Source organism: Haemorhous mexicanus, chromosome 14 (genome assembly GCF_027477595.1).
Source record: "Haemorhous mexicanus isolate bHaeMex1 chromosome 14, bHaeMex1.pri, whole genome shotgun sequence".
Taxonomy (NCBI): domain Eukaryota; kingdom Metazoa; phylum Chordata; class Aves; order Passeriformes; family Fringillidae; genus Haemorhous; species Haemorhous mexicanus.
The window spans coordinates 2,418,314-2,479,261 of NC_082354.1; the positions used below are offsets into that span (position 1 = coordinate 2,418,314).

General features: G+C 50.2%; 3 protein-coding genes and 1 long non-coding RNA gene across 9 annotated transcripts; 3 read left to right on the top strand and 1 right to left on the bottom strand.

The window, feature by feature from the left end:
* Window positions 1–12,063: 12,063 nt before the first annotated feature.
* Window positions 12,064–36,932, top strand: LOC132333974 (myotubularin-related protein 8-like). 5 transcript variants are annotated; one of them, XM_059859604.1, is made up of 14 exons: window positions 12,064–12,149; window positions 13,653–13,775; window positions 14,660–14,822; window positions 16,981–17,138; window positions 18,650–18,778; window positions 20,503–20,637; window positions 22,373–22,505; window positions 23,916–24,025; window positions 24,906–25,031; window positions 26,633–26,682; window positions 27,239–27,439; window positions 27,784–27,939; window positions 29,172–29,298; window positions 31,647–36,932. In XM_059859604.1, the coding sequence occupies exons 1-14, from the start codon at window positions 12,126–12,128 to the stop codon at window positions 31,872–31,874; spliced, it is 1,863 nt and encodes a 620-aa protein (XP_059715587.1). In that variant the 5' UTR covers window positions 12,064–12,125; the 3' UTR covers window positions 31,875–36,932. The 5 variants fall into 5 exon arrangements, with proteins under 5 accessions (XP_059715587.1, XP_059715588.1, XP_059715585.1 ...); XM_059859605.1 differs by having other exon boundaries at window positions 27,811–27,939; XM_059859602.1 differs by lacking the exon at window positions 12,064–12,149 and adding an exon at window positions 13,408–13,553.
* LOC132333977 (uncharacterized) lies at window positions 34,445–42,489 on the bottom strand. The gene is made up of 2 exons (XR_009488310.1): window positions 42,263–42,489; window positions 34,445–37,997 (listed from the first exon to the last, which is right to left on the bottom strand). It is a non-coding gene; the product is annotated as an uncharacterized LOC132333977 (long non-coding RNA).
* A 30-nt stretch (window positions 42,490–42,519) lies between these two features.
* On the top strand, window positions 42,520–44,862 carry ASB12 (ankyrin repeat and SOCS box containing 12). The gene is made up of 2 exons (XM_059859608.1): window positions 42,520–43,330; window positions 43,943–44,862. The coding sequence occupies exons 1-2, from the start codon at window positions 42,520–42,522 to the stop codon at window positions 44,074–44,076; spliced, it is 945 nt and encodes a 314-aa protein (XP_059715591.1). The 3' UTR covers window positions 44,077–44,862.
* A 1,549-nt stretch (window positions 44,863–46,411) lies between these two features.
* On the top strand, window positions 46,412–55,708 carry AMER1 (APC membrane recruitment protein 1). 2 transcript variants are annotated; one of them, XM_059859641.1, is made up of 2 exons: window positions 46,412–46,505; window positions 48,195–55,708. In XM_059859641.1, exon 2 carries the CDS (start codon window positions 48,282–48,284, stop codon window positions 51,486–51,488), a length of 3,207 nt encoding a protein of 1,068 aa, XP_059715624.1. In that variant the 5' UTR covers window positions 46,412–46,505; window positions 48,195–48,281; the 3' UTR covers window positions 51,489–55,708. The 2 variants fall into 2 exon arrangements, with proteins under 2 accessions (XP_059715624.1, XP_059715625.1); XM_059859642.1 differs by lacking the exon at window positions 46,412–46,505 and adding an exon at window positions 46,858–46,992.
* The last annotated feature ends 5,240 nt before the right edge of the window (window positions 55,709–60,948 follow it).

Consider the following 60,948-nt stretch of genomic DNA (forward strand, 5'->3'; position numbering starts at 1 on the left):
GAGAGAATCAAACCTGGCTGAGCAGGGAAACATGAGCGGGAGGTGGGAGCTCATCCTCAGCAAAGAGAGGGGGGACAGAAGTGGCTCAGACCCATGGATTTAACCCCTCCGGGTGTTCCTGTGCTCAGACCCATGGATTTAACCCCTCCGGGTGTTCCTGTGCTCACACCCATGGATTTAACCCCTCCGGGTGTTCCTGTGCTCAGATCCATGGATTTAACCCCTCCAGGTGTTCCTGTGCTCCCTGCTGGCTCTTCCCAAAGGCTGCCCAGCCCAGGGGCCTCTCCTGAGGAGCCCCATACCCAGGTGACAGAGCTGATGGAGATTCCCCAGAGGATTTGGGAATGTTCACTCTCAAATCTCTGCATTGTTCAGACACAATAAACCTGATTTTCCAGAGCTGAGTCCTGGTGGCTTCTTTGGGAGGCAGCAGGAGCTGCTGGATCTCTGTGCAAGGACCAGGTGAGTTCTGGCTGTGCTGGAAATCAACTAATTTTTAATGAGTTGTTTTAATTAATGGTAAGCCATGCCCACTTTTAGCCAGCACCAGTTCAGTTTTTTCACAGACTCTTGTTGTTAGATTGATTATTAAATCACCAAAACTATAAATCTGCTAAAACGAACACTGATGAGCTTCAATAAGCAGAGCCAAAGGGAGGTGAAGGTTGGACATCTGGGATTTTTAATTTATGACCCTCCAAGGATGTTAGAATAATCAGAAGATACAAGAGAATAAGGCCTGGAAAGTTGGAAATTCCTTGACTGAGCTAAAAATGACAGGACTAAAGAATGTGGCCCATCTTAGCTTGAAGAGAGAAAAAAAAAAAATCAATAACCAACAGAGGATTAATTATTAATTAATACTGATCAATGAAGAGAATTATGTGACTTAGAACCAATGAACATTAATTTCTTTGCTAGAGATACAGAAATAAATAAAAAAGTTTTGTATCAGGGTCTGTGAGGAGGCTGGAACTTTGTCAGCCACACACAAACCTGGGCCAAGAATAAAGTAATGCCTGACTTGTGGTCAATAAAAAATTTGACACTGGAAAGTTAGAGAAACTCTTCCTCAATGTTTTCAGAGGATTTTGGTAACATCCATGGAAAGCTCTGGCCCAGGTGGTGCTGAACATTGCAGGTGGAACCAAAAATCAAACCCAGGAAGAGCTGAAGCAAACCTTTGCTGCCTCAACGTCTTTGGACCTCAAACAGGGCTGGAGATTTTCTCTGGCTAGGCAGCTGTAAGTTTTTCTTCCCTTTTCTGAGATGCAGCTTTTCCAGAATTGAAAGGATTAGAAGTCTGAAATGCTGCAAATCTCCCAGGAAAACCTGCTCTTAAAATCTTCAGCTCTGAACTGGCTGAGTCTCTGACCCCTGGGCTCTGATTATTTTCTGCTGAATTTTCCTGCAGCAGGATTGCTGAGCTGAGTGTCAAACACTGCTGCCACAGCTTGGCTTTGCAGCTGAACTCGAGGCTCTGAGGGGACCCTGACAGCCCAAATGTGCTGAACTCCAGCTCTCTGCAGCACTGGGGCTCTCCAGAGCATGGCTGTTAGGCTGGGGAAGAGCAAATTAATTTGTATTTCTGGGTGTGCATTCCCTGCCAGACAGTAGAGCTGGGCAAGATGCTGGAAAAAAACCCAGGAATGAATTCCTGAGGAGCTGTTTGGTGGAGCAGAGGGGCTGGGGATCAGCTCAGTGTGAGCTGCAGCTGCCAGCACAGCAGAGATGCCCTGGAGGAGGAGCTGGGAGTAGCTACAGGCACCTTGTCTTAATCAGGGCAGTGGAAGGTGCACAAAAACCCAATTTCACTGGAGCTCTAATAAGCTGGAGGCTTTCTGTGGGCTGTCAGGAAACTGCAATGAGCAACCTCAGAGCAAAAGGTGAAGAGCAATCACGAAGGTTTTGGAAACTGGTTGAGGAAAAGGCTGTGGAGATGCTGGAAATAAAGAAAAGAAACTTATTGAGAGGAAAATGTCAGCAGGAGAGACTCAGAGAGAGGCTGGAGCAGACAGAACTGGGTTATATTTATCAAGGTGCTAACCATAACAATATGTTGGAAGTCTGGCAGGGCTGCTCCTAAGAACACTTGAAACACTGAAAATCAAGACAAGAAAATTACCAGCTAATTTCATGCAGGAACACATCCTTCACAGTTATGTTAAGAAGATGGGATAATGGAGAAGCTTTGCTTAATGGCTTTTTTTTTTAAACAAGGAATGAGGTGGTGCCAAAAATGGAGATTTGGGAGCCCAGAGCTGCAGGACAGACACAGAATACACAAAGCAGCAAAGAGTAGTTCTGAATAAAACTCTCAGTGTGCAATGGCCTGTGGGGATGAAACCACAAACCTGGGCTTGAGGAGGCTGCAGAGCCCTCCCTCCAGGCTGCTTATCCTGAATTCTCCCAAAATAAAGCCTGGGCAAACCCTGGGAATGTGGGTGTTGTTTCACACTCCAGCCCCACCAGCCAGGCTGGAATAAAAGCCGGACTCAACAGGCTCCAAAACCCGGGGCAGCACAAGGATCAGATCTTTTCCTGGTGCCCCTCTCTCCTTTCCCTCAGAGTTACAGCAGGGATGAATTTGGATCTGGAGATCTCAAATGTCCTGACAAGATCTATGTGGACACAAAGCAGTGAGCTCAGGAAGGAAAAGCAGCTGGGAAGTCCCTGAACCACAAGCTCTAGCATGTCCAGTAAAACTGAGCACGTGGAATTTAGGCAAAGGCAAATATTTAAGGCCAACAGCTCACCAGACTGTGCCCACAAATATTTTAAGAATTTTAGAAAAGTTCCATTCACTTGGTGTTTTTACTGTATTTTAATTTCTGCTCCATGGCCATTAAAATAAAATCTGATTGATTTTGAGTAGAAAAGGAAGGAAAATGACCACATTTCATTCTATCCCTGTGCCCAGGGAACAACAGAAAATGTTGGAAAATCAAAGTGTCCTTCCTGTCCTGTTCAACCAAGAGGCTCAGAGCGCTGGTATTTAAGGATACTTGATCAGAGCTAAACATCAGCCTCTGAGCCTCTTTAGCTTGACCATTATTACTAGAAGTGATCTTTTAATTTTCATCTAAAGCCAGGAAAAGTGTTTTATTCTCCCCAGCTGGCTCAGAGATAAGGACTGAATCCCCAAAGATGAAGTCATTGAGCAGTTCTCACATGTTTCTTTATTCCCCTGCTCTAAGCCCTTCTCCTCTTCCCACTGGTCTCTGACAGAATGCAGAATAATCAGAAAAGGAGGGGAGGGTTTAAAATGTGTCTTTGAAATCTATGCCACGTTCAGGGCTGTGGCCCTTCCCTCTCCAGCCACCTGAGGGGTTAGTTCAGATCCCTGAATTCCATCAGGGAACACTCCAGGAATTGGAATCTGCACTTTCACTGGGATTTGCCTCTAATGTCACCTGTCCAGGGAGCCTCTGCCAAGCTCAGAGGGCAGAGGCAGAGATCAGCCCTTGGCTGGTTCCAGGATCTTGCCAAGACCCACCACAAGCCCGAGGGGTCCAGGACAGGTTCGAGCAGTGACTTCAGTGCCAAAAGAAACTCCTCTCAAAGAACCCAGTTCTGCCCTTGTGCCTGAGCAATGAAATCCTCCCTGAGAGCCCTCTGACACCAGAGGGTGCCAGGCACTGGGAAACAGGGATTTCAGAGCTCCCAGTGCTCCCAGGCACGGGGAAATACACAGAGATGGGAAAATCAGCATTAATTTTCAGCTCCCTCCTTGGAAGGGGAGCTGTTGTGCCTTGGCAGAGTTCAGGAGAGCTGGACACCAAGCCCCAGCACTGGCACCGAGGTTTTCCAGGGGAACAGCCACGTTCAGCCCCATTCTCCATCTGGATCCAGCTCCAAGGTGTTGGGAAGTGATCCACCCCAGGTGTTCTCAGAGTGCACAGCTTGTAGAGGACTTTTCTGTATTCGGAAGCACCACCAAGAGCCTTGGAAGGCTTTCCCAGAACCATGGAATTATTGAGGCTGGAAAAGCCCTCCCAGACCATGGAGTCTCTTCCCCCAGCACTGCCAAGCCCAGAACAAACCCCTGTCCCCAAGCAAAGGGAAAACTGAAAGGGCAGTTCCTCACCTGAAATAAAACATTTCAACTTGATTAATCCTCAGCTGAAGGCTTGACCTAAAATCTTTAATTTCTTTGACAGAGAAGAAAAAATAATTTGTTCTTCTCTGTTCATGTATTTTTACCTGTCCCAGCAATGGCAAATTCACTCCCTTTTCTCCTACCAGCCCTCTAGAAAGACCAAGGTGAGAAACCACCAGGCTGGAGCTTGTTTTGCCTTGCCTGAAGTCAACATGTGAGTGACAGGAATTTCAGCTGCAAACCCAGAAGTGAAATTCCCTCATTTTCAGATCCTGTTCCCACTGAAACATCCCCTGACAGTGGCAAGATTGAACATTTGAAATGAAGGGTGGTGTTTGGTCTGCAGATCTTTAATTATCAAAGGGCTGAGCATGGAGAAATATCCATGGGGTGAGTCTGTCTGTGCTGGGATGGGGATTTATTGGCACATGATGGAGCTGGAGCTCTGGGATGAGATTTTATTCCTCCATTTATTTTACAGAGCTCCCCTTTGGTGCTGTAACCAATCCCTGAGCTCTGCTGGAATGTCAGGCAGGGATCACCTGCAGCAGTGAGAGGCTGGGGGACAGGGACAGGAAGCCATGGCAGAGACAGGTGGACTGCAGGACTAATGAGGCAGCCTTCATTGCTCAGGGGAGGCAGATGTGACACAGGAACTAGCCTGAGTCTCATCTGGCTGACATTTCCCAGCTGCACAAGTGTCACTGTTGTGGGTGGCACTGTCCCCATAGGAGGATGTTGCCAGGAAGGGCTGGTGGTGCTGGCTCAGGCACTGGGGAGCCCTGGCACTGGTTAAGGCAGGGATGAGTCTGCAGAGCTGTGTGGGCAGTCCCTGCCCTGCCCTGGCACAGAGAGCCCTGAGCACGCTCTGGGAGCACTGGTGGCATTCCTGGCACCCCCAGAAGCTGTGGCAAAACTGGGCTCTGCCAGCTGCTGCTTAACTCAGGAGCTGAAACTGAAACTTACAGAGGCACAGAATTATTCAGGTTGGAAAAGCTCTCTGAGAACATCGAGTCCAACATCCCCCGGCACTGCCAGGTCCCCAAGTGCCACATCCACACAGCTTTTAAATCCTCCAGGGATGGGCACTCCACCACTGCCCTGGACAGCCCTTTCCAGGAAGGAATTTTCCCCGGTACCCCATCTAACCCTCCCCTGGTGCAACCTGAGGGCGTTTCCCCTTGTGCTGTCAGTTGTTACAGGGACAAAGGACTGACCTCACCTCAGGAGCTCCCAAACAGCTCCAGCAGCCTCTGGAGACGTGACTGCCCCAGGATCAGTGAGCTGATGCTCTGTGCACAGCTTCCCTTGGCCATGGCACAGGAGAGTTGGTTCCAGAAAGAAAAATCCTCATAAAATCCTCATAAATCCAAAAAAAAAAAAATAGCTTCAAACTAAGGGGATGTGGCAGAACATCCTCCCTGCCCCCCCGGGTGCTTTGCTCCTGCTCTGGGGGTGATGGATGGGGTTTGTGCCACACAGGGACTGACAGAAATCACTGCTTGGCACGAGCTCCCCAGCCAGGTTTTTTTGTTTGTTGACTCCCAAATTGCAATCACATCTTGGTTCTTGGTGAAGCCACTGCTGTCCCAGCTGATGGCTTCAGAGAGGGGGTGGCAGCTCCCAGCGGGGCACATTAAACTGGCCCTGGGACATTGATGGATGGCTGGGATGGCTGTTTAAGGCTTGATGTTCTCCCTCTCTGTCTTTAAATTGCTCTGGTTTGAGTCTCACAGCCAAAAGCAATCAATACAACCCACAAATGTGCATGTTAGAAAAGAAAGGTGTAATAGGAGAGCACCAGGAGGATAAGGAATTGTCCACATTCAAGGCAATAATGGATCCCTGAAGGGGACGTCAGCTTTAGGGCTGTGAGGCACAGAAGCACAGCTCATCTTGTGGCAACTTTCCTTCTTCATGCATTTCCCTGACTTTAATGTAAGTAATTATTACACTTCCATTAATTGACCCTGTCAGCAGTGAGCAAAGGTTGCATGGAAGTTCTATGGAATTCAGGATTGGAAATTCCTGGGAAATGGAACCTAACAAAGCACTCTGCCCCACTGGAACAGGCAGGCATGGTTCAGGGCAGCTGACTCTGGAAAGATCAGGGAAACCCTTGGGATCAAGGATGAGTGGGCTGATCAGGAAAAACACCCATGTTCAGTCTGCCTTCCCTTGAATCTGCCATTGTCCTCATGGATAAGCCAGCAAAGGTTTCAGCAGAGTGTGTTGGTTTTACTGGGTAAGGACAAAGTCACCTCGCTGTCCTTTCTCACTCAGAGCCTGAGTCCTCCCCACGCTGCTGGTGACACACCCTGCACTTGTCCCTCTGTCCCCCGGGTGCTCCCCTGACCCTGGGCTGACTCAGCCCAGCCATGTGTACTGGGTGAGCACAATTTCACAATAAAATAATCAGTCACTTCTCAAAAAGGGGCAAATTTAGTCAGCCACTTGGAAGAAAAAAGGGAAATGCAGCCTATAATTCCTTTTATTTACAGTGAGAAATGAAGCATGAGTAAGATGATTAGAACTGTAATTAAACAAGAGAGTCAGACCCACAGATTGGCACAAGATGGAGAAGGAGGCTCTTGGAGAGAACAGCATCCTGAATCCTGAAGTATTTTTCCCACTGCAAGCCCCAGGGACACCTCTCCTTAATTTGCTGTCTAACAAGAAGCTCTGCCCAAAAGCCCCTCTGTTTACCTAGGAATGAAAGCTGGGCCTGAGGAAAAGGTCGAGCCAATTTTCTCACTGAAATATCCTGCACACAGAGACATGCAGAGATCCTGAAATCTGAGCTTCATTACAAAGGGGAAAAACAATTTCCTAAGGACAACAGGGGAAAAGCCCAGAGGAGATTCTGTCTGCAGCCAAGTAAAGCTGGAGTCTGGCTCCAGTCCTGAATTCCACCCCTCTCTGGCACTTGCCAAACACCAGCTCAGCTCTGCAGATGCCATGAACATCCTAACACCATGTTGCATTCCAGTCCCATGGCTGCTCTCCTTCCTGGGTGATGCAGTTCTTGGCACGTTTTCCACAGCTCTCCCGAGCCCACATCCGAATTCCCTGCGATGGGTTTCGGTGTCTTGCTGGGAGGCAGATAATCCACCCTTTGTCACTAGGGATTGATGCCTCAGAACAACTCCACTGCATCAAAGAAAAGCAGTTAGGAATAAATTTGCCACTGCTAACAAGCTTGACTGGGTCAGAGCTTTGTGTGCTGGAACAAAGAGTTTAAGACCCTGGAACATGTTTGGATTGCAGAGGAAATTCCATTCAGTCTCGGGAATGCACTGGATCACTTGAGTTTGTAGATCAAGTCTTGAACTGGAGGAAGATCAGACCCTCACAGGGCACCTGCTCTGCTCTAGAGCTGGTTCAACAACATCTGAAGCTTTTTGGAGGTGTCAGTGGCAGACAGAAGACACCAAATTCAGCACAGTGCCAAGGGGAAGACAATAACTCCCAGCTCTGTCATTGGCTCGTTCATCCATGCAGGGCTTAAATCCAACTGGGAGCCCAGTGTGCAATGGGAGCTGGTAAAGAAGAGTTCCAGGAGACAACTTTGGCATTTGGCAGCGGGGTGAGGAGAGCTGCTCTGTCCTGGGGGATCCAGGAGGGCTGGAGACTGACAGGCTGTGCTCTGCAGCAGTGACAGACACGCTGCACTGCCTGAGCTGCAGAGATTTGTCTGGAGCTGTAAATACATCTGCTCTGGCCTTGCTCAGCCCTCCCTCCCGCTCCCAGTCTGTGAATGCTCATGCCAGGGAGCTCTCAGGAAGCTGTCTCCTTGGGAATGGCAGACTGATGGCTGTTTGCTCAGGTTCAGAGCAAGGAGAATTTCTGTGAGTGTGCCTTGGGATGCTCAGGAGGCTGTTCCTATTCAGGGGTGCAAACCATGCCCCTGAAATTTTAGACTGTTAAAAACAAGAAGTGCAGCTCAAATTGCAAGACAATAAATGAGAAGAATCTTGTAGAATAATTTTGAAACTGAGAATCATCACAACCTGCTCCTGGCTGTTCACTGGAACAGGGAAGGAAGTTCCTTTTGTGAGCTGTTTGTTCATACATCCAGTTCAGCCCCAAGAGTGACAGTGAAACTCTGTGTTCTTCACTTCCCTTCTGGACTCTGCTGGAAGAGGATACAAGTGTCAGGTGATTCCATCACACCCACTAGGATGACATTTTATCTTCTTTCCATTAAAGCATCCAGCCACAGCAACTGTGAAGGGAAAAAAACAACTCTACCAAACCTTTGCTTCCCTCACAGCCCCTCAGTGATTTTCCATCTCTGCAAGTGATGCTTTAATTAATGCCATCTCCTGCCTGGGAGCAGGGTGGGGGCCTGTCCCAGAGCCCCAGCACAGTGTGGGGAGCAGGTCATTAATCCAAGGCAGAGCAACACAACCAGGGAGGCTAAAAATACCTAGGACACCTGATTGCTCCACCTGATTGTAGGGAATTGCGAGGAGGAGAGGGATGGGCCCTGCATGCTGAGTGCTCAGGGCTGCTGCAATCACAGCCCATGCCGGCTGTAAAACCTCTGGAGGGGAGAGCAGGGGCTGCAACTTGGTGTTACTGCAGCAGGACCAGCTCAGAGGCAGCACCTGTGGGATTCCTTCAGCAGCACAAGGTGATTGTGTTTGGTCCAGCAGATCCCTGGATATCCCATGGCATGGAAATCCAACCCCAGCAACCAGTCCACTGCTCCAGTCTCATGGCACTTACATCATCACTGTCCAGGGATGTCAGCAGGAAAAGGTGGAAGAAACAGCACAGATTATTTTCCAACCTTCAGTTGCATAATTTCAGGTCTGTCAGCATAGGCTGTAATTATAATCCCAGAATCCCAGACTGGTTTGGGCTGGGAGAGACCTTAAAGCTCATCCAGCCCGTCACTGGCAGGGACACCTTCCCTAGCCCAGCTTACACAGGGATGTGCAACTCCTCACAAGGACCCTGACACCAGCTCAGGAGAGCAAAACTCACTTCAAAATCCCTTGGGGATAAGGAGAGTCTCAAGGGTTAAAGTCCACAGGAGCCCCTGCCCAGCTCTGCTTTCATTCCTCTCAGCAGCCTCATATTCCCTGGATGAAGCTCCTTGTGTATTTCTCCTCTCTGGGAAAATACTTCACAATCTATTTGTGACAGTCAAAATTCTAAACTATAGGCAGGATCTGCTCTCCCTGAGGCTCTTTTTGAGAGAGCTCTTTCTTGACTATCCCTCAAGTGAGGAAAACAAACTCCAAGGCTGAATTCCTGCTGGTGTTTCAGCTGGCCTTGGCACCCTCTGCACATTCCTTGGGCTCTCTGCTTCCCAAATTATAGGAGCCAGTGTTTGGGCAGGTGCTGGGGGTGGAATTGTATCTAAACTCATCATCTCAGGGTATTTTTGGCAGCATTCTCTTGATGACACTTGTAGACAAGGCTCTGCAACAGCCCCTCTGCCACTCAGTGTGGGTGTCTTGTAATGCCCCCTCCCACGTTCTCGAAGTAAAAATAGCACAGAAATTGTTCTTTTCTCAAACATCTCCCCCCAAAATGTCATTTTCATCTGCATCACACAAGATTTCGCTGTTTTGTTGATAGGGATTTATTGTGCTAGATTTTATCTGCCTGTTAGACACTTCCTAAGTGGGGAATGAGTAATAAAAATGAGATTACAGGAATTGCTTGGTGGGGAACAGACCAGACCTACAATTTAGCTCGCTTGTTCCTGTAAGCTGAGGAACTTCAAACTGATCTGCAAATTGCAAAATAAATTTAGAAAATCACTTTTCTAAATTTTCACAGCACAAAGCCTGTCCAGCATGAGGGTGAATGGCAGAATCAATGCCAATGTAAGGCACTCAGAGCAAGACCAAAAGAGTTACAGATTCCTGTAGTACACGGGAAATTCTGGAATAAATGTGACTTCAAATGACACCAAAAAATGGGTATCCTGAAGATACTGTGGGCTGTACTCAGCAGTTCAGTCAAGGATGGGACATTGCCTTGGTGGCCTTGGACAGGACATGTCCAGTATTGTGCCAGTCCTTCCTTCCTTCCTTCCTTCCTTCCTTCCTTCCTTCCTTCCTTCCTTCCTTCCTTCCTTCCTTCCTTCCGCCACTTCCTTCCTTCCGCCACTTCCTTCCTTCCGCCACTTCCTTCCTTCCGCCACTTCCTTCCTTCCTTCCTTCCTTCCTTCCTTCCTTCCTTCCTTCCTTCCTTCCTTCCTTCCGCCCCTTCCGCCCCTTCCGCCCCTTCCGCCCCTTCCTTCCGCCACTTCCTGCCTCCCTCCCTCCCTCGCTGGAGGAGAGGTGGAATAGCTCCTTTTTTCAAGTCCAATTTCTCTCTGATCTGGGTGGGGTTTTATGCATTCAGCCTCTTCAGATGTACTCAAAGTGCATTTTCTAAGCTTCACACCGTGGCCTCATTCTCTGCTTATTTTCTTCTGACACCTCCCTTTGCCTCATCTCCTCCGGCTCCATAAATGCAGATTTCAGACAGAAGATGGGCGCAACCCATCTGTGACTTGGGAAAAGCTCCCTGGAAGAAGTCAACTCTCTTTATTCCCTGAGATTCCCACTCAGAGATCCCTGTGGCACAAGTCTGGGGAGAAGCTGTGAGGGTGGCAGTGCCTGGTTGAGCAATGCAGCTGTTTCTTCAGCTCTTCTCATCTCCACATCCTTATTTCTTCCCTCATTTTTTATTTTTGTCTTGTTTTTGCACTTTCCTTCGGGAAGAGGAGGAAGCTGCATTGCTATTCCACAGGTACATTTTGTGCAGTGCTGCAAAGTCCCTAAGTGATGCCCACCCCGTTTATTATTAACTTTAAAAACCATGCTCATGCTTCTGCAAACCCCAGGAGAAGCTACCGGGGAAAAAACTACTTTGGATCACGTGGAGCTCAAACACAAAGCCTTAATTAACGAGCGCAGCCCCCACTAATTGCAGAGGAGGAGCCTGTGCTGCTCCGCACCGGGAATGACAGGGAATTACAGCCCGTGTGTCTCTTCTTCCCTTGATCTGAGTCTGTGTGGGTTTGTACGAGCGGCAGAAATTATAGAAGATGGAACAACACCCGTGGAAGGTGTCCCAGCCCGTGGCAGGGATTGGAACTGATGAGCTTTAAAATCCCTTCCACCCCAAACCAGTCTGGGATTCTGGTTTTGCTGTAATTAAAAGCTGTCAATTCTCATGCTCGATACAAGATCACCAATAATGAAAACCTGTAAATTTTCAGACTCACTGCAAGATCACCAACATTTTAAAGCGGTACATTCTGAGGCTCCTGAAGGGAATTTTTTGGTAATTCAAGGTTTGGCTTGGAACAAACGCCTGGGAGCTGCTGCCCTTGGGGCAGTGAGACACCAACACTCATTGCAGGAGTGAACAGCAATTCCAGCAGTTCCTCGGGCTGGGCACCCACGGGACACAGCATCGTGCTTGGAATTTAAAACACACGGCAAATAGGACGAACAGGTGTGTTACTACTGTGGGAAGTGTGACAAGTGTTAAAGTGACAAATGCGCCTCCAAGCCCTCTCTCGAGGGGAGGATGCTGTCAGCCTGCTGCTCACCCAGACGGCACAGCTGATGGCCGCATGCTTTGAGGGGGAAAAAAGGTGTTTTTTCCTGAAATGTTCCCTGAGAACTTCGCGATCGCCGGTGCTGGCAGGGGGAAAGACACGGGGAGAGAGTGGGACCGTAGCAGGATGGAGAGGAGGATGAGGGGGCTCCCGAGGGCTCTGGGCATATCCTGGGGGCTCTGGGCACATGCTGGGAGTTCCAGGCGTATCCCGAGGGCTCCGGGCACATCCCGAGGGCTGCGGGCAGCAGGTTGTGGCGCACCCCGTGCTCTCCGGGTGCATCCCGTACTCCCCGAGCCCATTCCCCGCTCCTCGGGGCAGCGCTGCCCTCAGCGCCGCCCTCAGCCGAGATGGCGGCGCTGGCGCGCGGCTCTCGCGAGGCGGGCGGGGCGGGGCAGGGCGCGCGCGCCCTGATGGCGGCGGGGAGGCTCCTCACGGCGGGGCCGGGCGGCCATGGAGCACATCAGCACCCCCAAGGTAACCCCGCTGCCCGCGGCCCCGGCCCGCTCCCCGCCGCCGCTGCCTCCGCTCCCCTCGCTGCCCCGCCGCGGAACGGCCCTCGGGGCTGCGGGTGGGGGGTCAGAGCCGCCGTCCCCCGGTGTTGGTGGCTCCGGCGCTCTGTGGGGAGGGGTTGCGGTGCTGGGCAGAGCCCCAGGTGGTTTGGGGGCGATTCCGGAATGTTTCCTTCCTGTCAAAGCGCGGAGATTCCTCTCAGTCCCAAGGAGGGAACCAAAGGGGCCTTTATTTTTTTTTTCTTTTTTTTTTTTTTTTCATTGAATTAAGTCAAACAGGAGCTCCGGGAATGCTGTGCTAAAAGGAATTGCATTTATTCAGGCAGCAGTTAATAATTTAATTTTCTCCTTCACTGCGATGAAGGTTATTGTTACTCGTTTTATTCTGTAGGACGTTAGTTTGGGGATGCTCCTCACCCCCTGCTCTGAGGCGCTCTGCTGGTGCTGCGTGTCTGTAGTGCCCTGAAAAAGGCAATATTGTATTTGATAGTTATATCTGCTGAAAAACAAAACCTGCTAAGAGGACACCGAGCCCAGGCCTCAGCTCTCCAATTTATTTGCTGAGATTTTCCATTTGTACTTGAGATATAAGGAGGCTCACACATTCAATACCCAGAACTAACATATCATTTACTGCTAAAACATTTGTTTTCATTGTCTATCCAATTATTTTTTTCTATTATTTCTGCTTAATGGTGAAAGAAAAATTCCATCTGTGTTCATTAGGCAGCAAATAGGCCAGGAGAAAATCAATCCAGTGCTGTAACGTATTTTATTATGTCTGTGCTGAGTTCTTTAAAGCCGGTTTTTATTAATTAGCTTGGTGTTGTTTATGAAATACACTTGGAGGCCAGGAAGTGAGTTACAAGAAGTAGCTACTAACAGGGAATGAACAGTGGGAAGTCAGACTGGAGAGGGCTGTTCCTTTCAGAGCAACATGTTGATCACCCTGAGCACAGGCAAGTCTTTCCTATGCAGTTCTTTGTCTTGTTATTTCTGCAGCTTCACACGGTAACAAACTGGGATCATCTTGGCTACAAATCCAGTAATCCTATTAGGGTTTGCTGGTGTTGAACCACGGCTGTTTGCTTAACCTTTATGGCTTTAATTCATGGAGAACTAATTTGAGTTTATGGTGCAAGGCTGGCGTGGTGTTGCAGGGGGGACTTAAGATCTTGTGTTTGTCTGTCTTGCTTCGTGAACTGTGTATTAGAAGTTGAAAGAATGGAGCTCAACAGGTGTTTAGGCAGTGCTTCCATCAGAGCTGGACTTGGAGGAATTTCTCCTTGGAATGGGCTGTCGGAGAGATTTGGAGTCCCCCATCCCTGGGGGTGTCCGAGGAACAGCTGGATGTGTGCTGGGTGACAAGGTGGAAATAGGGCACAGGCTGAGCTCCATGATCCCAGAGGGCTTTTCCAGCCTTAGCAATCCTGGGATTCTGTGTTCTCATGTTCTGTCCTTGCTGCAGGTGGAAAACGTGAAGCTGCTGGATCGCTACGCCAGCAGGAAGGCAGCGAGCGGGACCCTGTACCTGACAGCCACACACCTGATCTACGTGGATGCCTCTGCTGAAGTCAGGAAGGAAACATGGGTATGGTGGGCTGCAAACACACCTGGGAAAGCTGCTTCAGGTCACAGGATGGATTGGATGGGGAGAGACTTGAAGGATCATTCCATTCCACCCCTGCAGGGTCACCTTCCACTGTCCCAGGCTGCTCCAAGCCCCAATGTCCAGCCTGGCCTTGGGCACTGCCAGTGATTCAGGGGCAGCCCCAGCTGCTCTGGGCACCCTGTGCCAGGGCCTACCCACCCTCACAGGGAACAATATCCCATCCATCCCTGCCCTCTGGCAGTGGGAAGCCATTCCCCCTTGTCCTGGAGCTTAGTGCTTTCATTTCCAGAGTGAGCAGGTTTGGGAATTCTAGAGCCGTAGTGGTCTTTTAGAGCATTTTGATCCCAAATGCTTCCCAGAAACAGCTGGTTTGGAAGGAAATGAGCACAATGGTGACGTGACTTGATAGAGTTCACTCATGGAATTAGTGTCAGTTCAAGGAATGTAAAAAACTTCTGTAATTTCCTAACTCAAACTCAATATACAAGACCACTAAATGTGAATTTGCAGCTTTTAGAAGTGCAGATTTAGCCTGAAATGAGCCTGTTTTGTTAATCCTAAGGTGAAATGGGAATGACAGAATGTATTTCATATGGAGGTGAAAGGAGAGCAAAGTGCATCAGGTAAACTGAGCTGCACATCTGTCTCTGAAAGCAATTTATGTAAATTGTGGTTTTTTGGTTCTGCTTTAGTTCCCTGGGTTTTGGGTGCAGTTTATGTTTGATGTCACAAATAAACTCATTTCCTGCTGCTCCTTAGCTGCAGGAAGCATAAACAGCTGATTGTATTACAGAGGTTTCCTATGTGCTTGCACTGCTCACAGCTTTATCAGTGACAGATGATGTTTATTCCCTTTTCTCCAGATCCTGCACCACCACATCTCCAGCGTGGAGAAGCTGCCTCTGACCACGGCTGGGTACCCCCTGCTCATCCACTGCAAGAACTTCCACGTGGCTCACTTTGTGATTGGGCAGGAGAGGGACTGCCACGACGTGTTCACCTCCCTGCTCAAGCTCTCCCAGCCAGGTGCTGGGGTTGGGAATGTGTTCTGGGAATCTCTGGAATGCTCCAAGCTGAGCCCTGGGAAAGCTCTGCTGCCCCGTGCTTGGGTTTGGGAGGGAGGGAGTGGGGTCAGAATCACCATCCAACAGCAGGGACAATGGCAGGGCTCAGAGAGCTGAGCTCTATGGAGCAGGACATTTGCTTCCAAACTAAACACAGGCTTGGGAGCCAAGGAAGATGGAGAGAGATTGTTTACAGAAGCCTGGAGTGACAGGACAAGAGGGGATGGATTCACACTGACAGAGCGGGGTTAGCTGGAGGATTGGGATGGAATCCTTCCCTGTGAGGGTGGAGAGGCCCTGTCACAGGGTGCTCAGAGCAGCTGGGGCTGCCCCTGGATCCCTGGAAGTTCCAAGGCCAGGCTGGACATTGGGGCTTGGAGCAGCCTGGGACAGTGGAAGGTGTCCCTGCAGGGGTGGCACTGGATGAGCTGTTGCAACCCAAACCTCTCTGTGATTTTTTCACTCTCTGGCAGTGGGAATGTTGTGGTCTCTCATGAGGAACTTCTGGAGAGCTGTGCAAAGTTCATATCCCAGACCTGGCCCTTGCCAGTCCTTTGTGTCACCCAGCTGTTGGCTGTGTGCAGTTCTGCCCTTTCCAGCTGATCCAGGCATTCACAGAATCCCCAAATCCCACAGTCTGGCATCTTGGCTGTGTTTCCAGCAGCGTGGTTAGGCTGCTCTGCAGTGTTTGCTCAGTGAAGCCTGTGCTTCACCCTGCCCTGACTTGGAGTCACTCTTGCAGTGTGAGCCAGACACCCTCAGAAGCCTGTGCTCTCTTCTAGCTCCAGCTTTTTATTCCAGCGTGGATGAATCTTCAGGCTTTTCTTGCAGGACAGCATTCCACTGGGCTCCTACTTGGCCTCTGCCTCTGGCAGACTCTGCTTTTAGGATGCTGGAACCCATTTTGGAGTTGTGTTATTACAAGGATGTCATTTGTAGTTGCAATTTGTGATGGTGTCACCAGGCTGAGGGAGGGGAATTAATGGCACCAGGCAGCTTCTTGCTGGCCTTCACAGAGGGCTGGGCTGGAAGTCCTGTAGGAGAAATGGGCTTTGCCCAGTTTAGATGTTTTTTAATTTGATATTAAGGCCTGTGTCTATTCCCAGCCCCCCCTTGTGCTCTTGGAGTTTTCTTAGTTCTGAAGTTCTGCCCCTGATGCTGTAGCTGGCAGGTTTGTGGTGTTATATTTAAAAGCTGTCACTGCTCTTTGAGGTGTGAAAATTAGAGGTCCGGGGAGTGCCTGAAGTATGGGAGGTGTCACTGCAGGGGCTCACACCAGTTTCCTTTGGTCTCTACTTAACTGTGTAAATCCTGTAGCTCTTTTTTTTACTTCTACTTCTTGATTGTAACAGCACATTTTTGTGGTTTTAAGATGTCTGAGTGTGCTCCCTTCATGGATTTTTGTCAGAGCACATCATTACTGATTATTTGCACACATGTGATGTACAGCTCTGGGTTACCTGCTCAGTACCCAGCTGCTTTATCAGCCTCTGACAGGTTTCCCTCTGTCTCTGGAGCTGTCTTGGGAATCAGCTGGATGAATTATTGGTTGGATTTGCATTTTGTGGAGAGAGGGAAGGAGGTTGGGATGGTAAATGGGCACTTATCAGAGCCAGCCTGAAGCATTTGTTGGGCTGACAGCAATATTCCAGACATCCCTCATGTTTTTCAGTCTCAGAATTTGTTGCTGAGCAATGACCTTACAGGTGTGCAGGAGCTGTTGTATGAACTCTCCACAGAAAACAGATCTTTTAGTCCATGTTCTCATGTGTGGCTTAATGGTTATGATATAAATCCCATCTAACATGCTTACTACAGTGAATTCAGGAGGAAATCAGTAGTTTGGGAGAAATTACATTAATTCTAAGGAAGTGCTTTAGCCCAAGTTGGAAGAAGTATCTCCCTGCATTTGGGAACTGAGTATTGGAAATTCCTGAGGATTTCAGGATGAATTTCAGCACTTGGTACTATCCCAAACCAAAAATCTGTAAAAGATTGAAAAGTCTTAAATACTTTGAATGCTCCTCTGTAGCACTCAGTCATTGATTTCCAGAAGTTTTGGCCTCCCTGGGTGTCTTTGCATCTCTAACTTGTTGACTTTTTTTCTTTCTCCTTCCCAGTGAAACACGAAGACCTTTATGCTTTCTCTTACAACCCTAAAATGTCCAGAGAGAGCCGGGAGATGGGCTGGAAACTGATTGATCTGAAGCTGGATTACCAGCGCATGGGGATCCCCAATGACTCCTGGGAGATAACGGATATTAACAAGGACTATGAGGTAATTCCTGCCCAGAGGAGCCATTCCTTGCCCTATCTCCTTGTTGTTATTAATGACAGCCCTGCTGCTGCCTCTGGGGAGGAAGGAGCTCACTTGGTCTGAATCAAAGCAGTCATCTTGATGGGCAGTTGCAGATGATGATGCTCCAGGAGAGTCACCTTGTTGTGTTTGATCCCCCTGGCAAGGGAGCAGGGTCTTGTTTTTCTGCAGAAATGTCAACCCATCTGTTAGGCAAAGCCTCTGAGCTGCTTTTGGTATTTCCAAAGCCTGTCCCACCTGGCTGGTGACAGATGTGGAGGAGAGAAGGAAATGGCAGCAGTTTGGATTGGTGGGAAATGAGGCACAGTGGAGAGGGACTAGAGAAGGAAGGAAAGGAAAAACAGCAGTGGAAAATAGAGCCTTTTTTGCTTTCTCAGTTGGATCTCCTGCTACCTAAGGGCCCTCTGTCATTTCAGTCTGAGCTGCCTGCTGCTGTTATTTTCCCTGAAAGGCCAACTTGGATCTAAACAACATGAAACAAAAACATTTGTCAGCAAGCTTGTTCAAAATCCTGCTCCACATTATTTCCCTTTTTATTTCCTCGGAGGCTGTGTGCAGTCAGACCTGACTGTTGAAAAGCAAGGCAAGCAACTTCAAGGAAGACACCAACATATTCATAAACCTGAATCTCTTTCCCTGGTAACTTTTTTTACTTTAAGCTCTGGGTTGAAGAACTACAAGCCTGTGCTGTCAGAGGTGACTGCCAGTTTTACCTGGCTGTGCCTGTGGGGCCTGAATTGAGCTCTGATGTGAGAAGTGGCTGCTGTGGCCATCTCAAATCAGTAATCACTCAGAGGCTTTGCTTGCTGCAGTGGAACTCTCAGGTGCTTTAGAGTTTCCTCACGGTTTCCAGCCTGTGTTTTAGAATTGTCAAGCCTGATGTAAAGCCAGGCTTGGAGACCAGCTATCTTTGAAGTCCATGCTGCAAAGACTGTGCTTTTTTTAGGAGAAGGGATGAAGCTGCTCTCTAAAGATTCCCCCTGAGTGCTGGACGTGCCTTTCAAGTTGCATAACACTTAGAGAGAACTTTTTAAATAGGGTTAATTTCTCTTTTGTGGAAAGGAATTCTTGGCTGTGAGGGTGGGCAGGCCCTGAAATAGAATTCCCAGAGCGGCTGTCACTGCCCCTGGATCTCTGGCAGTGTCCAAGGCCAGGCTGGACAGGGCTTTGGAGCACAGTGGGATAGTGGAAGGTGTCCCTACCCATGGCAGGGGTTGGGATGGCTTTAATGTCCCTTCCAACCCAACCCATTCTCTGAATCTAATTTAGAAACTTCCATGACATTTCTGGATTTAAAGAACTTCTTTGAAGCTGCTTTATGCAGTCCAGTTTTTAGGTTCAGCTGCAGAGTTGATTGCTTCCTGCATTGTTTTCTTGACTACCTTGTAACCTAATAAGCTAAAGATGAATTTTTCATGAATTTTGAAGTGCTCAGGAGCAATATCTGCTTTTTTTTCTCTGTTCTCCCTCAGGTTTGCAGCACATACCCTCCTGAGATCGTGGTGCCTCGAGCTGCCACCAAGGCCGTGGTGATGGGAAGTTCAAGGTTCAGGAGCCGAGGGCGGATTCCGGTGCTTTCTTACTTGTACAAGGAAAACAATGTCAGTGCTTCACTGCCTGCTGCCTGGGGGGAATGAGGGCTCTCCTTTTTGTCCAGTTCCCTTCTAATGAAGGGAAAGAATAAGATAATTATTAGATTTGAGGCCTTTGAGAACTGTGCTTCTCTTAATGGCTTTCATTCTGAGTCACAGAATAAGCTGAAGGCAAACACTTGGAATGCATCCAGAGCTCTGCCAAAAGCACAGACTTTCCAAGCTTCCTGTTGGGAATTTTTTCTTAATCAGCTTTCAGCAATTCCTTCTGATGTGGGGTTTTTAAATCTCCTCTTTAGCTATGTTGAATAATGTTTTACCAAGTTATATGTTGATTTGGCTGGATTTTCTTAGTATTGAAGAGGAGGAACCACCCTGAAATAAATCCCCACTAGTTCAGAATAAGTGAAGGTTACATTTTTTTTTCCACTGAAGACCATAATGTAAATTTGTAACTTTGCTGCCTCAGCAGTGTTTTAGATGCTGATCTTAGGAAAATTCAGTCACAGCCACATTGTTGTTTTCCTGAGGAAGTATGCCTTGACCTGGGCACTGCCTGGAGTTGTGCTGGAAACTAATGAAATTTCCTTAAAATACACCCTGTGCTGCTCTGAATGTCCAACAGCACCAACTGATAAGGAAAACTTAAAAGCATGGTTTGGAAATAGAAACCAAATGGAAAACATGAGAAATTGCTGGCTTCCAGTACTCTCAGGAGGCTCATGGAAAAGAGGAAGAGGGACTTTTATATGGGGACATAGTGACAGGGCAGGTTGGAATGGTTTTAAACTGCCAGAGGGCAGGGTCAGATGGGATATTGGGTAGGAATTGTTCCCTGGGAGGGTGGGCAGGTCCTGGCACAGGGTGCCCAGAGGAGCTGTGGCTGCCTCTGGAACCCTGGAAGTGTCCAAGGCCAGGCTGGAGCACCTGGGGGTAGTGGAAAGTGTCCCTGCCCATTGCAGGGGCTGGAATGAGATATTTTGAAGGTCCTTTTCACCCAAGCATTCTGGGATTCCATAAACTGCTGACATGTGGGGTGGTGACCATCAGGCAGAGCAGGTGGAGCCTCCTCACCCTCACTACTCTAAGTTCCCCAAAGTTGTCACATGCAAAACGACCCAGAGTGTGTCCACCTCAGCAGCAGCTCCTCAGAAGTAGCACAGGGGGCAGTTATATTGTGACTCCCAGGGCTCTGGGGCAGGAGGAGGGGCTGAAGCTGTGAGCCCAGGGGCTCTGGGGCAGGAGGAGAGGCTGAAGCTGTGAGCCCAGGGGCTCTGGGGCAGGAGGAGAGGCTGAAGCTGTGAGCCCGGGGGCTCTGGGGCAGGAGGAGAGGCTGAAGCTGTGACTCCCAGGGGACTGGGGCAGGAGGAGGGGCTGAAGCTGTGAGCCCAGGGGCTCTGGGGCAGGAGGAGGGGCTGAAGCTGTGACTCCCAGGGCTCTGGGGCAGGAGGAGGGGCTGAAGCTCAGCCCAGGGGCTCTGGGGCAGGAGGAGGGGCTGAAGCTGTGAGCCCAGGGGCTCTGGGGCAGGAGGAGAGGCTGAAGCTGTGACTCCCAGGGCTCTGGGGCAGGAGGAGGGGCTGAAGCTCTGAGCCCAGGGGCTCTGGGGCAGGAGGAGGGGCTGAAGCTGTGACTCCCAGGGCTCTGGGGCAGGAGGAGGGGCTGAAGCTCAGCCCAGGGGCTCTGGGGCAGGAGGGCAGTGGCAGCAGGGCTGACCCTGTGTCTCTGTGTTGCAGGCTGCCCTGTGCCGCTGCAGCCAGCCCCTGGCCGGGTTCAGCGCGCGCTGCCTGGAGGACGAGCAGATGCTCCAGGCCATCCGAGAGGCCAACCCCGGCTGCCCCTTCATGTATGTTGTAGACACGAGGCCAAAGGTACCTCCATGGGCTCTGGGCTGCTTTTAAATCTCTTGTGTGAATGTGCAGTGCTGTTTCCAGTTCATTCTGTCACGATTCTGGGTCGGTCCTGCAGAGGAATGTGGGATCGGGCTCCTGGTTCAGGGTGTACAAATGGAATGTGAAGTTGATCCTGAGGATTTTTGCCTCCTGGAGTATCCTGGGTTTGAGGTTTGTGTTCAGGATGACCTGATGGGACTGGCAGCTGTGAACCTGGCTGGGACAGTGAAGCATTTTCCTGTAGAGTCCTAAAGGATAAAGATGAGAACTGGAAATGGAGTTGGAGAGAAGCCTCAGGATTCAGATCCACGAGGCTGAAGTGCTTTTACTGGCAGATCTGGGAGAAAGTTGAGCTGTGAAAAGCAATCCCTCCCCTTTTTTTTTCCTTTTAAAAATAAGACTCATGATGGAGCTTAATACAACTCAGCCCCACTATTTGGGGCTAGGACTTGAGAGCTGAGGGTTTATTTGAAAGGAAATATTTGCAAAATGAAAATTTTAATGACTGTCATCTTGAGAAACTGAGTTTAGAAACCAATTCCAATGATTTTCCTGTAAACATATGGATCAGGAGTGTTGTTAGATACTAATTAGAACACAAGGGTTTTCATAGCTCACAATTATTTAAATGCAAAGATTTAAATTGCTCTGATTATTTGAAACTGGAGCTTTCTGAGAACTTGCTCCACTGTTCAGATCTTGCAGTTATTTTATATAAACTACAAGTTTAGTTAAACTGTGGCAAGGGCAAGAAAGAAAGTGTATTTTGGGGAAAAACAGAGAGTGTTTCCCATCTTGCTCCAGTGGGTATTTTGGCTTTTAGTGTGACATTTCTTGGCGATCCCTGTTCTGCCATGATATGTGCATTTCTTGTACAGACAGCTGCCAGTGGCAGAGATGTGCCACTGAAATCCTTCACTAGTGTCAATTTGTGCTAAGGCATTTGGTGATAAGGGGAGAATCTATAACTGGTGGCACTTCTTCTTGTAAGCCAACCTGTCCCACTCTGGCAGAACTGAGGCACTGGGGTTATTTTACAGTTCTAAGGGTGTCTGCACCATATCTGACTCTTCTCTTCCAAAAGCTGCCCAAATTGATAAGGGGGGGTTGAGCTGCTCTGTTTTCTGTCCCCACCAGAGATGTCCTGGTAGCTCTTGAACTGGTTTGGGGAATGTTATAGCAACTGGCTTCTTTTCTGCTTCTGTCTTGCAGTTGCTCTGTTCTTTCTGCTCAGCTTCAATGTTTCTGTGTATCCCTCAGGTGGCTTAATTTTCTCTGTGCATGTATGTCTGTGAAAATTGGGAATTCCCTTGCTATTTCTATACCATATGTAAAAATGTTCAGAATGGCTTACTTAGTTCTGCTTTCCTGTGGCTGTCTCTGAATTTCCTTAGGTAAGCTCGGTTAGGGCAGGTTTAGTGTCTCTGATAGCAGAAACTGGGGGTTTATACTACCCTAAGCAGGGTTTTAATGAGCTTCTGACTAATGAACTGCAGGAATTTTAATGAAACAGATGAAAGAACTGTCTGGGAGGTGGGGAAGTACAGCTGAGTAACAGCTTTGTCCAGTACATTTTCTGGGAGATTTAAACAAAAAAAAAAAAAAAAAAAAAAAAAAAAAAAAAAAAAAAAAAAAAAAGACTTGCAAAACATCCTCTCTGAATTTTGTTGTGATTTTTCTCTTTCTTTTCTCTTCTGCTCCTTGAATTTGCCAGTTGAATGCCATGGCCAACAGAGCTGCTGGGAAGGGCTATGAGAATGAAGATAATTATGAAAACATTCGTTTTAAATTCATTGGCATAGAGAACATCCATGTGATGAGGAGCAGCCTGCAGAAACTGCTGGAAGGTGGGTACAGCCCTGGAGGGGTCTGTTTTTCTTACCCCTCTGGACAGAACTTCCTGCCAAATATCCAAATGTTCCACACACAAACGTGTTCTGATGGGAGCAAAGTCAGCATCTTGCTTTGTTTGCTGCATTCAGGTGGCTGAAAGTGTTAATGCTGTTAAAATGCTTTCCTGCTTGACATTTTCTTCTTTCTTGTGCTTGGTTTTATAGTGGTTCAAAAATAGCAACTAATACTAAAAGCATTCCTTGATGAATGTGCTGAATTAATAGAAAAAGGTTAGAGAAATACAACATTTTGCAGCTGAGACAGTTGCATTGCTGCTTCATAACTTACTGAAGGAAAACCAACAGAGGTTGTTCAGAAATGCTTTTAGGGGTTTGCTATATTTGTATTAATAACAGTATTTCTGAGTTGAAATGCATGATCTTCCAAAGACTTGAGTCTCACACATACTTGGTTCTAAATTTTCATTTATTTCTGATTTCTTTTAACCAAACTCCTTTAAGATGCATTAAATGAATGTTTTAATATATAAATATATGAAAATGCAGAGTAATTAAGCTCGTTGTGATCATAGGGAGGAATGCAAAGCAGGGCAAAAGAGTCACCTGAGATTGGGGATTGAGAGGGTAAAGAGGCCCGGAGTTTCATCAATAGAATTTTGGACAATTTAGCAATTCAAGTGCTGTCCTCCAAAACAGGAGTTTAACATTTTAGTAAGCACCATAATGCTCATCTTTTTTTTCCAAAATAGTTGGGTAATTGTTGCTCCCAGGTGGCCCTGCAGGATCCATGGTGACCTTGGACACAAGTGGGGCTGTTCCCACCCAAAAGAGTGGCCTGATCACAACTCTTGAGTCCTCAGTTGCCTCTTCCTGACAGATTTATTTTGTGGTGGGAGAAGAGTCAGAATAAAAACTTGTTTGTTCCCATGTTCTTCTCCAGCAGTGATAAAATCTCATTCACTGGCGCTTGTGGAGTGTTCTGAACTTTATTACTCTGAGTGTTTTCTCTGCTGGGTTTCATTAGAGCAGCTGAGTTGCCTTCAAGGTTAGATTTGTTATTTCTGCCTCTAAATTAGAGAGAGATAACTTCAAATCTTTGGCAAGTCAGTGAGTGGTTGTGGATGCGATGGTGCTTTAGAGTTAGAGATGGTGATTAGAGAAGTTCCAGCTCAGTGCTGGAAAAATCACAGCTGAATAAATAATGAGTTACCCTTTGAACAAAGAGCAGGAGGAGATTCCAGAGCCTGAAATTCTCACAAAACCAGCGATTTTTTTGTTATGAATTTTAGATACACAACCATTAGCGTGTCCTTTAGATGGGATATTGCTGCAAGCACTTAAAATTTTCAGGGGGATAATGAGGAGGTGCAGGGGATGCTGTTCTGACTCTGAGTGTGCTCCCAGTGTGTGAGATGAAGTCCCCCTCCATGAGCGATTTCCTGACGGGGCTGGAGAACTCGGGCTGGTTACGGCACATCAAGGCGGTCATGGATGCAGGTGTCTTCCTGGCCAAGGTAAAGCTGCTCTCCAGCTGCATTCCAGAATGCCTCCTGCTCTGTTGGGGACTGCTGCAGGGGTGGGAAGGTGGCTCTGAGGAGAAGGTCTTGTTCAGGTTGGTTTAATCTCTCCAAAAATGTTGGGTCGTGCAGCTGCTGGGCAAATACAGGTCCTGTGTCATGTATTGTACCAGGGCTTTATTAGAGCTCATGTGAAAAAAATGTGAATAAATTACCTTTATAAACCTTTCTATATAGCAGTGCAAACAACTCCTAACCCTGTGCTTGTTATTCACCCACTGCTCTGCTTGAACTGAGGGATTGTTTTGACTGATTTATCTTCTCCTGGTTTGATGTGATGTGGTTAGTAATTTTGATTATTCAACACAGTCCTCATTTCTGCAGAGCTGGTGGCTTTGCAGGTCAGGCAGAAGGAAGGAAGGAAGTCACTCAGGAGTGGTACAGGGTGTGCAGGAAGTGTGTGGTGAGAGGAGTGAGTAGTAAACGTTGGCTGTCTCTCACAATTTGCCCACATCACAAGCAAGAAACTTTTGTTTCTCTCCTGCCCTAAGTGGCAGAAGGTGATGGGAAGGGGGAAGCTGGCATCAACTCTTCTAATTTATCTTGAAGTTCTAATCCTTGGGTGTCCAACTGTTTTTTACTCATCCACCAAATTTTTTCCTCAGAGGAGGAGCCTCGGAATCCTTGGCCATTCCAGAGATCACATGGGCTGTTTTTTCCCAGCCTGCTGCAGCACTTTGCTCTGGCTGGGGCTTCTCTTGATGGACTGGTCCGTTTCCACAGCCCAGAGGAGAGATGGCTGCCATTCCCCTGGGGTTTTGGGGTGGTGCAGGTGGGGGACAGCCTTTCCCTGAGCTGTGTGCTGTGTCCCTGGCAGGCTGTGAGGGAGGAGAGGGCCAGCGTGCTGGTGCACTGCTCCGACGGCTGGGACCGCACGGCCCAGGTCTGCTCCCTTGCAAGCCTCCTCCTGGACCCCTTCTACAGGACCTTCAAAGGCTTCATGGTAAGGACATGCTACAGTTCCAGGGCCAGCAGGCCCTGGGGAAGGGCTCAGGCCATTTCCTGGGACAAGTAGGGGTGACCTACATAAAGCAGCTTTGGTTCTGTAACGAGCTGGAATTGCTGTGAGCAGCACAGCAGCAGCTGATTGACAATTCCCAAATCCTTGTTTCCTGCAATGTCTACATGGGAGCCACTAATGAGAGATCTCAGCAAAGGATGCAGCTCTGGCAGCAATCCACCAAAAAGTGCTGGAGGAGTTTGTCCTGCAGGTCTCTTGTCTGCTGGGATTTGAAACTGGGTGAACTCAGCCCTGTCCCCTGTCCATCAGTCAAATCTGCATCATTTCACACCTTTTTAAAAGCCATTTCACTTTCATTTGGCTGTTTGCTTCTAGTGCAGGCTTTTTCTTAATTTGCAGCCATCCTTGCATGAATTCAGGGCAGTCTGGGATGTTTCTTTCCATTCATCTCTGGTTAAATACCTGAAGAGCTGCTCTGTCTCAGGGGGGCTCCTTGAAGGAATCCCTGAAATCAGAACAATGCAGATTTTGCCTTTTCCAGTGCCAGGACTGTTTCTTTGCATTCCATGCTGGTTTTATTGTTTCTGTTTTTGCTTCTGGATTATACTGCAGTCTTTTAACAGTTAAAATTCCATCAGCACATGAAACATCTGTCTGGGTTTTGTCCCTGAACAATCCTGCATGAACTGAGAACAGGATTTCACTCAGGAGCAGTGACACAGACACATCTGTCTGTCCTCATGGTTTGTAGGCACAACTCCCCTCACATGGGCTTATTCCTAAATTAATTCATCAGCAGTGCAAGGAATGGGAAAATTCAAAAAGCAATTTAAATGAAGTCTCCTAAGAACTCCGTTGTGAGTTTCTGCCTTCCTCCTCTTAATCTGGCTGATGATAGGAGGAATTATCTCTAAATGTGATCCAGCAAAGTTATGATGGATGCAGCTTCAGTCATGTGGTTCCTGGTGAAACATCTGTAAGAAAAACAGGTTATTTTATCTTACTTCTGTAAGGAAAACAGATTATTTTATCATATTTATCTGCAGGAAAAACAGATGATTTTTTTCATACTTATCTGTAAGGAAAACAGATTATAACAGTTATTATTTTCTATAACTACAGGCATCTATTTAAAAAATGCCACATAGTTGTTCTGATTTCATCCTGAACTCCTCATTACACAACTGTACTTCATATATTTCTTTTTGTCTGTTAAACATTTGTTGAACTTCAGTTGCTGATTTATTTTACTGAATATTACAACACTTTTCTAAATTAAATAGCACAGTGTAATATTAAGCTGTTAATTCTTTGAGCTCAATGTATTTATATATTATGATTTTAACAACTTAGAAACTCCCTCAAAATGATAGTTTTGAAATGAGCTCTGATTCCAGCAGGGCCATTGCCTTGGTAACTGGATAATCTATAAATCACAATTCTGTTCCCATTGATTTCTGGGGTATGTTCATAGCAATAGGGTCAGCAGGTTGTCAGCTTTTTAGGCTTTAACATCAAAGGTTTCATTTTGCTTCTTTAACCAAATTAATGCTCTTTTCTTAATCCCTGCTTTGAACCTGCAGGTCCTGATAGAAAAGGAGTGGATTGCAATGGGCCACAAGTTCTCACACAGGTGAGAGGGGCACATTCCTCTGGGGGGAGTGAAACCAAAGCTTGCCTGCAGGTTTAGGGGATCCCATGAAAAACTGAAATTAAAAGGAGAAAACATTGGGAAAATATTGGCATTGGTGACACAGAGCCAGAGTCTGCTAAGGCTGTTATTTCATCACTGTGTTTTTATTGCTTTACAAAATCATGGCGTGAATTGGGGGTGTTTTCCTGCCTGCAAAATTCTATTATTTGAGGAGTGCTAATCATGGAATCACAGAATCATGAAGGCTGGAAAAGACTTCCAAGATCATGAAGTTCAGCCAGCACCCAGCATCAGCACTAACCCATGTCCCCAAGTGCCACATCCACATACCTGTTGAGCACTTCTAGGGATGGTGACCCCACTCTGTCCCATCCATAGTGCTCCAGACAGACCTGGTAATTCTCCTGGTAAATCTCTGGGAGAGCATCTCAGCCACTTTCCCAAGATCAAAGAAAACTGGAAGAAAACTGATGGCAAGGGGTCTTTTTGTGGTGGATGACAGAAGATTTATTCTGCTTTTTGCACACCTCTGTAGGTGTGGCCACCTGGATGGGGACCCCAAGGAGGTGTCCCCTGTGTTCACACAGTTTGTGGAGTGTGTGTGGCAGCTGATGCAGCAGTTCCCCTGCTCCTTCGAGTTCAGCGAGCGCTTCCTGCTGGAGATCCATGACCACGTCTATTCCTGCCAGTTTGGCAACTTCCTGGGCACCTGCCACAGGGAGAGGGAGGAGCTCAGGTGAGCTGGGGGCTCCTGGAGCCAGCAGGCCACAGATCCCCTGGAATGTCTGAAAAAGGGTGTGTTTTATGGAATTGGAGACTGTGGAACATAACCATTTATCAAGGCAGTGCTACCCTTAACCTACAGGAGAAAAGAATATGAATTATATCCCAAAAAAGATGTTTTGGATTGGAGCACAACAATAACTTGCAGATATCCCTTCTGGACAGGAGAGTGTCCATTTTAATATCCTGTGCTTATGAAATCAATCAGATCCAACATAAAAACGATTCTTAGCTCCCTTAATCTAATTCTGCTCCCAAAAGCTGCAGTTATTAATCCACTTGCTGCTTTTTTTTTAGTGATCAGATGTTCTTTGTACTTGCCAGAATCTTTGAGAAGACCCATTCCCTGTGGCCTTTCCTCTTACAGAGGAAGCAGGAGTTGAGAAATCCTTTGTACAGAGGATTTACAGCTTACAAAGAGCTCCAACCAAACACTCTACCTTTCAGCTTCCAGTAAGTGGCTCATCTAAGAAGGGGAAGGAGGGGGCATTTCTTTCATTAATAACTCATCTTAAATCAAATAAATTTGCCCTCATTCGCTTGGTTTGTTTTACCTTTCCCTTCCATTCCTCAGACATAAACTAAGAGGAGCAGTGCAAAGGTAAAATAAATTCAGATGCTGTAATTTAAAATAATATTTGTAATTTGGTGTTGAGAGAAGAGGGTGGGGAAAGGCAAGGAAAAGCAGAACTTCAGACAGACCCACACGCACCCCCTGTCTGCTTGCTCTGTCACACTGAAGTGTTGGAAACAGTTCCTCTTTTCCACCTTTTTAATGTATATTAAGGAAGTCTTTCAAGCAAGAATTTTGGTGCCCAGTTCAGGATTTTCCCAAGCTGTTTCTGCATTGCTCCTGGGTCCTGCTGAGAGAGAGGGAGATGAAAATGAGATTTTAAGGGCTGTGTGTGCAAATGAAAGTTGGGAGGTTGGGCTGATGCCTTGTGAAGGCTGACCTAGGACAGAGACTGGACAGAGCTAAAGAATAAAGCAGGGATTTATTAAAAGGCCCCATGGATGCACCTTGGGCAGCACAAGAGCCCAACCAGGGCTGCACCCAAGATGAACCAAAATGGTCACAAAAATCCCTGACTGGTCACAGGGGCTCTCACTTTGATCAGTTCTGCTCCATTTGCATGTTGGAATTCATTGTCCAGTTACAGCTTTAGCCCATGCAGTCCCATCCTTCTTGTTTTTCTCTCTTCAATCTATGCTTTTCTGTCTTCAGCCCACGTTCTTTGTGCTCTTGGGCCTGAGGTCTGGATCATTTGTCCTTGGTCCCCAGTTAGAGCAGGAACTGTTTTGTCTCCCTGCTCTGTGCAGAGAGCTCACCATCCTATAATAAGGAGCCTAGACCCACACACTAAAGCAGCACAGAACCTGAGAAATATAAAAGCTAAACCTGAGGCATCAGGGCAAACTAAGGAGTGGAAGATAAGCTGCCCAAGCTTCCAATAAATCTGCTATTAAAAAAAAAAAAAGTATTTTCATCCTATTCTAATATTTACTGCCAGATTTTTTAACTTGAAGAAAAGTTCCCCATTGCTATTGAATTTAATAATCCAAGGCTGTGGCAGGTTTTCAGATTAATTTCTAATCTCAGTTTAATAAAAATATTAACCAGCATCTTTGTGTTGGCCCCCATGTCCAGCTGAGCCCCTAAGTGCAGGTTTTGTCCTGTTTTTGAGGTTCTGGTGTGGGATGTACAACCGCTTTGACAAGGGCATGCACCCCAAGCAGAGTGTGCTGGAGCGGCTGCTGAGCTGCCTGAGGCGCAGCGTCACCCTGGAGGACAGCGCGGCCCAGCTGGAAAACGTGAGCCACGGGGCTGGGAGGGCTGCACTGGGAAAGACACTGGCCTTGCAGTACAATTAAAACAGGATATGGGAGATGAGAGATGGGATAGCCAAATAGCAATACGTCAGTATATCAGTGCATCCTCTGTCAATTTTATAATATATATATTTTTTATATATTATATGTAAATATGTCAATACATAAATATTGGCCATTAAATATAGTAGTTGTACATGTAATATATAAAATATTATGTATGATAAATAAATATATAGAATATAGAATGAAAATCTATTAAATAAATATACTGTATAAAAGTATATAGAATATAAATATATACATGTTATATATTTTTATATATAATATAAATATATACATTTTGGCCATTAAATAGATAAATTGATCATGTATTATCTATAAATATATACTATATAAATGTATCATAATAAAAGCATATAAATATATCAATATTGGCCATTAAATAGATAAATTGTTCAGGTATTTTATATGAATATATATTATATAAATATATAATAAAATATATATTATAAATATATTGTATAAAAGCATATAAATATATCAATATTGGCCATTAAATCGATAAATTGTTCATGTATTTTATATGAATATATATTATATAAATATATAATAAAATATATTATATATTATAAATATATTGTATAAAAGCATATATTTATATCAATATTGGCCATTAAATAGATAAATTGTTCATGTATTTTATATGAATATATATTATATAAATATATAAAAAAACATATTATGTATTATAAATATATTGTATAAAAGCATATAAATATATCAATATTGGCCATTAAATAGATAAATTGTTCATGTATTTTATATGAATATATATTATATAAATATATAATAAAAATATATTATAAATTATAAATATATTGTATAAAATGATATAAATATATCAATATTGACCATTAAATAGATAAATTGTATTATAGATAAATATAATAAAAATATATTACATAAATATATTGTCTGCAATTTGACATATATATAACATATACATATATAAATACTGGCCATTAAATGTATAAATTACACATGTATTATATCAAGATGTATTATACATAAATAATATAAATATATATTATAAAATTTTACATATATATAAATATATAAGTATTTGCCATCAAATATATAAATTATACATTATACTGATATGTTAGAAATATATAGTATAAAATTATACATATATAATATAAATATGTATATGTAGGCCCTTTAATATATAAATCACGCATGTCTTATATATAATTATATAATAAAACATATAAATATATTGTATAAAGTTATATATATAAATATAATAATATTGGCCATTAAATATATAAATTATACATTATACAGATATGATAGAAATATCTTACAGAAATATATTGTATAAACTCATACATACATACATAACATAAATATATAAATATTGGCCATTAAATATAATAATTATATGTTATACATATATAATAGAAATATATATTATAGAAATATACTGTGTAAAATATACAATAAATATATAAATATAGGCCATTAAATACATAAATTACACATATATATTATAAACATCTAAAATATACATTATATAAAGATATTGTATAAAATTATACACATATATAAAATATAAATATTTAAATATTGGCATTCTTATCTCTCTCCTAGGAGAAGGAATCCTGTTAAAATTTTAGTTTAAAATAAGAGTGGAGTTGTTTTGTGTGGGATTTTTTTGCCATTCACTGTTGTCGGGCCAGGATCCAAGTCAGCCCTTCACTTCAGAGTAAATGCCATCCTTACTTTACTCCAAACATGGACACTCCCTGTGCCTTGTGTACTGTTGAAAGCTCCATGACAATGACTGATGTTTGTGCTGTCTCAAGGTGCTGGAGCTTTGTTCTGTCCCTGTTTTCCAGGGCACTGCCAGAATCCTTGGGCTGAGGTCAGGAGATGCTGACACCAAGTCAGTGTAAATGAATCAAACCCCATGACCCAGCCAGCTGGGTGAAAGTGAGGGTTCAGTGACAAACCTGTGTGTGATAAAATCCCCAAAACACCCCTAAACAAATCAAAATACAGTTTTTAAAATACACCAGTGAGAAGAACGTCAGTGTCCTTTGCTGGGGTGATGTGAATGCTGAAAACTTCACCTTTATTCAGCTTTATTGGTTAAACACTGAGGTTTGTGTCAGACATGGCAGGATCTGTGTCCAGCTACTTCAGTGCTGGATTTCAGAGCTGGAAAAGAAGCACTGCCACAGGGCTGTTGTTGTTGCTGGTCTTTGTCCCTCTCTGGCATCTAGGTATTGATTATTTGTTTTTGTGCCTTTTTATTTGTGCAGAAAGTCCCTATCCTGGACGGTCCCTTGCCCAGCAAAGGCTGCACCTCACCCAAGGCAGGAGCTGCTGCTGCCAAAGCCCCAACTCCTCCTCAGGACTGTGCAGAGGGAGCAGCCCCTGTGCTGAGCAATGGCCCCTCCCTGGGGCACCAGAAGCACAAGGAGAGCCCAGCCCAGCCCCAGGATCTCAGAGCCTCCAGGGAGGATGAGCAGGCTCAGCACCAGGAATGAGCTCTGGGAGCTGCTGGGAGAAGCTCTGGGGAGCTGCTGCAGCCCCCATTTGCAGTTGAGTGTGAGTAGGGGTGTGCAGGGCTGGGGAGCAGCTGCTGGGGGATATCTCCTGCAGCTCAGGTGATGCAGAGCTGCCAGGAGCCTGCCTGGCATTCCTGGAAATTTGGCTTTCAGTGGCAACATGTGCATTTCTGAGGGTTAGGGCTGCCTGCCAGCTCTGCTGTTTGAGGCTGGAAGAAATCTTGCCAATTCCATGAGGAGCAGGGCAGTAACTGCAGGAGGGGTGCAAATCCCTCTGTTCTTAGTGGTGGTCCAAGGTCATCTTAAAGCAAGAAAAAACTTCAGTCTGTCTTCAAATGATAAAAAACCCCCAACCTGTCTTAGCTGTGAATGAATCTCTGCATGGACCCTTGCCTTGTAGCAGAACTGATTCATGTTTTGTTTCCTATGCATATTTGTTACACAAAACCAAACCCCCTGTGCCTTCTCTGAGACTGTCCATGTCCAGCCAGGCCACTGCAGGTTTTGTGCTGGAGTTTGCAGTGTGCTCTTGGTCCTGTCTGTAGTCAGTGTTTGTGAGAGGTTTTCTTCTGCTGCAGCTTCTCCAGGGTTTTTGCTGTTCCCCTGAGTTCAGCAGCTTTTTCCAAGCTGACCTGTTGAAGAGCCAGCCTTTATGGACCTCCTTTATTGATGGGAGTGCAGAGCCAGCCCATAACACATTGATTTGTGATAAGAGGGAGGACTGGAAATGAGGAAAGGCAGCAGAACATTTATGTGGATTTTTTCTCTCTTATTTTTTGATCTTGGTTAAACTGAAGCAAGAGAGTAACTCTCTTCCATGGTGGAATCATTGATGAGACAGCAATTACAGATGGGGCTGTGTTCTGGTATTGAAATGGGGCCTGAAATGATAAAATCATTTGCTGAGTGATTCTAGGGAATGTTCAGATTCCAGGATCTTGAGGGATATTTCGCCTGTCTCATGAACAGTATCTCCTTGGCAGTGAACTTGGGAAGAAACAGAAGAAGCAAGGACTTCTCTCCCAGTGATTGGGTGTCACAAATGAGTGCTTGAAGGTCACCCAAAGAATTCTTGGGAGAGGCATCAGCAAAAGCAGGTTTGATATAAAAAAGTGTGACCAAATTCATTTGCAGGGTTCACTCTTTTGCTTAATAAATGGTTAAAGCACACAGAGAGAAACTAAAATAGAAAATCAGGCAATCTAAAACTACAGTCAACCAGCGTGGAGGCTGGGGATGGAAAAGGGTCAGGATGAAAGGGAATGAGGGAGATTCTCCTGTTGAGTCACAGGGTTCAGAGTAGAGCATCCTCCCAGACTGAGCCCTAGAATTATCAACAGTTCAGGCCTAAAGGTTTCCTGGAATCAGAGAATCAGTAGCAGCACTTGAACTCAACAGCAGAGAATCAGCAGGTAAGGAATTGAACAAGGGGTTTGTGTAGAATTCCCTTTAAGCACAACAGGAGCTCCCTTAGAGGCTGAACTCACAAATCCAGAGTACTCCAGAATCCAGGAGAGCAGCATTCCCAGTGCTTTGGCTTTGGCACAGCCCCAAGGACCAGGTCCAGGTGTATCCCTGGGAAAAATTCCCCTCCAGTTCCCTGTTTATAGAGAGTTGCTTTTATGGGAGTCACTTTCCAGCCTGGCTGCAATCTGGGTCAATAGCTTTCTTTGAAAGGTCAATAACAAAAATGTTCTACTTGCCTTGTTATTCAGGCAAGGAAAATCAGATTCCAGGGCTGGTGGCTAAACCCAGGAGTTTGTACTCCAGCCCTGGGAGCAGCCAGTGTTCCTGATAAGCTCAGGGTGCTGCTTATCAAGGTCAAGGCCTGAGGACATTTCTGAGATCATGGTGAGGCCTTGGGGGCTTGGAGGATTCACCTCCCCAGGAAAGCTGTGCCACTGTCCTTGTTCTGGGCTGAATTGCACAGAATCCCCCTGTGCAGCTTTGTTCAGGATGCTGCTCTGCCCCCTTCTCAAGCTGTTGTTTCAACTTAATGGTGCTGCCATTAAGTTTTCAAATCAGATTTTCTCTTTTATAACTTGGAAGTCAGCTGAAAATACTTGAGCCTTTCCAATCTCCATCGAAAGCAGAAACATTCCATTGTAACAGCAGAAAGTGCAATAACTCTGCTCATGTGCTTTTAACCCATGGTGAAATCACTGGGTAGATCCAGTGTCCAAAACCCAACCCTAACCTCCCTGAGTGGCTGTTCTGGGTAAGAAAATACATATTTTATAAAGCACATGAAAGATCTAGGGAAAAAGAGAGCACAGAGTTTCTCCACTGCCTGGAATGGCAAAGAGGAAGTTTTTTGGTATTGAGGGTTTGTCAGACTTAAATAAAGTTGTTGTCGAGGAAGAAGTGGGAGCTACAAGAGTGATTGATTAAAAATGAAACACTGGAAATACTGACCCAGGTGTGACTGATGGATCAGCCCTGTCTTTTCTTTCCAGGGGGTCATGGGCAACATCCACCCCCAAATCTGAGAGGAAGTGGGGCATGAAGCCAAGACAGGCACTTTTTAGGACCAGCTATTTTATCGATCATCAGTTCTTTGAGTATCTTTAATAAATTCTCTAATTTTCATTAGAGATCCAGAACTGGAGAGGGTTTTGATTGACTACTGAAGGAATTAAAGGTGCCATTGCTTAATTATTGTACAAATCCAGCTTGCAGAAGGCTCCTGGAAATGTATGGTTCTTTGCCTTTGGAATTGCCATTGGAGGAGTTAAATAATCTTTCCTTGTTTCTAAAAAGGTTGTCTCCACAAAACTTCAGTGTTACTGCAAACGTGTACAACTACCACCAGGTTACTCAGAGTTGTAAGCTTGGAGTAATCTTGCTGCTTTTAACTCCAGTGGCAAAACAGAGCCAAACTCAAGAATTAATGTCTTTTAAACCTCTTGGATTTCATGTGTGCAGGCTCAGGCAAAGGCTGCAGTGTATTAAAAGCCTTTTATGCTGATGCTGGAATTTAGGAGCTGGAAAAGATTGCAGGGTTTCCTCTTTTTCCACGAGCCCATGGTTTGAAAACCAGTGAATGAGAAGCTCTTTGGTTTTGGTGGCAGCTCTGGGCTGTTTGAAGAGCAGAAGTGAGGAGGTGCTCAGAGCCCTGCAGTGTCCTGAGCTCAGCTGGGATCTGCTGCCCAGGAAAGCTGTGTTCCCTGCCCTGGAGCATTCTCTGCTGCCCAGGAAAGCTGTGTTCCCTGCCCTGGAGCATCTTGGAGCATCCTCTCCTCCCTGGAAGTGTGGAAGGAATGGAGGAGCTGTTACTGGTATTGGGAATCTGCTGCTGCTGCTGCAGAAAGTTCCTGCACCTGATTGATTCCTAGGGGAGCAGCTGTGCTTTGTGAGGTCAGAAATCCTGCTCTTGTTTGGAGCAGTGCAGTTCTTCCCATTTGGATTCCTGTCACTGGGAAAACTGGGAGGGAAGAGGGATCTGATTTGCTGATGATGGGCTCTGCTTGTGGAAAACTCTCCCTCTTCTGGAGCTGCTCCTGCCTCACCAGGACATTCCATGGCCTCACCAGGACATTCCATGGCCTCACCAGGACATTCCATGGTTTCTCCAGGACATTCCATGCCTTCCTGCCTTTTCCCAGTGTCTCCTGTGCTGCAACCAGGTGTAACCTTGTAGTGTCCTCTCATACTCTGTGTTAAAACTCCTACTCTGAAGCACAAGAGGGACTCGTGGAGCTTCATTTGAGACGTCTTAAATTGAACTTTGTTCTGTGGATTCTTAAATTGGGGTTTTCTTTTGCTGTTGTCACCTGTGGGAGAGAAAATCCAAATGGTGCTGTTTGCTCTGCAGGGAAAAAGTGGGAATAATTGGGTTGTCCATAGTTTTAATTCTCCATGGCCTCTTTAGGGGTGAGGAAAAGTGGTTTGTAAAAGCTTTTGGGTCTCTCTTGGTCTGTTCTTGTGCTTAGTGATTGCTTTTCCAAGTTAATTCCTTGGAATAAAAATCCACCTTTTCTGACCCAGAGCCATCCTGGCTGGGATGGAGGAGGAGGTGGGCTTGGAGGGAGCTGGGCAGCTTCAGGAAGCTTCCCCAGTCCTGCAGAGTGGGATTTGGCAGGAGCTGAAGGTGCTCAGAGTTCCAAAGGATCTCCAGGTGTGGAGCAGCCCTGGGGGTGTTGTTTCCATCACCTCTGGGAGTAGAGAGCCCTCAGAGGTGCTCCCAAAGCTGAGGCAGCCCCAGGAAAAGCCTTGGAAAGGGAAGAGCTCCTGTTCCAGGCTCCTTCAGCTCCTGGCAGACCTGGCCTTGGGCAGCTCAGAGGAAGTTCCTGGCAGGATGCAGTGCTGGGTACCCAGGAGTGACCAGGAGCATTCCAAGGGGTTTTCCTCTCCTCCCAACCCTCTGCTCTGTGCTGGGGGTTGGGCTTGTAGGGACCTCTCCCAGCTATTCCTGGTTTCCATCCTTCCCTCATGCACTTCCAGCCATCCCCTAGGGGAAAAACCTGCTCTGCATGTCCTATTTATGTTTAATTATCACCCAGCACTTGATTAATTAGCTGAGGAAGCAGGGGATGGTAAAGCCTGTGCTTTGGACCAGGCAGCCTGGTGGGCCATTTGTTAGGGCAGTCTTGCTAATGACATTAATTAATGTGACCCCCTGGGAGCTGCAGGAGCAGGGCAGGACCAAGGAGTTGTTTTTATATCATTTCTATATTTCCATCTATTTAATGCAGCAGAAACTACTGGAGTAACTCAGCACTGGATCCCATCCTCTGGCTGGATTTTCCTTGGCATCCCAAACCTGATCCTTGTAGGAATGTCCCTAAAACTGTGTGTAGTGCTGGCTGGGAATGTCCCTGTGGCTGTTTGTGTCTGTGTCACTGCTGGGGGACATTTGGGGGGAATGAGCCCCAGTTTGTGCCCCGAGGGCTCTGTGGGGCACTTCAGTTCCTGCACTGCTTGAAGCTGATCTTGTCTAGAGGAGAATTGTGTCTTTTCCCTGTTTGTCCCATGGAGTCCCTCTTGGATTGCAGGAATTTTTATTCCCTACAAAAATAAACACTTGGCCTTTTTAAAGGAAGTGGCTGCTCTGTTTATTGGGTAGTAACTCAGAACCCTACACTTGGAAAGGTGGAGTCACTTAAAGGATCTTCATTACATTAACAAAGTGAGTGTGGAGCCACTTCCCCTCTACAGCACAGAAATGGGGTGATCCCCCTGGTTTGGGGGAATGGGGAGTGCAGGGTGCTAAAAACAACCCAAAAAGGAAGATAACTAATGGAAAAAAGGAATATAACCAATGGCACTGTGTCTTCTGCAAATTGTGCTATTCTGGGTCTTTTTTTATAATTTCAGTTTTCCTTTCTACGTTAAACCCAAGTGCCTCCTCAGTGTTTCCTTGCTCCTGGAGTGCTGTCTGTCCCTCACTCACCTGGCCACAGGTGTCTCCTGGCTGACTTCCACAGCTTTCTGAGGAGTGGCCAGAGCTTCTGGAAGGAGCTGACTCCCACCAGCTCCATGTGTCCAGTGAAGAGGTTTATTCTGATGGCTTCAGAGTGAAGAACCCACAGTCCAGCTGCTGATGGTACCCTGGAAAAATGCTCTTTTATCCCATTCTTTTTAGTCATGGGTAGCGAGGTGTTAGAGATTTGAGTGCAGACAAACTCAGCTGAGATGAGAAGATGTTCAAGAGGGAGATTCCAGGTACAGAACTTCCCTGTGAACCCTGGGAACAGACTCCAGACCCGCCAGCCAGCCCCTGATGAATATTTTCCACCTTAAAAATGGGAAGTTTTCTACGTTTTAGGGGCCTGGCACTGGAGTACACTCAGTCCCTGGGTGTTTCTCAGGCTTTTCCCTTCTTGCTAATTTTAAATGTTCTTAATGCTGCCAGTGAAATCCTTCATTTACCTTAATTAGACTCGCTTTGCATTTAATTGGATTATTAGCATTAACACTGGCTAGAATTGATAAAGCTGCAATTTAATTTGGGGAAAATTTGGACAAAAGGTGTGGTAATTGAAGTTTCTTTGGGCTGCAAACAGCTCATGGATTCCAGTGTTCTCCTGGAATTTTATTTTCCTTCTCTTTGGAGGAGTGGAGGGTATGGGAGGGGGGACACAAAACCTCCAGGTCTTGGAGCTGTGGGAGAGAGGGAAGGGATGCAGTGTGAATGGGAATCAATAAAAATCTATAAATAATCAAAACCATGGATGGAGCAGGGAGCTCTGGGCTGGGCAGCTGTGGCTGCCCCTGGATCCCTGGCAGTGCCCAAGGCCAGGCTGGACAGGGCTTGGAGCAGCCTGGGACAGGGGAGGTGTCCTGCCATGGCAGGGCTGGAATGGGATGGATTTCAAGGTTCCTCCCCACCCAAACCATCCTTTTATCCTGTTTTCCCAAAGGGAAGGTGCAGTGGAATTAAAGAGATGAACTCCTGGGGCTCCAGCACTGCCAGCATTCCTCAAGGAATGACTCATGGAGGAGAAGCAGCATTGCTGGATTCCTCCTTCCTTTCTAACTCTGTATTGTGTGTGTGGATGCACCAAATAAATCAGGAATTTCCACCAGCAGGGCCCTGGCAGGGATGTGCAGTGCAGCCAGGGGATGCTGGGCTGCTGTCCCTGCCCTCTCCTGGGTAACACCTGGGTAATTCCTGGAAAACACCTGGATCGGGTGCTGCTGAGGCCACTTCTTCCCTGCTGCAGGTGAGCAGGCAGCTGGGAGAAGCCCAGGGCTGGGGTTTGGGATGCTGGAGCAGAGCTGAGGGCACAGAGGGAGATTCCAGATTCCAGAGCTGTGCTCTGGCAGTGACTCCTGGCCCAAAGGCAGGAGACACAGCAGCCCCATCCCCAGCTCTGCTCTCCCAGCCTTGAGCACTGTTAGTAAATCCCTAATCCCTGCAAAATCATTTATTTGGGACTGTTTAGCTCTAAACTTTTAACTGCTTAGCCCTGCTAAATCCACAAGCTCATTAGCTCTCTTCAGCTGCGTTAATAACGATAATCTCTTTAATGGGAACAACTCTGGACAGGATTTACCTTCCCAAAAAAACCCTTGACTGGCACTCAGTACCCTTCTGCCCTCTAATTCTTCCCCAATTACCAGGAGCTGATCAAGAGCTGCTTTGCCCAGAGCAGAGCCCACGTCAGGCCCTGGCTCAGGCAGAAGGTGGAAGCTTTTCCCAACTCCTCATCCTTCCCTGGAGTTTGGAGCAGTGGGAAGCTCATCCCCAATGGCTCAGGCTGGAGTGTCACCTCTGCCTGGGCTCCTGTTGGGAATATCCCCTGGGATGGATGGAAAGGTTCCTCCTCCAGGGATGTGTCAGGGGGGGACTCCAGCTGGGCTGGGGGGGGCTCTCCAGTTTGCCTCGTTAGAACTGGGTTTAATCTGCTCCTTGTTCCTAAGATCTCTCTTAGTTAACAACTAAACAGCAGCAGCAACAACAAAAGAATGAGAGGTTTATCATTAATTTGCCATTCAAGGATTTTCCTTTCATCTCCAAGTTTTCTACTTTTCACATTTTCTAGCACTTCTGTTGTCTGCATTCCCTTTTTTCCCTTTGTAACACTGTCTTTTTAATGGCTGCTTTGATTTCTGTGGTTTGTGGAAGGGGTTTCCAGCCAGGCTTGGCTTTTGTGGCTGCAGCATCCCCGTTGTGGTTGCATCTTCCTGACACTCAGGAAAAATAACCCCAGACTCCCCTCTCCTGCTCCAGGATTCATCCACATCACACTCCGTAATTCCATTCCTGTGCTGGCTTTGGGGAATTGACCTTTGTGAAGCAAAAATCTATTTTTGAGTGAATTTAGAGAGGAAAACCAAAAGCCTAAACCAAATCAATGTTGACCATTTTCCTGCATTCCAGGCTTTCCAGGGGCAGGCTCCAAAGCAGGAATGTGGTGGTGGCACAGATCACACATTTCACAGAGCACCCTGATTTCACTCCTTGCACAGTGGGGATTTTCCTGCTGGGTAATTTGGGTCTCTCTTGTTATCTCATGCCATGATAAGGCCACCCCAAACCCCCAGCCCGTTCCTGCTCCACTGCTGAGGAGTCTGGAGAGGGTTTAAAGGGAGCTGGATAAAATAGGATTGCACTTCCCAGCTGACAGCTTTTGATAAGAGCCCCAGTGCTGCTCCCCAGTCCTTTTGTTTGCCCTGGGAGGTTTCCTGCCTTCCTGGGTCCTGTTCAGCTTCAGGAACCCTGGCTGTGGTTCCTTCTGGCAGGTGCAGCCAGAGTGGCTCAGGTGGGAAATCTGGACCATCTTCAGGATCTTTTGTCATCCTGGTCTCTAATAAATCATTTGGGAGGTTGCTCTGAAAAGGGGGAGGGGAGGCAGGAGGGGGGTGAAGAGGGAATTCGAGTGCCTGGCAGCAGCCAAGGTGAGGTAGAGGCTGGTGCTGCCCGGGCAGGGACCCCTCGTTCCCTGCAATTCCTGCAGGGAAACAGCAGAGAAAAAGCTTTGGGTGTGCTCAGAGGGGTCGAGCAGCCTCCAGCACCTGTCCCAGCCTCCCCCCACCCCGCTGCCCTCTCTATATTTACCCAGGGGGAGCTTTCCAAGAATGGAAGTGGTAAGATAAAACCCCAGAGGGGCTAAAATTAGCCTCAGTGCCCCAGGCCAGTCCTGCCGTGGCATTTCAGCTGTGAGCTGCACAGCCCCGGCCCCACACAGCCCCGGCCCTCCCAGCCCTGCCAGAGCCTCTCCTGCTCTGCCCACTGGGGCTTAACCCACGGCAGGACTCCCCATGGGACCCCCCTGGCCTCGGGGGCTCTGAGCATCCCCCACACCCAGGTAAGGTGGCACTGGGACCTGCTAGGGTGGGGGGAGGGGACTGGGACCCAGAGGGACAAATGTGAGCTCTGTGTGCTCTGTCACAACCTCTTCTTGGGGTCTGCAGATGCTTGGACAGCTCTGCCAGCTCAGGGGGTGACAGAACAGTGAGGGTGCCCCTGGATCCCTGGCAGTGCCCAAGGCTAGGCTGGACACTGGGGCTTGGAGCAGCCTGGGACAGTGGGAGGTGTCCCTGCCATGGCAGAGGGTGGGATGAGATGAACTTCCAAGTTCCTTTCAAAACCAAACCATTTTATGATTCCACGAATCCTGGTTTGGGCTCTCCTGGTTGAGGAGCCTCCCTCAGCTCCCCACACAAGATCTCAGGCAGCCCAAGGAGGCTCCCTTTGGAGGTGCTCTTTGTGTGTGCAGGAAATGTCACAGCTGCTCTTTTCCTTTTCCACACCATTTCCCTTGGGACTCTAACTGGGAACACAACTGTCTTTTTGACTCAAACCTGCAGTAACCCCCAGCCCATTCTCCATGAGGGTGGGTGATCCCAAAGCTCCAGAGCTCATCACTGGTGTGTCCAATGAGGAGCAGCAGCGTTGGAATTTCTCACATTTCTGTATAAATTGGGCCAACGGGTGGCAGCCCAGCAGAGCTTTGCTGTTGCAGCCATCAGACTTGTCCCAGTGTCCCCAGCTGTGCTGGTGGCCTTGCTGGGGTCACCCTGAGCTGGTGGCCGTGTCCCCATGGGTGATGTGGGACAGGTCCCCGTGACTGCCCTGGCACCGATGGGCTCAGGTGCTCAACGAGGCTGATTGCTCCTTCTGCTTATCAGATAATTAACTGTTTGCTATGCCTCCTTTGCTAATTAATTGTCCCGTGTAGCTCCTTGGCCTCTCCCAGGACAGGTCAGCCCTGGCTCTGCCTCTCCCGAGGAAACCCGAGCTACCCCGGGCTGCCGAGACATTCCTGTGCCCACCCCAGCGTTTCCAGCTGCTCAGGTGCCAGCCGGGACATCCCATCCCTGTCCCCCGCTGTCCCTCGGCTCCAGAGGCCACATCCCGTGTGCAGAGCCCAGCGAGGCTGCCAGGGTTGGGTGCCACTGGGTGTGACCAGCTCAGCACTTCCACCCTTCCTCCCTCAAATCCCTCAGCCGAAACATCCCAGACCCTTCTGCCGCCGTGACCACGGGGCTCCAGCAGGCAGGAGGAGGAACGGTGGGATTCTAACGCTGGCATCGTTTGGAAGGGAGATGCTGGAAGATCCCTAATCAAACTGACTGCTTCACATTCACCTCATCTCTCAGGACTGGGGACAAGGGATGGAGGGACAGGACAAGGGGAATGGCTTCCACTGCCAGAGGGCAGGGATGGATGGGATATTGGGAATTAGGAATTGTTCCCTGGCAGGGTGGGCAGGCCCTGGCACAGGGTGCCCAGAGCAGCTGGGGCTGCCCCTGGATCCCTGGCAGTGCCCAAGGCCAGGCTGGACACTGGGGCTGGGAGCAGCCTGGGACAGTGGAAGGTGTCCCTGCCCATGGCAGGGGTGGCACTGGGTGGGCTTTAAGGTTCTTCCCACCCAGACCATTCCATTGGTCAGGATTTTATGGGATTCTGACCCACGTACCCACTACAGCACTGAGCTCCATTTTTCCCTCAGCCTTCCACCCATGTGGATTTCCTCACGTGGTGCCAGGGCCATGAGCACATCAGCAGTATCCTCATCCAATGTTTGTCCATTTCTCGGAGAATCTTCCTTTTGTTGAGTATAAACTTGCACTAAAACGCAGCTCTCGGTGTCAGGGACTGGTTCTAACCTGGGCTTGGTGTCGGTTCTGCCATCCTGTAGATCTTCGGCCTCATCCTTTACCATGAGAGCGGCACATGGAGCCCACACCCGACGAAATGAGCCTGATGGACATCAACAAGATGTTCTCCCTGCTGCAGCCCAGGGATGACGAGGAGGACAGCGGGGAGAGCGAGGAGCTGAGCCGGGCGGTGTGCCAGGACGACCACGAGGCGCTGGCCAGGCTCCTGTCGCAGGACAGGTACAGGAGGCTGATCGACCGCCGGAGCGGCTGGGGCGTGCCCAGCACCCCTCTGCGCCTGGCGGCCGCCCGGGGCTGCGTGCGGAGCCTGCGGCTGCTGCTGGCGCACGGCGCGCTCGTGGACAGCCTGGACGTGAAGGCGCAGACCCCGCTCTTCGTGGCGGTCAGCAACGGGCACGGCGAGTGCGTGCGGCTGCTGCTGGAGGCCGGCGCCAGCCCCGCGGGCAGCGCCTACAACAACTGCTCGCCGCTGCTGCTGGCCGCCAGGGACGGCCGGGCGGCCATCGTGCGGCTGCTGCTGGAGCACGGCGCCGAGCCCAACGTGCGGGCCCGCCTGCCCGAGTGGGCGGCCAACGCGGCGGCCTGCTCAGGCCCGCTGTACCTGGCGGCCGCCTACGGGCACCTGGAGTGCTTCCGCCTGCTGCTGCTGCACGGCGCCGACCCCGACTACAACTGCACCGAGCAGGCCGTGCTGGCGCAGATCCGCGAGCCCAAGACGCTGCTGGAGACGTGCCTGAGGCACGGCTGCCGCGGCGACTTCATCCGCCTGCTCATCGACTTCGGGGCCAACGTGTACCTGCCCGGCGTGCCCGCCGACGGGCCGGCCCCGCGCAGCGAGGGGCTGGAGCTGCTGCTGCACGCCAGAGGTGACCGGGCTGCGAGCCCGCGGCCGGAACGGGCACGGCTCTTCTCTGATTCCCTCTTCCCAGCGGCCACACCCGGGTGTTCCTTCAGCCGCCGTTCCCCTCGCAGCGTTACTTCGCTGTGGCTGCCCCTGGATCCCTGCGGGTGTCCAAGGGCAGGTTGGACGGGGCTTGGAGCAGCCTGCCATAGGGGAAGGTGTCCTTGCCCATGGAATGAGATGAGCTCACCGCCGGAGTTTCCCCTCCCTTGTGGGGTTACCCCCTGCTTTTCACCCTTGCTTTCCTTTCTGCTGCTCAGCTTGGGCTCTCCTGTGCCACCCAAGTCTAAAATCCTGCACCTCTTTCCATGTGGGGTTGAAGGATTTCTTCTCCATGCCCGGCTCTCATGGGAGCTTGTTCCAGAGTCCATAGCCCCAGCACAGAGGTTGAGTTTTCATAGGATCATGGAATTTTCATAGGATATGGAACGGTTTGGGTTGGAAGGGACCCAAAGATCATTTTGTCCCAATGCTGTCGGGTTTGCTCAGCCCATGTCCCTTTCCTTTGGATAATGCCGGGTTGGAGGGCAGCAGGGTTGTGTGTTTTGAAGGTGACCATGTGATTTTCCTTCCACAGCTCATCCCAAATCCCTGCTGTCCCAATCCCGGCTGGCCATGAGGCGTCTCCTGAAGCAGCCCGGCTGCTCGGCCACCCTCGGAGAGCTGGAGATCCCCACAGCCCTGGCCAAATACCTGCAGCACCAGCCGTGATCCCAGCCTGCCCAGGGACACCCACTCTGAGCACCCCAGTTAAAACCTGCTCCACCCTGGCAGTGAATCCCTGACATCTGTGGAACGCCCAGGAATTTGTGATCTCAGGTTCATTTTTGCTGCCAGGTGTCTCCAGAAAGCCGTGCCCATGTGGAGAGATGGGAAGGGAAGGGGGAGAGAGAACAGGAGGTCTCAGCTCCTGGTTTGCAGCAAAGCGAGGATAGAGCGGGATCTGGTTCCCCTGGGTTTGCCTCAGACCATCTGTACTGAGGGATTTTACACCTTGAGCTGAGTTTAGTTGGAGAAGGGGCTGGGAAAGAGTGTGGAGAAATTCTTGGCTGTGAGGATGGGAATTGTTCCCTGGGAGGGTGGGCAGGCCCTGGCACAGGGTGCCCAGAGCAGCTGGGGCTGCCCCTGGATCCCTGGCAGTGCCCAAGGCCAGGCTGGACACTGGGGCTGGGAGCAGCCTGGGACAGTGGAAGATGTCCCTGCCATGGCAGGGGTGGCACTGGATGGGCTTTGAGGTCTCTCCTGATTCCAGGATTCCCAGAGAAGTTCCCAAGTGACTCCTTCACTTGGGAGGGGCAGGACTGGGGCTGGCCCTGGCTGTGTGTGCCCGCCCCACTGGGGGCAGAGCCCCAGCATCCCCACTGCTCTCCCTGCCCCAGCTCTGACCCTAAACATCATCTTCTCACCCCAAAAGTGCTTCCTTCTGGGAAGGCTGAGGGTCTCCCGTGGTTGGGCAGGGCTGGGGTTTGGATTAAACTGTTCTGTTCTTGGTATGAAGCTGCTGTGGCTTGTCTGGTGACACCCCATGTCTGACAGCCCTGCCAGGATGGCTGGGCAGGGACGAGGGAATGGCTGCACACGGGGAATTGCAGGCTGGAGTGGGGCATCCCAGCACTGCCTTTGTGTCCCTCCATCCCTCCTGCCTTGGGCACTGGGATTGCCCTCACCGGTGGGGCTGGAGGTGCCCTCCTGGCTCTTCCCACAGCCAGGAGCTGATGGATCAATCCTGCTGCTCCTTGGCAGCTCAGTGCCCACCCAGCCGTGGTGCTCTGGATGTTCTGCACCGCTTTTGGGATGCAGCACTTGTTCAGTGCTTCATTCCCTCCTGCCCTGTGGCATTCCAAAGGGAAGTGTTCCCAGGGCTCAGAGCTCCAGGGGTGGCTCTGGGCCAAACACAGGCACCTCCCTGCAGGATTTATGGGCTTGTGTCAGGGGCTGAGGGATCTGTTAATCAGCATCTATTAATTAGGCTGTGGGCCTCTCCCAAGGGGAGCATTAGAGCTTGGAAGCAGCCTGGACAAGGCTCCATAGGGAATGATGACACTGCTGCCACTTCTGTCCCCTCCCAGCCACCTGCAGGAGCACACCGGGAGATGGGGGCTGGGAGAGGCTGTCCCGCGGGGACACTGCCACGCCCTGCTGCGATTCCCACTCGTGGCATCCTTGCTGTCATCCTCACGTGGAGATTTGAGGGGCTATCGGGATTTGGGGGTCCCAAAAATGGGGAGGGGTCTTCCCTGCCGGGCTGCTCAGTGCCTGTGGGACTGTGGGAGTGCAGTGTGGGGGGCTGGAAGTGCCGTGGTATGGGTGACACGCCCGTGGGTGACACAGCACGCACAGGGAGGTGTCCCATGGCAAACACGCCGTGTGACCACCCCCCGGTGTCACACACTGTCACCTCTGTGAGCCCCGCGGTGTCACACACTGTCACACCCCTGAGACCCGCAGTGTCACACGCTGTCACACCTCTGAGACCCGCAGTGTCACACACTGTCACACCCCTGAGACCTGCAGTGTCACACCCCTGACCCCCCGGTGTCACACACTGTCACACCTCTGAGACCCGCAGTGTCACACACTGTCACACCCCTGAGACCTGCAGTGTCACACACTGTCACACCCCTGACCCCCACGGTGTCACACACCAGGACAGGACAGGACACCCCCCCGTATCCCTGACCCCGCGTGGCCCGCGGGTGTCACTCAAAGGCCACGCCCCGTGCATAGACCACGCCCCCCGTCAATCATACCCGCTAACGAGGCCGCGCCCCCGGCACGGGGACCTGCCATGAGGCCACGCCCACCCCGCCACCGGGACGCCCGCGGTGGTGGCCGCCCCAGGCCACCGGGGAGGACACCGTGGGACGGTCATGAGGGGACACCGCGGAGACCGCGCCCAGCGGCCCCGCCCCGCCACCGTGACCTCGCCCCGTTACATTGGGCCCAAGGTGGAGACCGCGCCCTCCCCCCCGCCAGGCCCCGCCCCCTCAGCCTCTCGTCAGGAGGCCCCGCCCCGCCCGTCACGCGGCGCCGCCCCTGCCGCCCGCGCCGGGCGGACCCGCGGCCCCGCGCCCCTCGCGCGGCCTGAGGGCTGGGCCGGGGCCGCGGTCCCGGGGGTGCCGCGGTGCCGCCGCCCGCCGGTAAGTGCTGGGCACGGGCCGGGCTCGGGGCCGCCGCTCCCCGCGGCCCGGACCGACCCCCCCCTTCCCTCCCCCCCCCGCCCCTCGCATTTTGACGGATCCTCCCGAAAGTTTGAGAGCGCGGCGGGGGGAGCGGGGAGGGCCGGCCTGGGGGAGCGGCCCCGTGCGGGGCTGGGCGGGCCGGGGGTCCCTGAGGGTCTCCTCTGCGGGTGAAACGCTGCATTTCATTGTTCCGGTGCTGCTTTTTGTTGCTTTAAAACCTTATTTTTCACGTTCTGTTGGTCGTGGCTCTTTGCCCTCGGTGCCCTTTCTTTCCCTTTCTTTCATTTTTATTTGTTTCATTTTTTATCCTACTCCAGCCTCCCCTCCGCAGCAGTGCCGCGGTGCTGACGTGGAGCTGGAGAGGAACGATTCCCAAAAGGAATTTTTGTAATGCTGGCTCTGTCTCGTGCCCTTCCCCGGCTGTTTTCCAGCCGCCCCAGCCCAGGTTTGGGCTCATTTCAGCCCCCCCTTTTCCAGCAGCCCCGCACCCGATCAGGTGCCGGCGTTTCTCCCAGGCCCCTCTCTCCAGGTCTCTCCAGAGGCTTTGGAGGCTCCTGGGACTCGTGGTGGGCTCTGGCAGAGCTGGAAAAGCCCAGTTTGACGCTGGGGAGGTGGCTGTGCCAGTCGGCTACGCCCCAGCTGCTGCTTCCAGTGGGACAGGTGAACGTGAGGGGTTATCAGCAATCCCAGAATTCCAGAATCATGAAATGGGTTGGGTTGGGAGGGACCTTAAAGCCCATCCAGTTCCAGCCGTGCTGAGGGCAGTGATGCCAGATCAATAGAGGCAAAGCAACCCAGACCTGAGGAATAAAAATAACCTGGAATTGCAGGTTTGGTGTGGGGCTGCAGGAGCAGAGAGCATCGTTTGGATGTATTTTTAATTTGCGATCTCTGGCTAAACACCTCGGGAAGGTTTCCTGGCCTCCTGTCAGTCAGAGCTCAGCCTGGGGCATTTACAGCTTGGGAGCACATTAGGATTTTATTACATTTAATTTCTCCACCCTCACCTCTGTAAAAGAAACATGATTATAATTGTTTTATTTTTGCTGTTCCTGACAGCAATCCAGGGTCAAATTTCAAACCTACCTCTCTGCTTCTGGTATAATCTGATCAGGGGGTTCACAGTGGGTGTTTTTAAGGCGATTCTCTCTGGCTGCACAGATTATTTTAAAAACAACTGAAATCTTCTATTAAAAAAAGCCAGGGTAGTAACCAAAGTGTTTTTTCCCTGGACACGTGCGTGGGGTGGGGTTGTGTCCTGGTTTGGCCTCCCTCAGGATGCTCTTTGGAGCCTGGTATGAGGCCTGGGAGACCTGGGAGGGGGTTTGGGAGGTGCTAGCTCTCACTTTAAGGTAGCCAAACCTGATCACCCTGGAGACAAAAAATCTGGGAAGCTGCAGGGCTTGGAGCGAGGAGGTGCAGGGGTCAGACCTGCCCATCCCCAGGGATTCTACCCAAGGGAGATGTGTGGTTTTCCTGCTCTGGTTAAGTGGTACATTTAGGTGGCATTTTGGTGCCTGGATTTTGGAAGTGGAGGCAGAGCTTGGAGGCTCCTCCAGCTGGTGATGGAGCCCTGAGACTCCGGTGCCTTCAGCTCTGCCCCTTCCGCTGCCGTGCCCTCACCTGTGCCCTCTCCCTGTGCCTCAGGTCGGCGGTGATGTGTCCATCCCTGCGCCCCGAGCGCCGCGCTCCCAAAGCCGCTGCTTCCAGCTAGATCCAAGCCCGCGCGCTGCCATGGAAACGGGCAGCCCGGAGGAGCGGGACGGAGGGGACCAGCGGCGGCAGGAGGGTGGGGACGCCCCTCCCGACAGCGCCAACGGCTCCGTGGTGGCAGCGGAGCCGCAGCAGCCGCCCCCCGGCAAGCTGAGGAAAACGGCCTTCAAGCTGTTCGGGGGCAAGCGGAGCATCTGCACCCTGCCCAGCTTCTTCGGCGGCCGCGGCAAGAAGGGGCTCAGCAAGTGCAAGACCCACGACGGGCTGAGCAGCGCCACCTGTGACAAGGGGGGTGGCACACGGCCGGCCAGCCCCTTGGAGGGCGGCAGGGATGGGCAGCCCGGGCCCCTGCCCGGCTCCCGCAGCGCCCAGCTGGCCCTAGACACCGGCACCAGGGGGGAGCTGGGCCAGCAGGACGGCTCTCCCCCCGGGAGTATCGAGGGCTGTGACAAAAAGCCCAACGGGGAGAAATCCTCTTTCCCCAGACCCAAGAAAGGGCTGAAAGGGTTTTTTAACAGCATCCGGCGGCACCGGAAGAGCAAGGCTGCTGAGAGCGAGAAGGCAGAGCTCCCTGAGTGGAACGGGGACACGGAGGAGGCTGGGAATGCTCCTGGGATGGGAGTGGAGAGCCGAGGGGCTATAGAGGGAAGGGGAGCAGGGCCAGTCCCTGAGGCCACAGCTGGCCCAGGGGACTCGGGGGGTGACTCCAGCTGTTTTGAGGCCACCGAGCCCGCAGGCCCCGCAGCTGATGGAGGCACCTCCGAGGGTGACACGATGGCCGTGCCGGGGAACGGGGATGTTCCAGATACAAAATCAGAGGCTGAGGCTGCTGCCTGCTCTGAGTTTGACCGTGAGAGTTTGCTGCTGGCCTTCCACCCTGACTTCATGGACAATGAGCCTCCCTGCCTAGACTCCGGGGACCTGCTGAGCCTCATGCTGGGGGACGTCACCTCCCTGAAGAGCTTTGACTCACTGACGGGCTGCGGGGATGACATCGCCGAGCCCGATATCGCCGAGAGCAGCATCTCGGTGGAGCGCAGCCGCGACGCCGCCAAACGCAGCTCCTGCCTCGTCACCTACCAGGGCGGCGGCGAGGAGATGGCCATCCCTGAGGAGGCTGAGGAGTACCTGCACCAGGCGTGGGACAGCGGCATGCCCGAGGACAGGAGCTACGGGGCCCAGGTGTCCAGCAGCAGCCTGGAGACACACACCTCTCACGAGGCTGATGCCCACCCCTACATGGGGGATGCTATGGACGGCGTCGACCTCCTGACGCCCCAGAGCGACCAGCAGGAGTCTGCCCCGAACAGTGACGAGGGCTATTATGACTCCACCACTCCAGGACCAGAGGATGAGGCTGGAGAGGAGCTCAAGAAAGACCGACTGCCCCGGGACAGCTACAGCGGCGATGCACTTTACGAGTTTGACACCCTGATGAGCCCCTCTCACGGGGAGGAATCCTTGTTTGAGGGCAAAGTTCCACGCCAGGGCATCTTTAGCTACTTCATGGACTTCTGCCTCCCTGCGGAGAGGAGCCTGATCCAGCAGGTGATGGATCAGAAAAGAGGGCTGATGGAAACTGAAGAAGAGGGGCTTGCAGCCATTCAGAAAGAGCTGCTGTACTGGGAGCTGCAGAGGGAGCCAGTCCTGAAACGCCTGGATGTCTCCAGCAAGGAGAAGTGTCCCCGGGAAAAGCAGTGCATTGAATGTAAAACCAGAGCAGCCAGCTCCATTGGCAAGAGTCAGAGTGGCCTTGGGAGTGAGCAGGTGGCCTCACACACCCCAAGCCGGGCTGTCAGTGGTGGGGTTGCAGTGGCTGGGGCTGAAAATCCAGAGTGGAAGGATTTTCCAGGGACTCTGTGTCTGGAAAACTGTTACAACAGCCAAAAAGCCCCTGGAAGTTGCCTTATTCAGCTCACAAAGAACAACCCGGGGTTCGATGCAGACCTGGACTGTGGGATGTTTGGGGACCCCATCCATGGCAGCGTGGCCCCAGCCAAGGCAGGGATGTTCCCTGGGTTCAGGCTGCCGGAGCAGGAGCACGGCGGCGGAGCAGAGCCCGCCCCCGGCGAGCCCCAGGTGGGCAGCGAGCCCGAGCACGCCGTGAGCTTCTCGCAGGCTCTGGTGGAGTTTACCAGCAGCGGGACGCTCTTCTCCAGCCTCTCTGAGAGCCTGGGGAGCTCAGCCTCCAGCTCGTCCTTCACCCAGAACCTCCCTGCCCTCCCCACCATGGTCACCTTCGATGTGGTGGACGTGGAGCAGGACGGGGAAGGGGAGTGTGAGCAGCACCCGGAGCTGACCGCGGGCGAGGACATCGCCGAGGCCTTTGATGATGGCTATGGACAGAAAGAGTCGTTGGCTGAATGTGACGAGAGAATGTCCCTGGGCTTCTCCCCGGGCTCCTTCCAGAGCTGCAACTGGGGGGTGGCCAGCCTGCCCCGCCACCTGCGCCTGCACGGGCTGAGCCCCTCCATGCCCGCGCCGCTCTCCGTGGACCGGAGGAGCCGCTCGCTGGACACAGAGAGCCTGGAGTTCGAGCTGGCTGAGCCGCAGGGGGCCCGGAGCGGCCCCCAGCCCTGCCGGCTCTGGCCCAGGCATGAAGCTGGCAGGAAGGACTCTGCCGGAACCAGGAGAAGCAGGAGCAAGGAGGAGGGTGAGCTGGTGTCTCCCGAGGGTGGCTTGAGCTGGCCGGGCCTGCAGCACCTCCAGCACGGCACCGACGTGGCTCCCGGCAGGATGGAGCTCTGGGACTTGGCTCTGGCTGGCGCTGTGGAGAGCGTCTGGGAGCCGTTGGAGCCGCCGGACACCCTGACCCCTTTCGTGCCTCTCTCCCGGGGTGGCACTGGGGAGGCTCCGGAGAGGCGGCCCCAGGAGGCAGAGCTGAGCAGGCACCCGCTCCGGCCCTCCAACCTCCCCCTCCAGCCCGAGGCGAGGCGGGCCCGGGAGGCGGCCGGGTCCTTCTGCTACCACGGGGATGTCCCCAAGCTGTCCCGCTTGTTACCCCTGGGAGAACCAGAGCTGCCCCCAAGCTTTGGCTTCACCTGCTCCCCGGAGCACCGTGCCAGGGGCAAACCTGTGGGCATTGCCCAGGGCGTGCCGCAGCATCCCGAGAACGGCAGCAGGGACACCAAGAGCCCGGAGCGCTGCACTGAGCCCCTCAAGGGCAGGGCCACCCCGGGGCACGGCGCCTGCCATGGCACCGTGTGCAGTGTCACTGAGGCTGAGTAGCTGCAGGAATGTCACCATGTCACCCAGCTGAGGAGCTGCAGGAATGTCACCGTGTCACCGAGGCTGTGTGTCTGCAAGAATGTCACTGTCACCAAGCCAAAAGGCTGCAGGAATGTCACCATGTCACCATGCTGAGGCTGCTCTGGGCAGGAGTGAAAGGAGAGCAGAGGGAGGGAGAAAACCGGGAGCAGTTAGGGGAGGACTTGAGTTAGAGCTGGGCTGATGCTCCTCTCCTGCAGCCATCCGTGGCCTTGCCCCTGTGGATGCTCTGGAAGCAGCTTGGAGCTGCCTCCAGGGTTCCTTCATCACCACTGAGGCACTTTCTAGTTTTCCAGCCCTCTCCAACACCAAGTGCAGCAGCAGCAGCCCCTAACAGAAGCTGGGGATGGACCCGTTGCTGGTGTGGCAGGTTGGGGTTTGTGCAGGACTGGGGCTGGGGGGAACAGGCCTTGGGGAGAGTTTTGAGGGAAATGAGGCTGTTTTCCTCTTCTGGGTGAAAGGTTTTGGTTCAGACTCACTTTGAATGTCTTCCAGCCCAGGCTCAGTGTGGGGAGCAGGGAGGAAGGGTGCTGCTTGTTCCAGAGCGAGGATGGGGCGAGGCAGCTGGGAAGGGGAACTTTGCAGCAATGTTTTTATTTATTTGATTTGTCCTTGCCCCAAAGGAAAGCAGGAGCTTTTGTGTGCGTGCTGATAACGTTCTCCAGGTCTAGTTTCAGTTTGCTCAGAAAGATGTGCTGTCCATGGTGTCCCTTTGAAGAACAAAGTGTTGGTCCCTTCTTTGTTGTGGTCTGTCTTGACGGTGCAGAATTCCTGGTGGAAACCTTTCCTGTGCTTTGTCCTGGGCTCCTGGCCTCGCCAGGGCCATGGAGACAGGGATGAGGCCTTTGAAATAAGCTAAATTTGCATCATGCCTGTAGCTGTGAAGTGGCAGATGATGTTACTTTCTCAAAAGGAAGCTTTGTGGCTTTTTAATTTTATTTTATTATTTTAAGGTTGTTTTCTTTGCGTAAACCCACAGGAGGAAAGTTTTGTGTTCCTTGGAATTTGGGCTGGACCACAGCTACATTGGGCTTCACTCCTCCTGTCTGGAGGGAACAAAAACCTGGAAGCTGCTGAGGTTTGGGATTTTTTGCCTCTTTGTAGGAACGTGGAGGAGGGACACAGGCTGGGGGGACAGACTCTGTCCTGTGAGCTCCTGTGACATCTGTTCCAGGCTCCTGGTTCCCTCCATGATTCCAAACCCTCTCTGCTCTGGTCCAAACCCCCAGTCCATGACACAAAGCTGCTTCCCTGTCCCGTCCAAGCTCTGTGTTCTGATTTAATTCCATTACCAGTGATTTTTGTTTCTCCCCACCTCATTGCCCTTTATTTTAATGTGCAGCAGAGTTTGTAGCATTAAAAAAAAAAAAATAATAATCCCAAAGTGGAAATACTGGAGTTTTACCACATTTGTGGAGTGAGGGATGGCTCTGCTTGAGCCAGACTTGATTTTCCTGCTGACTCCTGCCCTGCTGGGTCACCCAACTGCTGCTCTCCTGCTCCACATGGATGTGGCTCCATCAGCTGCTCCCTGCCATCCCTGGATTTCCAGGCACAAGGAGCTGGTTTGGTTTTGATGGGTTTTTTCCCCCAGCAAAATGAGATGTTCATATCCTTTTGAGAAAAGATTCCTTCTGCCCTGTCCTTGGATGTCTGGGAAGGAGCAGGGGAAGGCAGGGCCAGGCTTGGTTCAGCCTCTGTGTGTGATGTGATTGTCCTGCTGAGGCAGAGCAGATCCATCTGTGCATCCACGGGCTCAGACCTGGATTTTTCCATGGTTTCCTGCCAGCCCTGCTGCAGGGAGTTCCACGGGATCCTGCTGTGCCATGGCTCTTTTCCCTCATCCCTCTGGGACATCAGAGAGGATTTCCTGGGACACATCTGGCTCTGGGTGCCACTGCCACCCCCGGAGAGGACAATGTGCTGAGCCAGGGGAAGGTGCCCTCGCTGGGGGTTGTCTCCCCTCGTTAGCACAGCTGCTAATGAACGTTGGATATCCCTCCCTGGAGCAAGGACAGGGCCAGCTCTGTGTCCATCTCACCCTGCTCCCAGCACACAAAGCAGGGCACACCCTGTTGGGGACACACAGGGCCATTGTCACCCCCTCAAGCCCCTGGCTGGGTTTAGTCCCTGTTTTATTTCCTTTCAGCGTCTCACCAAAGGCATCTGGGGGGTTCCAGGCTCTGGAGCTTTGTTCAGCCAAAGTCCTGCCGAGGGCTGGGAATGTCTGGGTGCTAAATGAATGTTCCAGGGTGTCCCTGGGATCCTGGGGGTGGCTGTAGGTACGAGGTGGGGAGGTTCAGTGGGAGCAATACAGCCAAGGCTTGGTCATCTGACTTTATACCAAAGGTTTCTCCTCTTAATTCGATGGGAATTCAATGAGGCAAATATCTCTGGAATTCAAATGAGTTTTCCTAATGCAGTTTAGTCACTAATTTGCTGGATTATTGGCAGATTCTGCCCCATTAACCCAAAGAAATTGGAATTTCTAGTGCAGTAATTCAGTAATGTAAATGATCACTGCAGTAGGGATTGGATTTCACTGCCTGCTGAGCCACTCTTCCCAAAAACCCCACTTGGCATCCATGGGAACAAAGCTGGGCTGGAGCTGGGTCAGTCCAACACTGCCTTACCCGGGGAGCTCACATCTGGGGCTGGTCACTGGGGCTTCTTATGCAAAATGGCTTCCCAAGCAGAAACCAGTCAGAAAAGTCAGGAACAGCAGAAGGTCCTGCCAGGATATTTAGGAAAAACTTGAGGAATTTGCCTGTTCCTTACAGGGAAGTGAGGGACTGGGGCTGTGAAGCTGTGATGGAACCACTGCCCTTGGGGTCAGCCTGCCAAGAGGTTCTGTGTTGCATTCTGGGGACTTTGGGGTTTTCTTTTGTTTGTTTGTTTTTATACACATAAGAAAACGGTCAATTTTCTCTATTTTTGTATAGTTTTGCATTTTATAATCATGGGGAAATTTTACGACTATTCTTTTACTTGTGTGTCTTGTCTTTCCAAGTGCTGTGGTTTGCTTTTCCCATGGATAAAAGGCCATTCCTGCTGCTGCCGTGCCCAGATCCCACCCTGCTACCTGGGAATGTGCTGGGGGCTCTGCCCAGCCCCCCAGGCCTCACAAACATGCTTTGCACACACTTGAGACACCCTTAACCCTCCTCTGTCACACTCAGCTGTCTTTGCTTTTCAGTGGTTTTTTTTAATCTGAATCTGTGGATTTTGGTGATTTCTCCCTCCAAATGTTGTAAAAAACCCACAGGTTTCAGCTGAGGCTTTTCCTGTTGTCTGCTGATGTTATCTCAAATTGGGGCTTTTCTTCAATCCTTGTGCAGGAGGGGCTGTTGGCTCGTGCATGGAAATGCTTTTGGACAGGTTTCCTCTCCCCTTGGTGCTCCCTGGCTGGGCTGGGATCTGGGATTTTGCCCTGGTGCCTGAGGATTGTTCCTTAAATAATCCTGGGATTAGCAGGGCTCTCCACCTTCTCCTCCTTCTCTTCAGCGAGCTCCAGCCCTGTGCTCTGCATCACCAAAACATCTCCCTGGAATGACACTGCCTTGAACTTCAGGATCAGAGGAGAGGAGAGCTTCTGGAATGCTAAAATCCAGCCCAAAGCAGATTTCCCCCCCTTTTTTCTCCCAGCAGAGGTGGCACTTGTCCCCGATTTGGCTCTGCAGAGATTTTTTTTGTCTTTTTATTAATAACTTGTCACCTAATGGTGCTTTTAAAAGTTTTTTCTGGATTGGGTTTGCCCCATTCCCCACAGGGATGGGCAGGAAGGTTTCTCATTGAACATTCCTGGGGCACTCAGACCCACCTTCCACATTCCCTCTGCCCTGGAATTCTGGGCTCCCTCCTCTCCAGCTGGGGCCTCCTGCTCTTCTCACCCACACTGAGTCAGCCCAAAGCTCCATTTGGGTGAAGTGAGAAATTGAAATCCCAAAAAGCCTCTCAGTTGTAAGGAAATAATGAATTAGCCCTTGTCCTCAGCTGCCCCACCCTGCTGCCAGGTTGGCAGCTCCTCCCAGGTGACCTACCTGGCTGAATTTGGGGTTTTTTTGTTTCCTTCCTGGTCTCATTGCTACTAGTCCTTTCAAGTTTTTGATGTATTGATTGTGTTTTAAAATGAATGTTCCTTTCACTGAATTCTTATGAATAAATTGCAGATTTTTAGAGAACATTGGATTTCACTGGTCGTTTGGTGTTTTCCTGCTTATTTTATCCTTGATTTGATGTTTTCCTTTCCCTTCCTCTTTGTCCGCTGGTTATTTGCCAGTGAGGTGGAATTTTCCATGGGAGAAGGCAACAGAGACTCTTTGGAACAGGATAAAGCTCCTCAAACCCTCATCAAATGAACCTTGGAAATTTTCCATCCTTTAAGGCTCCAAGGCAGATTTTCCCTCCTCTCTGGGCTGCAGCAGTGACAGGGAGCAGAGATTCCCTGGCTCTGAGGTGGCCCCACCTGGCTGGGACATCCCTGGGATGCCAGAGCAGGGCTGGCAGGGACGGTTTTATCTTGGACCCTGCTGAATGTGTTCCCCAAGTGCTTCCCGGCACTTCCAAACGCATTGGAAGACCCAGGAGAAGAGGAATGGAATTGTGAGGAGCTGTAATTCTCTGGAGAGCCTGATGAGCTGTGCCCTGGATGAGCCGGGGTGAGGCTCTGTCCTGTCCCTCTCCACCCCCTGGGGATCCCGGCCATCCCCCAGGCTGGAGGGGCGGGCAGGGCTCTGCCCTGAGCCCTGCGAGCCTCTGCTGCTCCCCTGGTGCTGCTCTCCTGATCCCAAACCTCCCACTTCCCCGAAGCCTCTCTGGAAATGCTGAGCTTCCACCAGAGCTCCCTCTGCTCCCTGGGCCTTCCCCAGTGCTGCACCTGGGCAATTTCCCCTTCCCAGCCTGGATCCATCCCTGGTTCATGTTCGAATCACCCAGGCTCTGCCCTGGCCACGCTTCTGCTCCTGCCCAGGCAGATGTGGCCGAGCAGCTGCTGGGTATGGGGTCGGCTGTCTGTCTCTGCCCCCACACACACTCAGGATGGTTCTTGCACGCTGGGCTTCAAAAAATGAGACTGGACGCTAGGGTTTTTCGGTCTTCAGAATTGTTTATTATTTCTTATCTATAAAGTCCTTTCTCTGCCCGAAGGATCTGACCAGCACGGCAGCCAAAGGCACTCTGCCCACCCCCAAGGCGGCCGCATCTTTTATAACAGAAACTACGTATATCATATTTACCTTTTGTCCCCAATACCTCTCATCTTCGTCACTAAGTACACTCTCATCCCAGACCAATCCCCAAATGCCAACACCACTCCAGAAGATGGAAGACAGGAAGAAGAAAGAAGAGCCTGGTGGCACACCCTGATTCCTCCATCTTGTCTCTGAAACCCCCCTGTACCAAAACCCCAAAATTTGTGATTCACCCTATAATGATATCTTCCCTTCACCATTTACACCTGAGTGGTTCTCGCATGTTCCATTTCCTCATACATCGGTGGCACATCTCTAGATGGATCAAAATCAAGCTACCAAGTGCTTTTGGCAACATTTTAAGACTCTCGAGCCCCCCAAGGGTTCTCTCGGTAGCTCTGGACATCAGGAGTGATGTGCTGAGCTCCCACAGCTGGGGAACCTCCCTGGGCCTCCAGACACCCTGCAGGCACCGAAGGAGCTTTGCAACATCCCAGTGCCAGCCTCCTCCCCTGGGACCCACAGAGACGGCTCAGGGCTGCCCCAACCCAGCCCTCCCCTCCAGCAGAGGTTGCCTCTTAATATTTTTAGTATTTATTGATTAATATATAATAAATATATTATTCATAATACGCATAATATAAGCAATATATATAATATAATATGATACAAAATGCTATATGATATAATATAAAATAATATAATAAATATAATATATAATATAATATAATATAATATAATATAATATAATATAATATAATATAATATAATAAATATATAATATCAAGATATAATACAATCAATAAAGTATAATATTAATAAATAATACTATTTATAATATATAATCGATATATGTATTTATAATTACATTTATTAATTTTATATGTATGCTTTAAAATCTTAATATTTATACATAATAAATATATATTTATATAAAATAGATAATTATATATAACTACTATATAACTATTTTATGTTATATATAAAATGTATAATTATATATAACTATATACTATGTTTTTTATATATATATATATATATATATATATACACACTTTAAAATATTTGAATAGATATGCTTTAAAGTATATTTTAATGTTTATTTCACGATATTGTTTTCTGCTGCATTTCAGCTGGGAATAACCCCCCTCATCCCACTGGAAAAGCCTCCAGCAGCTCCCAGAGCTCTGGTGCAGAGGGTGTGGCTTCTCCTTTGGGTTAAATAAGGTTGGTGTGGCCCAGGAGCAGCTTTGACTGTGACCGCCGTGTTTGTCCCAGCTCTGGTGGCTTTCACCCTGAGCAGGAGCTGGGGGAGGGCCCTTGGGGCAGCTCCATCCCTGCTGTGTCCCCAAGGACCCTCCCACGGGAGCCTCTGCTGTGACCTCCCAGCGTGGGGACAGCGAGGGACAGAGGCAGCAGCGAGCTGGGGCCACCTCGGGAGCAGCTGGGGGCAGAGGCCAGCAGGCAGTGCTCCCGCAGGGATGGGGCTGCTGAAAAGCCCTGGCTGAACTTAGCGAGGGAGAAAGCTGCTCAGGCCGGGCAAGGGCAGAGGCAGGAGCTGAAGGAGGAGCTCTGCTGATTTTCCTTCATTTTAAACGTGGGAAGAGTCTGGAAGGCAATCAGCTGGGAAAATGACACGTGGGGCTGGGTCAGCACTGCCAGGGCTGGAAAACTCTGCCAGAGGAGCCAAAAAAACTGTGGAAAGGCTGGTCAGGGTGAGCGTGGTGTGCTTGGGGGTTCCTGGGTCATGAGCTCAGAATTCAGGCTTCAAACTCCCCCTCTGGAGCTGTGCTCCCATCCAGCCTCCCTACAGCCTGCTGGGTGTTATTCCAGGCACCCTCCCTGCATCCCAAATCCTTCCTGGCTGAAAGAACATTCCCCAGGGCCCCGGGGTTCCCTTTCCACACCCCACTCTGAGGTCTGAGCCTGCAGGAGCTGCAGGGGCATTTTCTCCCGAGGTGATGGCAAAGCTGGGATTCCCTGGCAGGGGCTGGGGTTATCCAGAGGGTCCTGGCTCGTGCCCGGGGTGGTTAATGCCCTGTTTTCTGTGGTTGGCTGCACCCCCAGCTCTGGCAGGGATGGATGCAGGGGATACAGGAGATGGATTTCACCTGTCCCCGGCTTGTTTTCTCCTTCCCCCAGCACGTGGCAGTGGAGCGTTGATGATGATGAGGACAGCGGGATCAGCTCTTGGGATGGCCCATCCCGCTGGGAACGCTTCAAACCCTCAGCTCTAATTGTCTCCTTGTAAACACAAATTGACTCGTTTGCTGCAAACAAATTCCTGCAGACAAAGCCTGGCTGGAAGTCACTTGTCATCACAGGAATGTATCTCACACTTTGAAGTGTTCCTTTTTTTTCCCCCTTTTTTCTCCGAAGTGATTTGAAAAGCGCCGACACAACAACTCTGTGACACAAGAACTCTGCTCTGTGAGGGAGCACCAGGGGCTTGTGGCACTGCCAGGGTCCTCTGGCTCCTGTGCCCAGAGGCTGCCATGGCCTGGTGACATTTGTGTCACCTACCACCCCTGGGGCAACTGGTTTAGTTCCTTCCCTATTTCCATGGATCGAGTGGAGCTTGTTCATCCCATCCCATCCCATCGCATCCCATCCCATCCCATCCCATCCCATCCCATCCCCACCTGATTTTATGGGCTCAGTTCCCAGCTGGTGGCTCCCACTGGCTCAGCACAGCCAGGGACTGCCCTGCGACACCCTGTCGGGGACACCTGTCCTGGGGACACAGCAATGTCCCCACCTCATCGTTTTTGGGGGTTCCTGGGTCCCTCCCAGCTCAGCCCCAAGGTCCAACCCCCCAGGGCAGGCAGCAGCCCCTGGTGCCACATCCCCACAGTCGCTCCATGCTGGAGGATTATTTCTAATGCCTCTATTTTTAGAACAATGCTGAAATCTGTTTAATGCTGGAGGGATTTGGGAAAGAAAAAGACAAACAACAAAGAAAAAAGAGTAATTTTCTTTCTGATGCAGGAGCTGTCAGTGAAGAGGTTTTTTGGGCTTTTTTATTTTGTTTTTTGGGAGGGTGTCCTTTGCTGGGTCGTATTTGTCTGTCAGAAGGAAGGAGGGAAGGAGGAACTGAGCCATAAGGAAAAGCTCTCAGCTCTCCTGGCTGTTGTGGGCATGGAAAATTTCACAGCAGCAGTTGCAGCAGGACCAGGTCATCCTGCTCCCCAAAATCTGGACCTGGCCAGGCTTTCCCCGGCAGGGGGATCCCCCGGGTGGGGCAGACACAGAGCTCAGAGCTCTGTCTGTTCCACGCATGGAAAGGAGCAGGAGAGGACCTGGCATAGCTCAGCTTTTGGGAATATCCTCGGGCAGCACCGAGGGGAGGGGCTGCAGGCGCTGGGGACCGTCCCCTGCCCACCCCGGAGGACCTTGGTGACCAAATCCCGGCTCTCGGCAGGGATCGCGTCCATCCCGGGAATCCGGGCCAGGTTTGGTGCTGGGCTGACCTCTAAGGGTGAGCTCCCGTATTGCAGCTCCTGGAATCCAGAATCTCGGAAGGGCTCGGATGAGAGAGACCTTAATGCCCTTCCAAGGACAGGGACACTTCCCCACATCCCAGCCCCAGTGTCCCACCTGGCCTTGGGCACTGCCAGGGATCCAGGGGCAGCCCCAGCTGCTCTGGGCACCCTGTGCCAGGGCCTGCCCACACTGCCAGGGAACAATTCCCACCCAATATCCCATCTCAATCTCTCTAAAACTGTTCCCCTTTGTTCTATCATTATGTCCAATGCTGAGCTGGGTTCTCCCCAAAATTCCCCCGGGACAGCTTGGGGCCCTGGAGCACTTTTTGGGGACATGACAGGGGAAAACTGGGAGATGAGCCAGAGCTTCACATTCCCTCAGTGCCCTCAGCCTTCAGCACCAACAGCTCTGAGTCACACCCCAGGGTGAGGGGTCTGTGACACCCTGGGGACACACTGGGAGGACAGGAACTGCCAGAGGGCAGGGATGGATGGGATATTGGGCAGGAATTGTTCCCTGGCAGGGTGGGCAGGCCCTGGCACAGGGTGCCCAGAGCAGCTGTGGCTGCCCCTGGATCCCTGGCAGTGCCCAAGGCCAGGCTGGACACTGGGGTTTGGAGCAGCCTGGGACAGTGGGAGGTGTCCCTGCCATGGCAGGGGTGGCACTGGGTGGGCTTTAAGGTCCTCCCAACCCAAATCAATCATTCAGTGACCCTGGAGGGGTTTGGTGGCTTTGGTGCCATCTGA

Coding starts and splice junctions, on each gene's coding strand:
- AMER1 (XM_059859641.1), top strand. CDS start 48,282: ATGGAAACGGGCAGCCCGGAGGAGCGGGACGGAGGGGACCAGCGGCGG.
- LOC132333974 (XM_059859602.1), top strand. CDS start 13,476: ATGGGCTGTCGGAGAGATTTGGAGTCCCCCATCCCTGGGGGTGTCCGA. Junction 13,554..13,652: donor GATGTGTGCTGGGTGACAAG/GTGGAAATAGGG, acceptor TCCTTGCTGCAG/GTGGAAAACGTGAAGCTGCT. Junction 25,032..26,632: donor GGACCTTCAAAGGCTTCATG/GTAAGGACATGC, acceptor TTGAACCTGCAG/GTCCTGATAGAAAAGGAGTG.
- ASB12 (XM_059859608.1), top strand. CDS start 42,520: ATGGAGCCCACACCCGACGAAATGAGCCTGATGGACATCAACAAGATG. Junction 43,331..43,942: donor GCTGCTGCTGCACGCCAGAG/GTGACCGGGCTG, acceptor TTCCTTCCACAG/CTCATCCCAAATCCCTGCTG.